The 60701-nt window shown below is 38.7% G+C and overlaps 14 protein-coding genes across 16 annotated transcripts; 8 read left to right on the top strand and 6 right to left on the bottom strand.

The window, feature by feature from the left end:
- The first annotated feature begins 1771 nt into the window (after positions 1–1771).
- Positions 1772–2840, top strand: LOC101309522. Its single transcript, XM_004295259.1, has 2 exons — positions 1772–1931; positions 2251–2840. Exons 1-2 carry the CDS (start codon positions 1772–1774, stop codon positions 2838–2840), a joined length of 750 nt encoding a protein of 249 aa, XP_004295307.1.
- A 2849-nt stretch (positions 2841–5689) lies between these two features.
- LOC101311734 (transcription initiation factor IIF subunit alpha-like) lies at positions 5690–10708 on the top strand. The gene is made up of 9 exons (XM_004293304.1): positions 5690–6037; positions 6202–6411; positions 6950–7095; positions 7305–7657; positions 8175–8290; positions 9122–9256; positions 9486–9707; positions 9784–9993; positions 10215–10708. The coding sequence occupies exons 1-9, from the start codon at positions 5867–5869 to the stop codon at positions 10302–10304; spliced, it is 1653 nt and encodes a 550-aa protein (XP_004293352.1). The 5' UTR covers positions 5690–5866; the 3' UTR covers positions 10305–10708.
- LOC101312029 (early nodulin-like protein 2-like) lies at positions 10672–11703 on the bottom strand. The gene is made up of 2 exons (XM_004293305.1): positions 11433–11703; positions 10672–11199 (listed from the first exon to the last, which is right to left on the bottom strand). Exons 1-2 carry the CDS (start codon positions 11605–11607, stop codon positions 10826–10828), a joined length of 549 nt encoding a protein of 182 aa, XP_004293353.1. The 5' UTR covers positions 11608–11703; the 3' UTR covers positions 10672–10825.
- Positions 11704–16516: 4813 nt separating this feature from the next.
- On the top strand, positions 16517–20329 carry LOC101311445 (phosphatidate cytidylyltransferase-like). The gene is made up of 12 exons (XM_004293303.1): positions 16517–16622; positions 17274–17419; positions 17737–17993; positions 18097–18248; positions 18415–18556; positions 18643–18799; positions 18936–18983; positions 19086–19172; positions 19362–19490; positions 19583–19639; positions 19788–19871; positions 19955–20329. The coding sequence occupies exons 2-12, from the start codon at positions 17342–17344 to the stop codon at positions 20036–20038; spliced, it is 1275 nt and encodes a 424-aa protein (XP_004293351.1). The 5' UTR covers positions 16517–16622; positions 17274–17341; the 3' UTR covers positions 20039–20329.
- Positions 20330–20912: 583 nt separating this feature from the next.
- Positions 20913–22641, bottom strand: LOC101311161 (alkaline ceramidase 3-like). The gene is made up of 2 exons (XM_004293302.1): positions 22269–22641; positions 20913–21625 (listed from the first exon to the last, which is right to left on the bottom strand). The coding sequence occupies exons 1-2, from the start codon at positions 22520–22522 to the stop codon at positions 21112–21114; spliced, it is 768 nt and encodes a 255-aa protein (XP_004293350.1). The 5' UTR covers positions 22523–22641; the 3' UTR covers positions 20913–21111.
- Positions 22642–27785: 5144 nt separating this feature from the next.
- Positions 27786–29283, top strand: LOC101309232. Its single transcript, XM_004295258.1, has 2 exons — positions 27786–28286; positions 28766–29283. Exons 1-2 carry the CDS (start codon positions 27854–27856, stop codon positions 29281–29283), a joined length of 951 nt encoding a protein of 316 aa, XP_004295306.1. The 5' UTR covers positions 27786–27853.
- Positions 29284–31036: 1753 nt separating this feature from the next.
- LOC101310868 lies at positions 31037–33517 on the top strand. Its single transcript, XM_004293301.1, has 3 exons — positions 31037–31492; positions 32595–32753; positions 33119–33517. The coding sequence occupies exons 1-3, from the start codon at positions 31193–31195 to the stop codon at positions 33236–33238; spliced, it is 579 nt and encodes a 192-aa protein (XP_004293349.1). The 5' UTR covers positions 31037–31192; the 3' UTR covers positions 33239–33517.
- A 1263-nt stretch (positions 33518–34780) lies between these two features.
- On the bottom strand, positions 34781–35850 carry LOC101308947 (F-box protein CPR30-like). Its single transcript, XM_004295257.1, has 2 exons — positions 35524–35850; positions 34781–35455 (listed from the first exon to the last, which is right to left on the bottom strand). The coding sequence occupies exons 1-2, from the start codon at positions 35848–35850 to the stop codon at positions 34781–34783; spliced, it is 1002 nt and encodes a 333-aa protein (XP_004295305.1).
- LOC101310383 (acyl-protein thioesterase 1-like) lies at positions 35764–38872 on the top strand. Of its 2 annotated transcripts, XM_004293300.1 has the most exons (7): positions 35764–35773; positions 36673–36825; positions 37200–37252; positions 37400–37523; positions 37616–37737; positions 38188–38295; positions 38374–38872. In XM_004293300.1, the coding sequence occupies exons 2-7, from the start codon at positions 36678–36680 to the stop codon at positions 38461–38463; spliced, it is 645 nt and encodes a 214-aa protein (XP_004293348.1). In that variant the 5' UTR covers positions 35764–35773; positions 36673–36677; the 3' UTR covers positions 38464–38872. The 2 variants fall into 2 exon arrangements, with proteins under 2 accessions (XP_004293348.1, XP_004293347.1); XM_004293299.1 differs by lacking the exon at positions 35764–35773 and having other exon boundaries at positions 36546–36825.
- Positions 38873–39494: 622 nt separating this feature from the next.
- On the top strand, positions 39495–40172 carry LOC101308656. The gene has a single exon (XM_004295256.1). It carries the CDS (start codon positions 39495–39497, stop codon positions 40170–40172), a length of 678 nt encoding a protein of 225 aa, XP_004295304.1.
- A 3084-nt stretch (positions 40173–43256) lies between these two features.
- Positions 43257–45517, bottom strand: LOC101309911 (serine/threonine-protein kinase HT1-like). 2 transcript variants are annotated; one of them, XM_004293298.1, is made up of 4 exons: positions 44778–45517; positions 44622–44695; positions 44240–44570; positions 43257–43675 (listed from the first exon to the last, which is right to left on the bottom strand). In XM_004293298.1, the coding sequence occupies exons 1-4, from the start codon at positions 45195–45197 to the stop codon at positions 43427–43429; spliced, it is 1074 nt and encodes a 357-aa protein (XP_004293346.1). In that variant the 5' UTR covers positions 45198–45517; the 3' UTR covers positions 43257–43426. The 2 variants fall into 2 exon arrangements, with proteins under 2 accessions (XP_004293346.1, XP_004293345.1); XM_004293297.1 differs by having other exon boundaries at positions 44240–44695.
- A 5605-nt stretch (positions 45518–51122) lies between these two features.
- LOC101309617 (uncharacterized membrane protein At1g16860-like) lies at positions 51123–54084 on the top strand. The gene is made up of 4 exons (XM_004293296.1): positions 51123–51953; positions 52485–52619; positions 53076–53287; positions 53451–54084. Exons 1-4 carry the CDS (start codon positions 51228–51230, stop codon positions 53641–53643), a joined length of 1266 nt encoding a protein of 421 aa, XP_004293344.1. The 5' UTR covers positions 51123–51227; the 3' UTR covers positions 53644–54084.
- Positions 54085–54343: 259 nt separating this feature from the next.
- On the bottom strand, positions 54344–55856 carry LOC101309329 (dehydrogenase/reductase SDR family member 4-like). Its single transcript, XM_004293295.1, has 6 exons — positions 55613–55856; positions 55379–55495; positions 55166–55300; positions 54945–55070; positions 54726–54827; positions 54344–54627 (listed from the first exon to the last, which is right to left on the bottom strand). The coding sequence occupies exons 1-6, from the start codon at positions 55748–55750 to the stop codon at positions 54478–54480; spliced, it is 768 nt and encodes a 255-aa protein (XP_004293343.1). The 5' UTR covers positions 55751–55856; the 3' UTR covers positions 54344–54477.
- A 793-nt stretch (positions 55857–56649) lies between these two features.
- On the bottom strand, positions 56650–60645 carry LOC101309036 (EH domain-containing protein 1-like). The gene is made up of 16 exons (XM_004293294.1): positions 60561–60645; positions 60379–60458; positions 60036–60104; positions 59901–59955; positions 59692–59747; positions 59574–59613; positions 59427–59488; positions 58912–59025; positions 58674–58776; positions 58549–58598; positions 58286–58414; positions 57922–58173; positions 57746–57825; positions 57506–57632; positions 57131–57274; positions 56650–57050 (listed from the first exon to the last, which is right to left on the bottom strand). Exons 1-16 carry the CDS (start codon positions 60643–60645, stop codon positions 56865–56867), a joined length of 1632 nt encoding a protein of 543 aa, XP_004293342.1. The 3' UTR covers positions 56650–56864.
- Between the last annotated feature and the right edge of the window lie 56 nt (positions 60646–60701).

The raw sequence follows: 60701 nt of genomic DNA, 5'->3' as shown, positions 1-60701 counted from the left end.
AGGTGCAATCCTTGCTCACCCAATATGCAGATCTATTTGCGTCTCCAACTAGCTTACCACCAAAAAGGGCAATGGACCACCGTATCCCGCTCTTACCCTTTGCCGGACCGGTGAACGTCAGACCTTATCGGTATGCTTATCACCACAAAAAAGAGCTTGAAGCACAGGTTAGGGAGATGCTCGCCAGTGGGATTATTCGGCCGAGTTCAAGCCCATTTTCATCTCCCGTAATTCTGGTCAAGAAGAAAGATGGCAATTGGAGATTTTGTGTCGACTACCGGGAACTAAACGCCGTGACGGTGAAGGATAGATTTCCTATTCCGGTGGTAGATGAATTACTTGATGAATTGCACGGAGCCAAGTATTTCACCAAACTGGATTTACGCTCCGGTTATCACCAAATCCGGATGCATGAGGATGACATTGAAAAACAGCTTTTCGAACTCATGACGGACATTTCGAGTTCGTGGTGATGCCCTTCAGCCTTTCCAACGCTCCCTCCTCCTTCCAAGCGTTGATGAACACCATATTTCGGCCAATGCTACGTAAGTTTGTTCTTCGTTTTTTATGATTTCTCATTTATAGTGCTTCTTGGGAAGATCACACTTCACATGTAGCTCAAGTATTCCAAGTGTTGAGAGAAAGTGAGCTCAAGGTCAAAATGAGCAAGTGTTCATTCTTCAAGCAAACTGTGCACTATTTGGGTCATGTGATCAATGAGGAAGGTGTGGCAGTAGACCCAAGTGAAATTCAATGTATCCAAGATTGGCCCAAGCCAACCACAGTAAAAGGGCTGCGCGGTTTTCTGGGCTTAACGGGCTATTATCGCCGTTTTGTGAAAGGATTTGGATCCCTTGCTCAGCCTCTCACTCAAATGTTAAAAAAAGAAGGTTTCAATTGGACCCCAGAGTCGACACAGGCCTTCTTCAACCTTAAACACGCCGTCACTACATCACCTGTATTGGCTTTGCCAGATTTCACGAAGCCGTTCACTATTGAAACCGATGCTAGCTCCAAGGGCATCGGTGCAGTTCTTACTCAACACACCCACCCGGTAGCTTTCCTTAGCAAAGCACTCTCTGAACGACAGCAAATGATGTCTACCTACGACAGGGAGATGTACGCTGTCCTCTTTGCGATTGAAAAATGGCGTCCATACCTCATCGGCAACTCCTTCGTGATCCAAACAGACCACCAAACGCTGAAACATTTGTTGGCTCAACGAATATCAACGCCGGCACAGCAAAAATGGTTGTCAAAACTCCTTGGGTATAACTACACCATCGAGTACAAGGCCGGCAAATCCAACACTGTTCCTGACATCCTCTCGCGCCAACATGAGCTGTTAGCTATTCAAACTGTTTCAGCCCCAATTTTTGATAGCATCCAACACATTGACAATGCTTGCAAGAAAGACCCTGAGTCCACTGTTATCATTGATGCTCTAACCAGAGGAATTGCCACGAAGAAGAATTTCAGTCTTGTCCAAGGACGCCTCTTATACAAAGGCAAAATATTTGTGCCTGCTTCGACGGAATGGCGCGCCAAGATCCTCCATGAGTACCATGCCTCCTTAATTGCAGGCCATTCTGGGTATCTCAGAACCTTGGCAAGACTATCAAAGAACTTCGCCTGGCCCGGCATGCGCAGAGAGGTCAAGCTATATGTCGCCTCTTGTGATCAGTGTCAAAGGCAGCGATATGAGGCTGTCCACCCCCCAGGGCTGTTATAACCTCTTCCGATTCCGGAGCAAACTTGGGAGGACATTTCAATGGACTTCGTGGAAGGCTTACCTGTTTCTGATGGATACAATGCAATCATGGTGGTAGTGGATAGACTATCGAAGTATGCGCATTTCATCGCTGTGTCTCATCCTTTTACAGCAGCTCAAATTGCAACAATATTCATGAGAGACATATTTCGCCTGCACGGTCTGCCTAAACGAATTGTAAGTGATAGAGACCCAATCTTTTTGAGTAATTTCTGGACACATTTCTTTCGTTTACAAGGCACACAGGTATGGCACAATTCGGCATATCATCCTGAGTTGGATGGACAATCAGAGGTAGTGAATCGCTCTCTTGAACATTACCTTCGCTGCTTTGTGTTTGATAAGCCTAGCTCATGGTCTCAATTGCTTCACTGGGCTGAGTATTGGCATAATACCACATTCCATTAGGCAATCAAGACCACTCCATTCCACGCCTTGTATGGTAGACCTCCACCTTTCTGTGATGAAATATATTCCAGGCACTAGTAATGTTCAATCCGTGGATAAGTCCTTACAATCCAGGGACCAACTGCTGCTGAATCTTCGTTCCCATCTCCAACTTGCTCAACATAGAATGAAGCAGTTTGCTGATCGCAAACGCACTGAACGTGAGTTTTTGGTGAACGATTGGGTGTTTTTGAAGATACACCCATATCGGCAGAAATCTTTGGCCAACCGCACAGTTCACAAGCTCTCTCCTCGTTATTATGGGCCATATCAAATCTTGGAGTGCATTGGCACGGTAGCATACCGCCTCAAACTCCCTCCCAATTCCAAAATTCATCCTGTCTTCCATGTGAGTCTGCTAAAGAAGAGAATCGGTGAAGGCTTGCCTGTGTCCACCACTTTACCTCAATTTGATAGCTCAGGGGACATTATATGGCAACCACTTCGCGTTCTAGACATGGGAGTTCGCACGAAAAAGAAACAACGCATTACCACATGGTTGGTTCAATGGAAAAGCATGTCTGAAGAAGATGCCACTTGGGAGGATGCAAGAACCATGGTGTGCAAGTTTCCAGATTTTTGTGTCCGAGGACGTGCACAATCTCATGGGGGGAGCACTTGATAGGATCATCTCTTATTCTACTAGTTTAATTCTCTTGTTAGGCCCATATATGAGCTATCAGCCCAAGTTCAGACTTGTGTGACTTTTGTAGAGTGGTCCTGAGTAGTAGCATAGTTGTACTGCATGAGAACCAACCACTCTTATATGTATCCCAAGCCGCTTCTGGCTGAGGGAAGGAAGAAATGAATTGAATGTTATTTTGTTTGCTTACATTTGCTGCATAATTTCCTTTTCTGCACTTGTTCACCCATCAGCCTTACTATGAAGTTTAAACCTAATTCATGTGCAGAAGTGAATTAATCCTATTCTTTCTGAATCGCTGTTTCTTCTTTGGAAAAATCGTAAAATTTTGAAGGATGGGAGAAGTCAGCATCATCTGGTTCCACTCCCGCTGTATCGGAGGAAGAAATCATGGCTGTTTCACTGGTTCTATCGGAGAAGTCAGCATCATCTGGTTCTCGTCTGAGATCGAGTTTCACTGTCTTCCACTCTTTCATGTACGATTTGATTCAATTGCAACGCCATACATTTTCTTATGTTTCTTTAACTAAGTTGTTGTAATCTTTTAAAGTAATAAGACTTCCAGTGTAACCGAAGATTCTTTTCTCAAATCCGCTCCATGCATTTTCCACTCGTCTCATTGAGTTGCATTTCAAATCCAAAAAATAGCATACACTTGATCGGGAATAGACCTGCCCTCCATCATCTAGCGCAAAAAATATGCCATTTTCCCATTCACCACAACTATATCTTTCCCACGTATTATATTTTAACATTTGGAGATGTCTCCGCAGTCGGCTATCTACATTTTCCTCCAAACCGATCAATCCTGAACATGGGATATCGAACTTTCTCCACGCATCACATCCTGACCTTTGGAAATCGATTTCATAATAAAGTGACCACTCTTTCTTACTATAATTTTTCATCACCCAAATCTTAACAAACTTTGGTGGAGGCGATGATGAAGTTTCCACGATGGCCAGAGATCCTTTAAAATTAAGCAAGTGACAATGCTGATGAATGTTAAAGGTAGGATGGGGAGTCCAGCAAAACTCCTCCTTGTTGAAGTCGAAGGAAATGATATAGCTTGGTCTTCTAACACGAGAGCCGCCCACTTCAACAAACCAGTGCACGTCTCCATGCGCACATACATATTTTTTGCTCAACTTAGCAGGGGGAACTGCTCGTATTTTTCGCCATGAGCTTTGCCCCAATACATAAACACTGACCGAAACTTGATAGAGCAGATCATGATTATTTACGGATACACAAACCAGTTTTTAAGTGTTAGCGGTAATATCTAATCCCATTCCATAATAATCCTTCTGAAACTTGTACTTCGTTGCTCGGATTTCATCTAATGGGATCTCCATAACTTCCCCTTTAAGAGGATTGAGCAACAAACCTGAACCTCTCCTTGAATATCTGAGTGTGAAGAAAAACAAGTTGTAGAAGACGAATTCTACATCGTATGCATCGCCTCTGGACAAAATCTCGGGGTGAAGATTGTAATCGGTTTTTCTTAAGTCGTGCTCGCCATCATATTTCAATGCTTCCAAGTGCAATTCGAAAGCATCCTTCTTCACCACAGGTAGTCGATTATAATGAAGCATCAGTTGAGGTACTTCACTTACAGAAAGAGGGTTCATACCAGAGTTGAGTGATCTAGACATGTGCATTTGAGCAAACAAAGGGCTGTCGATTACGTCGGAAATGGTCTTAGAGGCACATCTGAGGCTATAGATTGATTTGATAGGCAGCCTCATAAGGATGTCAACTATCACGTCGGGAGGTAGATCCAGTTGATGAACGAGGCTGAGTTCCGATCAAAGACTTCAAAAGACAGAAGCATTTCCCAGACCAGAAACTCAAAAAGTTATTCATCATCTCTTTGATACCAGTTATCCACTATATCGTTTTGTGAGTATGTTTTTAGACTTTTAGATATACCGTGTGGTGTATATATACTAATATACAGTCCAAATCCAAATCCAAATCCGAATGGGAATGGGAATGAGAATGGGAATGGTTGTGACTTGTCCTAATAGCAATAGGAAAGAAGAAAACAGATAACAAATTTTCCTATTGCTGCTGAGAGATGATCCTATATATGTATACATGGAAAACTAAATAATTTTATAACAGAAAAGATGATAAATGAAAAAAGAAAACACGGTTGCAGATAACAAATTTTCCTGTTGCTGCTGAGAGATGAACCTATATATACAAGGAAAACTAAATTGTTTTTGTAACTTTATGCATTAGGAGATTACTGTTTTCATTAAATTTGCATATAGAAAAGAATAATAATACAAAGAATTGAACTACTGGCCTTGAGCTTATAGGAATTTTTTTTTACCAACCCCAGAAAAACATAACAAAAATTACTTTTTTTTCTTTTTTTTTGGTTACAAAAAACTTTAGGTAAGAGCTTGGTTACACTACACCACCATTGTCAGAGCAAACCTGCAACCTCAACCTTAAAGGATTGACAATGGACATACATGTACTTGTCACACCAGCCTCCAGGTATGGATTTCCACAAGAGAATTTACAGATTGCGAACCAATAAGGCATGTTGGTAACAGAGATCGAACTTGGATGGGGTCTTCACTTTAAACCCGCCCTTGCCAACTGAGCCAAACCTCGTTGGCAACGAAAATTAACTTTACCACGGCGAAAACAAGAAGTAGAGAAAAAGAACAAAAGAAGAGGAAGTCTTTTACATAAATTACTTTTACCACCGCAAAAATTACCCGATAATAGTGAAAAAGTAAAAGAGGGAAAAATACATCCACATCTGTCCCATTATTAATAAACCTTCGCGCGGGATCAAACCATTTCCCGACCCAGAGAGAGCAGATCACAAATCTCCTCCGCCGGAAAATCCATCTTCAATCGAACAACAAACTTTAACCTAACTCCAAACGACGCCGTTCGAATCATCTCAATCTCTACCTGAATTCTTCAATTTCCATTAGCCTATAAAACCCTAGATTTTCCTGTTTGGCTTTAATCGGAACATGTCGTCGGACTTGTTGCTGAAGCCGTCGTGCGGCGGTTGCGGATCGACTTCCGATTTGTACGGAAGCAACTGTAAGCACATGACGCTGTGCTGCGCGTGCGGCAAAACCATGGCGGAGAATAAAGCCAAATGCTACGACTGCGGCGCCGTCGTCACTCGCTTGATTCGAGTTCGTCTCTATCTTTCTCTATCCGATTGATTCTACATACGTATAGTTATTCGATTTTCAGAGCAGCAGGTTTAGGTTTAGAAACTTTAGAATTGTTCGTTTCGATTTTCGGAGGACAAAGGTTTGTACTTTGGAATGTGATTGGGTTGTTGTGATTGTGATAGGAGTATAATGTTAGGGCAAGCACTGCCAGCGAGAAGAGCTACTTCATTGGTAGGTTTGTGACGGGGTTGCCCAACTTTTCGAAGAAGAAGAGTGCCGAAAACAAATGGACTCTTCGGAAGGATCTTTCGGATCCGAGGAGGAGTAAGGATAAGGATGGTCAGGACCAGAAGAAATATAAGGATGTTCGGCCGCCTACTGAGGCATCTCGGGTATTTGTTTCGAACTTAAGTTGAATTAATTGATTGGTTTCTGGCATTTCGTAAGTTGTATTTGAAGAATGTGGTGGTGTGATTTGTAATGTTGATGCTTGGAAGAAGCGTTTGGTTTCTGGTCTTGGTTTCCTTTTAAGATTAGTGCATTGTGTGACTTATTAGTTAGGACAAACTGTAGCTTAAATAGGACACTAGTATCATTGCCTTGATATCTGAAGTTTTTGTGATTTTCTTAATGCTTTTATCCCGTTTGGTTTTTCCATTTCGTGAGTGGCACTTGAATATTGTCTTGTTGTAACTGATGGTGACAATGACAATCATGATGCTTGTAACACTGAATTTAGCAGCATTATTGTCCGTTTGTTGCGTTGCGTTTCCCTGTTGTTGCTGCTTTAAGATTTGTTGCTTGTCTACTGGTTTTATATGACTTAATTAGCTAAAGAGGTAGACTAACATTAGTCATACCTGATTGTCTGAAGTTGTCATTTCTTATGGTTTCTATTCCGTTTTTTGACATTCAGTTTTCATAAAATAGGAGAAGCTCAAAAACAAACCATGGGTGTTGGAGGATGAAACTGGCCAGTCTCAGTACAATGGACAACTTGAAGGTGCACAGTCAGCAATCTACTACCTACTAATGATGCAAGGAAAAGAGTTTTCTGCTATTCCCGCCGGTTCTTGGTATGTGTGGCATAATGTCTGTTAGAATTGTTTTCAGTCTGGCGATCACATTTATTCTTCACTTGAAGGCGGTTTATGATTTTAAGCTTCTTTTTCTCATCCTTCTGTATGGAGTAATGACTGTAAAGTTTTCCGTAATTCTCAATTACAGCTGTGATTGATTTGTCTATCTACTTATCAAGAAAGGTTGTTTGCAATATGTCTAATAGGTTCAACTTTAACAAGGTTGCACAATATAAGCAACTTACTCTAGAAGAAGCAGAAGAGAAAATGAACAATAGGAAAAAGACTCAAGATGGATATGAAAGATGGATGATGAAATCCGGAACAAATGGACCTGGTCCACTTGGTGAGAAGGAACCTAGTGTGGCTAGTGCCAAAGGACGCAAAAAAATGACTGGTGATGATGATGAGGGAAACTTCTCTGATAAAGGGGAGGAGGATGAGGATGAAGAGACAGCAAGGAAAAATAGACTTGGTCTCAACAAAAAAGGTGGTGATGATGAGGATGATGAAGGTGGAAATGAAGATGAGGACCTAGATGATGATAGCAGTGAGAAGGGTAAGCATATCATATTTACTTTTTGGTTGTTATCATGTTCATACATTTGTGGACTATAGTTAGCTTTTTCTTGCTACACTCAGAACATTTGTTGTCTCCTACTATAATTAAGTCACAGGGGCAAAGAAATATGATCCATTTAGACATAGTGCGGGCTTGCCCTTTAACCCTTCTCAGAATCTCTTATGTGCCTTGTAAAATGCTAAAGGAAGCAGCAGATTGCATTATAATCTAGATGTTATTCTATTCTCCCTTGTTTCCATGCTCTAGTCATATTATGTATGAGACATAAATGCTTACCGGGGAGCCTCAAATTGCGCTGAAATATGCAAACAGCTTGACCATATAGTCCTTGTGCTAACTAATATCAGTCTCGTATAATTTTTTAAAATTTTATTTGGAAATCTTCTCTTTATAAGCATGAAAGGGACCTGATGAAGGACATCTCTGCAATTTTTGTGCACTTAATTATTATTATTACTTCATACTCTTTTCTTATACTGTCCCATTGTTGCAGGTGATGATTGGGAGCACGAAGAAATATTCACTGATGATGATGAAGCTGTTGGTATAAATCCTGAGGAGAGAGAAGAATTCGAACCTGAGGTTCCAGCTCCTCCAGAAATTAAGCAGGTTCGCTGCACACATGTTCTATGTTCCATTACTTAGGGTTATTTTTGGTACTATTATGTCTCCTTGTGTCTTCACTTTTCTCAACAAGTAACTATCTGGTTTCAGTTTATTTTGTATTTACTATGTTTGCTTGTGTTCCCACTTGTCTCTATTTATATTTATATACCAAATAGTAAGTATCTGATTCTCAAGATACATGTACATAATTTATTTTTGGATGTTAAGCTGATTGAGTTGTTGCAAGTGTAGTAGCATCTTAGTTTTCTAAGCTCCCTTGGCTCTATTAATTAATTAATTGATTAATTAATATATTAATTAGTTAGTTAGTTAATTTATAGTAGTAAGTGAAGAGACTTGCAAAATGAAATAACTTGGTGGACAGTTTACATAGATAAGTAATGGATGGGATAGAATATACCACACAAAAGCAGCAAGGCTTTTGTACTTATCAAGATAAACTAATGCTTGATCATTGAGCTTCAAATATTAACTTCTTCTTTGAAAAGTATGCCCTGGAACTTATCTGCAGCAATAGAATCAACGGACCTATCATTATCTTGCATGGTCAATTTGGGACAAGAGTTGGTTTTCTTCTATTTTCCTTTTGTTGTATCATGTTGAAAGGCCTTCAACTGAGGCTCATTTGTATATGTTATAAAGCTTTTTGATTTCGGTTCTTGTTTCCACTATAGTGCTACACCGGATTATATATATATATATATATATATATATATATATATATATATCCAGGGTGCAAAACCTTGGGTGTTAAAGTAGTTTTGGCTCATTGTAATTATGATGGCATTGTGTGCATGATTACCTCTTTTGCAGGACGATGATGATGATGATGCTAATGAAGGGGAGGGTGGGCTGAGCAAATCAGGAAAAGAGTTGAAGAAGCTACTTGGGCGAAGTGGGGGCCTGAATGATTCAGATGGAGAGGACGATGACGACGACGACGACGATGTAGGTTATGTATTTGGGTTGCCTGGTTTTAGTACATTATTGACTCAAGACTGCCTTGTTGCAGTATAACTATTTGTTGTATGCATTTTGCAAGTGATAGAGCATCTATGTTGAAATATACCTGTTTGTTGTATGCATTAACTAGGGCTCTTGATGATCTTCTATGAAATGTTAAGTGTACATCTCAGCTCTATCTTGACTAATTAGACATTTGCTACGATTTGTACAGATGGATGATGATATTGCCTTGCCTCAACCGCTGGCTCCAAAGCAGAAGGATGCACCCAAACAGGAACCAGTTGACAATAGTCCTGTTAAACCAGGGGCTTCTGGATCTGCTGCTAAAGCAAACCCATCTGCCTCCAAGTCATCTAAGGGAAAGAGAAAATCGAATGGTGATGATAATAAAACACCCAACAGTGCTCCACCCAAGAAAGTGAAGACCGAAAATGTATGTATACATCGATTTCTGCTTAAAACTCCATTTTCCCAAATAATGTTATTCATTTATTATTATTTCAAATCAGGAGCAAAAATCAGTCAAAGAGGAGCCTGCCCCTGATAGTACTGTGCCTGCAAAAGGTACTGCTGCACCCTCGAAACCGGGTTCGACACCATCCGGTGGTCGTACAGGTCCGGTAACTGAGGAAGAAATTAGGGCAGTTTTGATGCAAAAGTCACCAATAACCACACGTGATCTTGTTAATAACTTCCCTGGACGACTCAAAACCAAAGAGGTATGGTCTGTCTGTTTATTATGTTGTGTACTGCTCACTGAAAATAACATGGGTGCCCATATTAACGGAAGCAAACTCTAAGAATCTTAATTTGTGTGATTAGTTTTAAAACATAGAGTACTGGTTTATACAGTGATTACAGTCCATATAGTTGTTATAGTTGATCTCTGATACATTACATAGTAAAAAAAGTGCCTTACTTTTATTCTTACTTGCTGCAGGAGAAGGATGCTTTTGCAGCAATCCTGAGGATAATGTCTAGGATACAGAAGAACAACGGGATGAGCTATGTTGTGTTGAGGGAGAAGTAATTGAACTCCTTCAAGAATGAAAGCAGCGTAACATTTTGAAGAATTACATTCTTGACCACTAAAAACATACTATCCTGATAGGTATCTTGTAATATTTATTTTCCCTGTACAATGATCGGGTTCTGGTTTGACAGTAATTATGCTATGGTATTAATGAAGAAGTCTTTCGACTGTTGTAGTCTTGTAGATATGCGTTTTGCCTTTCCCTTTTCTCTGAATTTGGGGGACATGGGACATGTATGAGCAGGAATACAGTGGCTAGAATAGTTAGAGATTTAGCAATTCACATTTAGTGGTTGTGATTTAGGCCTTTTAGCTGTAAGTGGCCGCAGTTGAAGTAATTTAGAGGACATTTAAAATTTATGTTACAGCAAATGCAAAGATCAAATTTGTTCTTGAAGATCAACAAAATGTTACACAAATGGGGAAGATAAGACCATCTTTCTCGTATCTTGAAAAACTTGTGCCTCCAAGTCCTTCTACATCCCAAACACACAGCAACAACTACTTGCTGTTTCACTCTAGAGTCCCATTACACAACCTAGCAAAGCAAACCCAATTGACAACAAAACGAGACTTGAACCGAGATGAGCTGAACCGGAAGGAGTTGATGGCGCTTCAGCTGCAGCCAATGCAGAGATCTCGGATGTCGCCACTACCGGCATAACAGTTTGAGGACGGTCCTGACGAGGCACAACTTGAACGTGCAACTTGAGGCCATTCTTGCAGCTCTCAGGGTTACTGCTTGTGAAGTAGCGTAGTCCTTCCTTGTCCATTGGGGTGCTGTCCAACCCATCTTTGAACATTCTGATCGGATTGCTTACATCACAAGAATCGAACTCCTCCTTGCTTTTCACTTCAGCTATGAACCCATGCGCTGCAGAGTATGCAAACCCTGCCCATCCACAATTTCCCAACATGATTATAAGATTAGAGAACAAACACATTGCATGAAAATCGCATATCTTTTTCGAGTTCTTACATCACATACACTAGTCAATTCAAACTATAGAAACTTTTGGGAACCCTCTACTTGGATCGGAGTGTCTCATAAACTTAACAAATGCAGCTAAATTAAGCATGAGATATTTGTTGGGTTTAGAGAGGTGGAGAGAGAGAGAGACTCACAGATTGTGTCTCCGACCATAAAGCTTTTGCCGGAGGACCAAGAAGTGAGATCGGAGTTAGCAGGATCCCACCCACGATCTCCTCCGACGACATGGTGGACTTGAGCCCCGACCCAGTTCCCTCCAAGGCTGAAACTGATGGCCAAGACAACAAACACCACCTTCAATCCAGCCATTGATACTCACAAGTCACGACAACAAAAACCAAAGAGATAAACCAGGGAAAAGAGAGTGATAAAGTAAGAAAGAAGCAAAGGCGCCTCTTTTTCGGTTTTTAGTTCACTTCTCTCACAGTGTTATATATAGTTTCGAGTTGCTAAGCAACTTCCTCATCCTTTGACCTAAGGGTACCTCCAAGACCGGTCGGTGGTGTCCCTTTCCATTTTCTGTTGAGATATAAATCTCACATCGGTATATGAGAATTTGTCTGTAAGTTTATAATGGTTTGGACCACTTCATCTGTTGCTAATTGGTTTTAGATGTGAACCTCATATTACTTTATTATGGTATCAGAACAGGTTATCCACGTCCAAGTGTGAAGCCCAAATGACTACACGAACTCCATGTTACCTAAATGTTATCCACGTGTTAGGCTTGAAAATTCACCACACGTGCGGAGACGTGTTGAGATATCAATCCCACTACTTTATCATTTTCATGTACTTCTTTCACCAAAACACCCTTAAGAGTTAAGAGTACCAATAATAGCAACCCATGTAACACGTCCCAACTTAAGAGTAGATAATATTTATGTGAATTGTGCTAGAAATTGCTAATACTAAATTACCAGAGATTTTGTAACTCTGTTCATGTCTTGCTTTTAGTTTCTAATACTAAATTAATGATGATGATGCTATCATTTTGGAAATGGATGAATTAGATTAATCATTATTTGTAGTGTGTTTCACAATTTACACTATATCACACTATATAATGAACTAATCTAATGATTCTTCTCAGCTCTCAAATTTCGAGTTTTAATACTTCAAACCACTATAAAATATTTGAATTAGACTTTCGTACTTTCATTATATGCTACGTACATTAATGTAGTTTGCGTCTCGGCGGACTACCATTATTTAGTGGATACAAGCTAACTTTGCTTGAAGCGATTGTTTAAGCGTCCAACTTTGGGATATATATTGGATAGTTTCGAATCTCAACTCTTCCTTCCTTATCATGCTGATGAGTTAATCTGTTTAATACTAAACCAGTAAACGATGTACTTGAATCAAATTATAAAATGTAGACTGTCGAATCAGAATGGTAGCTGCAGATCTTCTTTTGTAGCAAGTAGCATAATACCACCAAAACATGGACAGCCAGTAATCGGAGATCTACAATCGTTTGGATCACGTACATGACATCTTGAAGTTTGTGGTCCAAAGGGAGCTCGTGGGGTGAGTGTGTCTTCATTAGTATACACTAATTCACAGCAACATTGTGTTAATTACTTTCTCGCCTAATTGAGAGGAATCTCAACTGCATTCATAAATTATGGTGGCTAACCACATAGTAATTTATCAAAGCTGTTCGTTCTGTTATGGAAGACGAAGATCTACCCTCTCAGAACCCTAGGATAAGTAAGTAACCCACTGAAATTGATGTTGATCGAGCACATACTCTATGAATGAAAAATGCATCTTTCAAGCTTACAATACACTCATTTTACAACTAATTGAACTAAGATTACGTCTCACGCTTATTCTTTCACCATATATGGTGTAAAATGAAAATAAAACAAAGGAAAGAGAAACAAATCTGACTTCGGCCGACGTTGCATACGAGTAGCAGCATTAGCGACATGCATGTGATGATGTGATGTCGATCCTTGAATTATTTTGGCCATCAGCATCACACCAGCTTTCTGATGAGCCAAAACAGGAGCTTAATTTCAAGATCTTGTACATTGCAAGAAACTTTCAATCCAAATTCAGAATAGTATCTGAGAGGCTGAAAACCAAACTGATCATATATATATTAGCCATAACGCTAGCAGAGATGATCGATGATGTTTCGATCTCTAAATTAAAGAGAGTAAGTTTACACAAAGTTTTCTTCACAATCGATGAACATCTCCTCTGAAGGGTAAAATATAACAATATCAGCTTCCTCGGGCAACCTAAAGCTTACCCTTTTCTTCGACTTATTGCCACTTTGGTTTCTTCTTAGCGATGAACTCACGTTATCCAAGTTTGCGTCTGGATAAATGTTGTCATCCTCATTTTTCACAGCACTTCTGTTTATGGGGAAACTGTCTCTTGCTTTAGAACTTAAAGCTTCATCATCATGAATACTATGAGGTCGTTTTGATGATGATGAAGAAGAAGGGTGCACCCTTCTAGATGAGTAGTGAGATCTCAACACATACAATTCACCTCCATTCATGCTATCTGGCTTTGAACCCGGAGAGGACGTGAGCCAATCTCCTAGGCTAGTAAAGCTGCCCTCGCCTGAAATATTTTCTTTTTTAGTACTACTAGTACTATAAACATTCGTCGTCTTCTTCTTCTCTGGGGTCAAGGGTCTCTTCCTAACACCCTTCTCGGATCTTAGGCACCCTGGTTTCAGCAACTCCATGAGAGAGGCTCCTGTACTTGAAGAATTACAAGAACAGGAACGAGCCGATGGTGAGCGCTTGAATGTGCTTAGATTAGCTCCCATTTTGATAATCTTCCTAAACGAATCTATCATGACTTAATGTACAAGATGAAAGCTCAACCAGCAATGATCAATGGAAAATCCATGATATGCATGAACTAGTGTTTGTGGGGGGATTTTAAACGAGTTTCCGAGACGGAGAGGCCTAGAAAAAGGATCCTGTTCAGGAGCACAATGAAGGCCTAGGTTTTGACAATGAGTGGAGCTCAATTTATCCATACCATCATCTTCATGTGTAAGTTGCTCAATTCCCTTGCTATATTATAATGCATTATGCATGCACTATTAATTCTTGTGAAACAAACAAGCACTGTAGGTCTACCTTGGCTTACCCTTCATCTTACTAAGCAAACGAGCTTGCCCAATTACAAGTTGGAGCTTAGATTATGACAGAAAATGATGATGAAACCAAAGCTGTTCTGTTAAAAAATGCATGACAACACAAACGCGCGTAAGACAGCTTTGATGCTATGCAATCCCTCGTTAGGAGGAGATGAGGTGCTCGATTGGCTCGAATCGAATTATCTTTGTCGTCACATATCTACGTACGTAGAGAACCAGAAGAGATATTCACTTGGTTTGAGGTCGATAGAGAGAGAAGTATGTTCTCTCAGCTTCCCATTCCTTCTCTGAATCTCTTTTGTCATTTTTTTCTTGTTGGCAAGCAATTATCGTGGTAATTATCGTAGAAATGTCCTTCTATTCTTGTTCTCATATGACAAGAATCTGAACATTAATGTAAACTTATTCAAGCTGTAATGCATGGTAGTCATCTATGATCCACATTAATTGTTGAACTGTTGGGAGAGGTTCCCAACTCTTACATTAGAGTTATAAATCTCTCCGCATTAACTTATTTCGAGGAATCATGTTCATGAAAACTCAGATATAAGATAACACGCTTGAACACATAGCTCACCCTCTGTTATTTTAGCTAAACACATCACGAGCACCAGAACACATAGCTCACCCTCAACAATAGCAAGTGAAGGTTTAGATTCTTGGACTTTTCTACTATCAAGCCGTGAGCTGTCCGATCGTCTTGAATTTTAAATTGTTAAATAATCAGACGGCTCACGGTTTAATGTATGCTATGTAAATGTGTATAGCAACCGAACCCTAGATTCTTAAGCTTTTTGCCACATTCAGTATGGAATTGTGGGCTGATATAAAACCCCAAATGGACGAGAGGTGCCCAATACAAGGAAAACATTAGAGCCAAGCCCAATTTGTTAGCCACAGTATTTCCTCCCTATAATTGAAGTGAGAGAAGCAATGCCTGCATATGATTCCATCATATAATGTGGAAGGCAATCTTATTCTGAAGCAATGCCTGCATATGATTCCATCATATAATGTGGAAGGCAATCTTATTCTTATCTTAGGAAAGCAGAGAGCAGTCAATTCCATGAAGCTATCCTTCCGCAAAACTTAAGAGATTCCAAGTGTCTAAAAGTGGGCAAAGAACCAAGCAGATAGCAAGACTTGGAATCTTAGAAAGGACATTGTTGCTTGCTTCATCAGCTCTCACACACTTCATGTCATCTGCTGTCAGTGTCTTTGACAAATTCCCAGATCAAATTATTATTAGAGTTTACTTTCACCAAACCATTTGTTGCTTTGTGTCCAACCCATTACTCAACCACTACAAATTCAACCCAGTTTTTGGGAATTGGATATTTTGCAAACAATACCCAACACTCAATATTTCTATATGCATTCCCCTCTGTTTTCTGATATCATCACATGGAAGTAACGTGGACGATAACTTATATTACATCCAAATGATCATAGCAGCCTCATAATTCCTTCAAAGACAATAGTGATGATTTTGGGTTATGAACAAAAATGACCAATCAAAAGAATGTTAATGATATAGGCACTGTTTTGATTTTGTGGCAATTATATCCAATGATCTCAACATTTTAAATATAAAATCTAAAAAATTACCGATTACTAATTTCTTAAGCCGTTGATAACTAATGAAACCGTCGAAACATTACTCGGTGTACAACTTTAATTACCTACAGCATCACTATTGAAACCCTAACCAATGCTTTGCCTTTGGCATTAGGTTATTAGACCAAAAACAACAACTAATACCGTTTAGTGCTTAATAATTTTTCTTTTAACGAGAAATGAATACTTCATTAATCAAATAATCTTAGAGAAAATTCAAACAACCCCGTGGGCCAGCACATTTCTAACGATTTTGACATACGAAGAGGTTCACCAACAGCCGTCCACGTGTTAACCCCAGACCTAAATCGTGAATCCGACGCTGCAAACCCCTTTGGTTACGCAGCTTTATAACTAAGAAAATAGAATATACCTTAAAAATAAATAAATAAAAGTTCGATATTATTATTGGGTTCCAGAAAATCAGTTAACGAGAAATCAAAAAGGAACTCACTGTTTCTTCTTCTTCTTCTTCTTCTTCTTCTTCTTCGCTCTTCTTCTCCATTATTCGTATTCGCCTCCTTTTGCTTTTTTCCAGGGCCTCTCTTTCTCTCTCTCTCTCACTCAACAGGTTTGATTCTCTATCTCTTTCTCTTCGGTTTTTCGTTCTCACAGGTTCGATTATTTATTGCCTTTAGCTTTCAGATTTGAATTTCCAAGTGTTCGTCTCTGGTTTTTGTTTCGTGCAAATTTGGTTATTCTCTTCGTTGTTTCAGTATTTCTGATTGTGTGATTGAATTCGGGGCCGTTATCTTTCTGTTATTAATCTTTTTTGTTGGAATAGCTAAATTTGAAGACTGTGGTGAGCTTTTGTGTTTGTGTATGGATGTTATTGAGGATTTTGGAGCTTTGAATTAGAGCAATGTGAGCTGTGTGATACTACTTGGATGGAGAAGTATTAGGTTTTGCTTGAAATGGAAGCTTTTCAGAGTCTCTGGATTTTTTGTTGTTGAAAAACTGGAAATGGCATAGTTTGTTAGCAATGGAATTGAAAAGGTTAGGAGGTCGTAGATATGGCGAAAGTTAACCTAAAAGTCTCTTTTGCCAAATATTTCGCAAACAGTCATTTTGTATCAATTGAGTGTAATTTAGACTGCCATAAGTGGAAGTTAAGGTTTTAGTGTTTTGTATCGTACTATCTGAAGTCTGAAATGATGAGCACAGTATCACTTTACTTATTGAATATCCTCACCTGGTCTCATTATGTAATTTTATGTTTCAGGTGACGAGTCTCTTGCATCCGATACATGTATGTTTTGACTTATTGAGTGAAAGTAAGTTATAGCAGACATGCAAAGAGATAATAGTGCCGGAAACCCATCAACCCCAAGGTCCCCACGACTGCGGCACCGTAGACGCTCAGCTGAGGTTTGCTAAGCTTTGATACATTGTTGTTTCCTCCATTCTGATAGAGTTTGGACTTTTGAATTTCCTTTTTAGTTAATATATACTATTTCTGAAATGCTGACAAAATGAATTGTCTAGTAGTATCAGAGGAGAAACCACATGTATTATTCATCTGATTCTCATATTTTACTTGTCGACTTTAGTACTTAATCCTGTACTTTTTTAAGTTAGCAGCTGAAATGACTATCCCATGAAATATAGCTTTGGTATACCAAAGCATTTTAGATCGTTTTGATAATTAGGAGATTATTCTCAGTTGTTTTTTGTTTTTATGGCAGCAACTTCTCCCAGATGCTAGTAACACGAATGGAGGTCATTTACTTGTTGATGACAATAATAAATACAAGACGATGTGGATTAGGGCATACTCTACTGTCTGGATGATTGGAGGATTTGCATTAATCATATATCTGGGTCATCTCGCTATAACTGCCATGGTGGTTGTTATCCAAATTTTCATGGCAAAGGAGCTGTTTAATCTCTTAAGGAAAGCTCATGAAGATAGGCATCTCCCAGGATTCAGGCTGTTAAACTGGTGAGGATGGAAGTATATTTGGCATATCTGTATCAGAGTTTATTTCAGTGTTTCTGTATAATTGTGTTATATTACTGTATTCATTTTCAAATTCTCTGCTCAGGCACTTCTTCTTCACTGCGATGCTGTTTGTTTACGGTCGAATACTCAGTCAACGGCTTGTCAACACTGTGACTTCAGATAAATTTTTACACAAGGTTGTGAGCAGTCTTATCCAGTATCATATGGTCGCCTGCTATTTCTTGTACATTGCAGGTTAGTAGCCATAATTAACTTTAGGAATATTTGGATTTAGCCGTATCTTTGGGAAGAAGTAAATGTTAGCATTCAGGGTTGATCATCATCCCATTATATATCTGGTTTGCTGAATGTACTTATCTGGACTAGATGCTGATATTATTTCCCCCCTAATTGGATTCAGGTTTTATGTGGTTCATTCTTACATTGAAGAAGAAGATGTACAAGTATCAATTTGGCCAGTATGCATGGACACACATGATCCTAATAATTGTGTTTACACAATCCTCTTTTACTGTAGCCAACATCTTTGAAGGAATTTTCTGGTAATAAGTTTTTTCAATCTGGAACAACATAGTTGCACATTTCCTATTTTTGTCGTTTCCCCTGATACAAGGGAATATTGTTGCAGGTTTCTTCTGCCAGCAACACTCATAGTCATCAATGATATTGCTGCTTATATTTGCGGCTTCTTTTTCGGAAGAACCCCTTTGATTAAGATATCTCCAAAGAAAACTTGGGAGGGGTTCATTGGAGCTTCGATTACAACTATGTTTTCAGCCTTTTGGGTGAGGCTTCTATATAACTTGATGGTGATAGATACAAGTCTGTTTTCTTATTTGAAAGTGAAACCTTGGTATCTATCATATTAGGGTTTATCTCGATGTATTTTGCCAACATCATATTTACATTTGTTTATTGCAGCTTGCACATATCATGGGCCAGTTTCAGTGGCTAACATGTCCAAGAAAGGTAACAATTCTTATGAGATATAAGTTTGTTTCTTTTGGGCAAGAAATAGAGTGTCTGTCAATCAATGTTTATATTAATTGATTTGTGTGGATCCACTTGCAGGATTTATCTACTGGTTGGCTTCACTGTGATCCTGGTCCATTGTTTACTCCAGAATATCATACCTTACCAGGATGGCTCCCTGAATGGGTATGTAAATTTGCATTTATTGGTTATGTAATTAAAAAGAAAAATAAATCCTCTGCTGAAATCAAATAGCATTCTTTCTTTCAATATGAAGGATGATTGACAGTTAATGCACTGCTTCAGTTCAGTAAAAGTCATTCCTGCAATAAAGCTGGTTGATTTCTATATTCCTTTACGATTATTGTGTTGCAGTTTCCTTGGAAAGGGATCTCAATTTTGCCAGTTCAGTGGCATGCTCTATGTCTCGGTTTGTTTTCATCAATTATAGCACCTTTCGGAGGCTTCTTTGCAAGCGGTTTCAAAAGAGCTTTCAAAGTCAAGGTAAGTTCCTGATGTTTCAATTTTGGGTGTGCAGTTCTAAATGCTAAACTTCAGTTGTTTGTCATTATATTAATTTTTCACATTTGCCATAGGACTTTGGTGACAGTATCCCTGGGCACGGTGGAATCACAGACAGAATGGATTGTCAGGTAAAGTTATCTTTGTGAGAAGTAAAAACAACTTGTGAGAGTTTTTCAAGGATATTGTGTTACTACATGGCCCCTGTGTAAACACGTAACCATAATTTGGTATGGTTGTTATATATGTTCAAGTGACTGACATTGTGTTTCATTGTAGATGGTAATGGCTGTTTTTGCTTACATCTATCATCAGTCATTTGTTTTGCCTCAACAGCTCTCCGTTGAAATATTATTGGACCAGGTACTATTTTCAATGCATTTGCTTTGGTGTTATATTGTTGGCGATTAAGGAATAATAGTATTGACGCTTACTCTGCAATGTAGATTTTGACAAACCTTACTGTCGAGCAGCAGCTAGCTCTGTATGAGAAGCTTAAACAAGCTTTGCAGGACAGTATACTCGGATGATCATGTGTGAATAACCTGTATTTGTGCTATCTTCCTCCTCTCTCCCTTGCGTGATCGGACATATTGTCATAGAGAGGAAATGGAAGGTATTTGTAAATGGTGGTGTTCTGCTTTCGCTGAACAACCTCATTGAAATATTAGGTCGGAGGCATCATTCTTTTGTGCGGAAACTTTGTATAGTGGCTCTTGGTCATTTAATATACATGAACTCTAGATAGAAGTCCTCCCTCCTCTCCCTCCCTCCCCTGTATCTGTGCTTGTTGGTTTGTCATATATGTGGAATTTGATTATTTTTATGATTACCATTGGATGCTTACGGGAGTTTTATGATGCCTATAAGATTGCTTTGTCCTATTACAGGCCCCTGTGTATTTGTTCTATTTCAGTAAATGTGTAGTGGGGACATTAGGAATGGAGTTGTTATAAACAGTCACCCTTCCATGCTTCCAAATTAAAAGATCATAGGTTCTTCGGCATAAGGTCTTTATTTGATATATAGAGAAAATGACAAGTTTTTGCGAAGTTTGTGTTTTCATGATGCTCTTTTCCAACCAAAACCGGACAATTTTTTTTCATGTTATACCCGAGAATTCTACGTACTGATTGGCAAACTGTAATTCACATGATATATTATCTGCGGACACAAATATCTCAATACATAGCAGCAGGTGTGTCCCTTTTATACACAATTCTGTGAGGCTCCTGCCAAACCATGATAACAAATTCTTATAGGGAACCATTTTAACATTGTCACCTCCCTTAAAAAACATGTGATCCTTCTACAGTGCATAAAAGAATGTCGAAGTTTTCAATACACAATACTTGTAACCGTGACCCTATCTAATGACAAAACCATGACAGGATCGAAAGTTTCTGATAATCAAAAAAGGTAAGCCCTTCTAGCACAACACCACAAACAAAAGCTTATAGTATGTTACAAGTTCTACTTCTAAAACAAGAATTATGATAATATCCCATCTAAAAAGAATAAAATCCAGCGTTTTGCTAGCTGATGTTCCTCACACAAGTAGATGGTCTCAACTGAAACTATATCCTGCCATTTACTTCAAGTCTCATTGGGTTTTTGGTTTTTCAATCTTCACATAGGGCAAGAGCCCCATAAAATGAACAATCTTTGGAGCCCATCCTCGTTGTTGAGCCCGGCAAAACATCAAGAACGTGTTTGCAAAATAGGAATTAAAACCCATGAATAAATGCCACAAGGCGTGACCTTGCGGGTTTATGGGCCAACTTGATACCTCTTTGCAGAAGACATTGTCACCGAGCCAGCACAAACTCCCTATAAGAAGAGTGGCCACATAGAGCTTCGCAAGCCTCTTGGCATACACGTCCTGTGTGTATATATAATACTTGTACATTCGGGGTATGCAAAGAAGACACAAGATCACATAGTGCACCTTAAATCCAATCTCAAATCGGACCACTGAATGAACTGCAGCAAAAACAGCACCATATAGGAAGAGGAAGGTCGGCATTGTACTGCGATAGTGCCAATCTGGGGAATAGAGGATATACATGTAAAGGAGCATCTCCCAAACCATAGGAGTTTCATCACTCTGCTGTTGCCTGCAAATATATTGAGAAAGTATTCTTCAGAATTAAGCTTTTCATGGCATACAGACATAAAATAATAAGTTGAGACCTGAAAGACTGATTAACAAATACCACTACAAGTTATCCCACATATCTAATGTTGACACGCATGTGTGCAAGACATAATGTGTGTCCATTGTTTGGAAATCAACACCATTAACCTTAATAAATTTAATTTAGCATCTCCATTCCCTGAATTCATATGTTCCTCAAGCATGAAGGATTGTAGGAACTTTTTCCAATCCATACGATAATGCCTTAACTGCCAACTGACCAACTTAACATATGCACAGTCTGATAGCATATCATTGACATCAACAAGGGGAGGGATAGAAGAAGATAATAAGCTTTGATGTATCCTCAAAGTAACAATCTACACAGCATTCGCAACTACTCCATGCAACTTAAGAAGAAGAAGAAAAAGGTATACTTCCTTGCTTCACAGTTTAGTTACTCGTAAATGTATACCCTTCAAAACTGTACCATGCAATTCTTTTCATGTGTCTAGTCATACCGACATTTCACAATATCCGGTTAAACTCTTAGATTGGTATAATTCTAGCATAAAACAACAGTGGTATACATCAGCCCATAAAAGATCTAGAACAATACTTACACGTGCTGCAATGTAGCGTGGTATAACATGCTTCCAATGGCAAGTATCATATTAGATATGTGAAGTACACTGAATCTCTTCTCAAACCGCTGCCTTAGAGCATTTATAAGACCAATGAGTGCCAGTAGAATGCTGGGAACGTTCGACATGGTGTTGAAAAACTCTGCAATATAAGAAGAGTACGCATAGTTCTTCTCACAACACTCGATCGTAGACGTGACAGGACCCCAGAAGCTCGATATTGAGTCCGCCATTCCCTCTTTCTACGGTCTAATACTCAACCAAACGCTATTCCCCACTTAGCAAGACAATAAAGAGTTCGCAAAACCTGCAAATCACGTACCTGCAGAAAAAACCACAGCTCAGATGGAGGCTTTTACACTCGAATTTACGCAACATTCAAACAAAGCAAGAACATCATCTCTATCCTAACCATTAAAACATCACGTGATCATCAATAAACCATTAGAAGCATCGTAACCGCATAACCGAATCACACATCTAGTAAACCAAAGCCAATCTCCAACTTCTCTAACACCTCTAACTAAAATTACGCACAATTTAACACTCTAGTAATCAATTTAACCAATAATCAATTAACTATAACAAACTAATTAATCCAAAAACACTAAACCTACAACAATCTAATTTACTTTAGAAATTGAATAATCAGATCCTTAACCCGATCATTATCCTCATCAAGATCCAATCCAAACAATTCTAAGCCCAAACAAAAATTCCACCAGCAGATCACTACCGACGAACTTCTTCGCGCTCAAAAACCTAGCAAACCGTCGCGAAAACGAAACAAAGACGAAAAAAAAAAAAAAAAAAAAAACGGAAAAAACGAAGAAGATACGTACCTACGTAACGTAAACGAACGACGTTACGGTTGGTTACGGTACGGGAAAGGAAGGAGTACTCTTCTTGTTCGTTTGTTCGTTCGTTTCTTTCGTTACGGTTAAGGTTTAGGGTTTAGGTTTAGGTTAAGGTTAAAGGTAAGGAAGGGAAGGGAAGGGGAAGGTAGGTAGTTAGTAGGTAGGACGGTAGTAGTAAGTTAACGTTTACGTTCGTTGTAGAGAGAGAGAGAGAGAGAGAGAGAGAGAATCCGCTTCTTCCCTCTTTGGGTTTTCTTTCTATTTTCTAATTTGTCTATTTTTATTAGGTGCTCCCTCTCTTCCCTTTTTCTAATGGTTTTGATTCTCTTGACTTATAAGGCAAAATAGGAAATACCGTGTCTGCCGACTTGGATATGGTGCGGCCCGGCCCGTCCTCAAACCCCATACCTCTATTTGGTTCTAACTAGGTGGCCATTGGTTTCTATAAATGAATGCACCAGCTGAACCGGACGGTCTGACCTGGTTCGGTTCAGCTGATACAGCATTTCTTCTCCGCGTCACAAAATGTGCTATTGCATCAGCTGCAGAACTCTAGTAATTCCGAGTTAATAAATGCCGCTATTTTGATAAGTCTTCAAGAAATATCAAAGAAATTACATGTATCAATGACTAGCTAGCTTCGATTCTCCTTCCACTTCCAACATGTTATGCTCACTATCTTTAACAAAGAGAAGACTCGTAGCCTCTGCAACTGAGGACGTTCCTTTCTTCCTTGATCGAACTAGCAATAGTCGGGTTGCATCATTTTACTTCTTATAGTGGTTCCTCAACATTGGATTTAACATCCAATTTGGATGGAGCTCAAGAAATTTGACACAATTGATGAAAATTAAAAATGCATGTGTAGTAATTAAATTGAAACTACAAAGACTAACACGATATCAAGATGGTTAACTAATGAGTTGAGTCATTCTGACATTTGATCATACTTTCATATATCTTCAGTCAAATATGTGTCGACATGATTAATCATGTTCAAACTTGTATGTATGTTCTTCGTCATTGTCACTCCCCGTCTTTGTCTATGGTGGTACGTACGCATCATGTCTTGGATTATTGACCAAATGGCATGGCATGGTTTTGGTAATCGGTTTAGGCCAAAATCTAACTCGTGTCCATCCCGTGTCCGACCATAGTCATCGGATGAGTACGTGAATAACTTAATGGTTGGAATTATAAGTGGGATTTCTTGACTATATATATTCTAAGAGAAGAGAAGAAGATGGTTTTGTTTCTCCGGTCCGTTGTCAAAATATTCTAAAACTATCTTTCTAATTACACAAGATATATAATTTCTGTGCTTAAAGAAGAACATCTATCATTATTGTTGTATATTGCGCTTATCTCAACCTAGCTCTAATCAAACGTGCATCCGCAACTTCTTTCATTTTCTTGTTGGTTTGTACTCGCTCTTAGCTAAGTCCTAAACTTATACGCTAGTTAGCTATATAATACTCGGTTAGAGATAGCAGAGGTTTGGGCTAACAAATGTACTTCTCTCACTGTGCACCTATTTCCACTACCACAATGTTGAGCAATTTTCTTGTTGGTTTGTACTCGCTCTTAGCTAAGTCCTAAACTTATACGCTAGTTAGCTATATAATACTCGATTAGAGATAGCAAAGGTTGGGCCTAACAAATGTACTTCTCTCACTGTGCACTTATTTCCACTACCACAACATTGAGCAAAAGCCACACATTATGTGTGGGCGATAGAGGTGTTGCAGTTCCCATATAAGTGGCAATTGGTGGAGTATGAGAGGAAATTACCACATATATGGGAATTGCAAGTTTACAACACCGATGTTGCCCACACATGACATGTGGTCTTTGCTTAATATTGTGGTAGTGTTCGTCGACATGAAGATTTTCAAGTAGCTATAGCAGCAAAGGTTCTCGAGTACATTTATAATGAATCCGTATGCATATATGGGTAATCCCCGGGTACGTGAGTACATACGACCCCTCACTTCATGAGAAGGTGTTTTCAGACGAAGCTGTATATATTTTACCCAGATATCTCACCATATTGCTCGATCATCATTGATAAGCTTCATGCTTAATAAATTATTGTTCTAATTAGCAAAACAAAGTTGATTCATGATAATCATCATCAAAACAGCAAAATGCACTATCATATGCTCCCCCAAATATAGCAAAGGATTAGGTCACCTTTATAAGGAAGACTCTTGTCCTAAAACTGCATAATGTATATCCCCCCCAAAACTGGCCTCATACATTAGCTATCTAACTGGCTTTGACATTATCAGAGCTAATACAATATGTTATACATCAATTCAATAACGAGACAAATAACCTAAAGCTCGATATTACTATATATACCAATGGTGCGCGCAATGAGCACCAAATGGGGTTCACAAACCAAAAATGGAAGTAGTCTCGACGATTTTCAGCAGATGATGATAACGATAACGATATTGTCGTTCTGATAGTTTTGCGTACATATTTCTGTCCAATGCATGCAGTTATATATAAGAGTAATGACCCTCCATTATTGGAAGAGGTACTGTAAACTATAGGTTTATTACCGTCCTACTTTTGTCTTCACAATCAAACCAAAAACGGGTAAAAGTAAAACACGAGTACACGATCAATTGAAATCATCTGAAAGTGAAAGATGAACTTTCTGATACAATCTCACAAGAACAGCAAACCCAACTACTCAAGTCCAAGTTTGCATCCTATTTCCAAAATAGAAGAAAAGCTCGATCACAGGCTTAGTTCTGCGCATGCAGCTGATTCATGTGATTTTGTAAATTATTGTATCTGTAAATTAACTACGTTCCTGGGTTGGTTTGTTCATTACGATTGTTCATCATTCAACAAGAGGATAAGATTACGATTTAAAATGAACATGGACACAAAATGGAGGTTCATTGAACCTGGACATCCAATAATGGGAGTTTCAGGCTTTCAGCTTCTATTTTCCACATCCAAGAGGATGGGGGAGGCAGACGTAGTAGACTGCGCGCACCACGTGCGGAATGCAGTGATCTACCAGAATGAAGGGCCGTTTCTCAAACATGATCAATGGAGTCAACAGTGTTGAAGATGGTCAATTCAAATGTGATATGCACTGATCTCAGTGTAGCTAAATATTGGAAATGAACATAGCTAGGGATATTTAACTTAATTCATTCTCGTGGAAGAAGATACTCTGATAAGAAAAATGAAAATGCTTCAAAATCTTAAAGAAAATGCTTCATGCATGTTTTCTAGCTAGTAGCACCAACATATCTTATACTAAAAGAAACACCAGTCACTAGAAACTCGCTAGCTATAAACTAATTAAATGCAAAATCACATTTCACAATTATAGGCAATTTCGAACAAATTGGTCTATCATCTAAAAACACGGTGATCAAAAATATTTAAGCTAGCTTTGTAAAATGCTTGTATATGCACGATGTGTAAATATACAGTATAATCTTAGTCATTCATAATATATAAGGAATCACTATGTATCAGTATTATGTTATGAATGACTAAGATATACTTATAGATATTATACTGAAGATTTCGCTAGCCTTACATAACATATAATCAACAAATAAAATTTTTAGTGGTGCTATTAACACACAATTTTGTTGCTATTAACACACTCCCTATATATATATATATAGCCCTTCTCGGCTGCGGACATCCGCACCAAAACTTTGGTGCGGATTTCCATTTTTGCACCATTTCCCGATCGAATTTCCTAACTTTGGTGTGGATTTCCATTTTTGCACCACTTCCCGATTGAATTTCCTCAAACTTTCTTCTAGACATATCTAAATCATCTCTGCAAAATTTCAGCCAATTTTGTGATCGTTAAGGCTTCAAAATCGAAAAACAAATAGAGATGATGAACCGGACAAAATTCAGTCCGTCAAATTTGTTTTTCGATTTTGAAAGCCTTAACGATCACCAAATTGGCTGAAATTTTACAGAGATGATCTACACAAGATGATCTAAATATGTCTAGAAGGAAGTTTGAGGAAATTCGATCGGGAAGTGGTGCAAAAATGGAAATCCGCACCAAAACTTTGGTGCGGACGTCCGCACCTGAGAATTCCTGTATATATATATATGGTAAGAACCAATTATCAATCAAATTCAAGTGACAAGTTTGTAAATAAAATAAAAATACGTAAATAAAAAAATAGATGAGGTGTGTTAATAACAAAAATATGTGTGTTAATAGCAATACTCAAAATTCTATTTAGAAAAAACACAAAAGTCCAGTAAGTAACTTGATGGTCAAGTTTTCCAAAATGAATTACTTGCTTAAACCCGTTTCACGGTATATCCCCTACAAAATCCCAGAAGAAACCAAAAACGAAAACAAAAGAACCGAATAGGGACGTAAAAATGTCCAGATTCATTAGACAGTAACGTGATCAAGCCCACATACATGCAACAAAATCATCCTCCTCTTATAAATTGTAATGCACGCAGCGGGTTTTCACTTGCTTCACATCATGTCATCATCTCCATTTAGTCCATTAGTCTTTTATGTAAACACCATGACCACAATATGACAACACTTCCCTTATCAACCCTATAAAATCCCCCTCTCACTCACTTGACTCATGGTTTTCCAAAAGCGAAGGTTAAAGTTGACAGAGAGAAGAGAAGAAGAAGCATAAAGCAAGATATTAGGTGATAGCTAGATATATAAACATGGGAGCATATAGAATTAATCCGGCGAGGTTTCAGAGAGTTGCGGCTGCGTTTGACGAGGGGGCCAGGGTGAGGCTGTGCGAGAGCAGCGGCAGCGAGCACTCGGCTGCGGCGGAGAGCGTTGCCGATTTGTCTGACCTTGTTAATTCTTTTATTGAGCGAGGGAATTATAGTGGGGATTCAAGGGATGATGGTGAGGAAATCGAGAGGGATTCGTTGGAGACGGATGAAGAGGTAGAGGGTGGCTATCGGTCTGATTCGGAGACCAAGAATACTCTACAACAGCTGCTTCATACAAATGGAGGTGGTGATGATGTGAAAGAAAACATTGTTGCTGAGGTTGAACATGCTTGCGGTGTAATCGGGGATAGGTTGGACAGAGAGTTCAAGAGGAAGCTGACGACTCATTTGCGCCACAAGGGTTTTGATGCTGGTGAGTAAAAATTTTCATTCTGTAATTTGCTGCGAATAATCTAATCAGAATTTGAGTTAACGTTTTGAGGGATTAATCTGATTCCTCTATAGTCTGGGGTGTGATGTGAAGTCCATTTCATCAAGTTCTTTAGGAAATTTTGATTTCGTGAATTCATTTGATTACAATTCGTATAAACTACTTCATTTGAGATATATTGAAAAACTTCTATGGTACCTCTAAGATTAGAGCTCAGTTTGTCCATGGAGTAAAAAAAATCGAAAATTCCCGCGTTTTCAATTCCACTCATGTTGTGTAGCAAAGCGTCAAGTATCCAATTTTGCATAAGTACCAACTCAATGTGTGTGCATTGATCTTTTTAAATAACACTATTAGTGTATAGAAAGCGTAGCTCATTTTCATTCTAGTATTATAGAGGTCCTTTTTGGGTCAATTGGTGAGGTTTGTGACTAATGTCTCTATTTGTCCAAATTGTCCAGGTCTCTGCAAGTCAAAGTGGGTAAAATCCAGTCGGTTTCCAGCAGGGGACTACGAATTTGTTGATGTCAATGTAAATGGAACTCGTTACATTGTCGAGCCATTCTTCACCGGAGAATTTGAAATCGCCCGTCCCACTAGTCGATACACATCCTTACACAATGTCTTGCCTCAAATATTCGTGGGAGAACTCGACGAGCTGAAGAAAATTGTTAGGATTATGTGCGCAGCTATTAAGAAGTCCATGAAGAGTGTCGACATGCCAATGCCACCATGGAGGAGAAATGGGTACATGCTAGCAAAGTGGTTTGGTTCCTATAAGCGCACCACAAATGCAGTTTCTTCTTCAACAAAGGCATTCGAATTCGAGGAGAGTTTCAGTGTAAAAAGATCAGTTGGCTTCGAGGCTCTGCCCCCAAAGTCTTACTATTGCAGAGACAGTTTTGCTACCAAGAATGGATTGAGAATTGGGAACCTGACTGCCGCCTTTCAATCCAAAGGCATCGGCATGGAGTTATAGCCTCATCAATTGCGTAGTACTTCTTTTTTGTTCTCATTTTTGGTTTCTTTTGTCTTATACAATCTTTGGGAGTGAATTGTTATTTTGGATTCATTAGAATTTAGAAGGAAGTTATGGGTTTTAGGCTCTGGCCATATGGCCATTTTCAATTTGTACAAATCCATCATGTTACAGAGAAAAATTCAGTGTAAAATACCCATTATATATTTGTTTGAAATAAACGTAAGATTAATTCCCCTGTACTTCATAGTTCATCACCAAGTTCTTTCCATGTTCAATATGTAAGCACCAATAGAAGCAAACATCTGGGAAATCAAAGCAGGTTTGCTTGGAAGGTGACCCAATAAGAGAAAAGAATGTTGATTTCTGAGAAGGGTCTCATGAAAAGGCTAAATCCTATGCACATTTCCCTCCTCTCTCCCTTCTCATATGAAGATATCAAATTATCCATGATAAACACACAGACCAATAAAGAAGTTGAACTAGAAAGAAATGTAAGAAGCTCGGTAAGCAGCTCCGTCGACAGAGATTTAGAATCTCACAACGGGCGGCCAGTAAACCTCTCTGAAAATCAATTTAGCTACAGCCGCTGTGGCAATCAAGGCAAGAGTACTGATTATAAACCCTTGCCTTGGTACAATATAGCTTTACTATGCACATTAGAATCTTAAACATTTCTGAAACAAAGAGAAAAACAAAGATGAAATCATAGAACTGAGAAACCAGAGGAACAGAGGTTGTGGAGCTAAACGGCTGAAGAGAGGAAGAGCGCTCAAGTGCGTTGGCCATCTAAAACCCTAGCAGGCCTATTTATCATAAGGGTAATCGTATGTGAGCCGCACATCTTTCAGATTTGGGGCTGCACTTCTCTACTTGATTGGGCCAAGGAATGATGAAATTTCCCAAGACAGCCCAATAAGCTTGTATCGATAGCCCTATTCTAACCAGTCCAACAATTTTTTTATTTTTTAGAAATCTCTTGAGCTCAAATTTGCATAATTTTCATTATTTGGGATTGGGTACCGGCACATGAGAGTGAGTGTGATAAGACAGCCACACAGGTGATTCATTTGAGGCCAGTGTACTCGTGCCTGATACATAATCATTGAATGTGCACTGCTTTATAATAAACAAAACCTTGACAAGAATATCTCATATGTAAATACAACGGTTCTACTCTAAATTATAAATTTGGATCCGGATTCTTTGTTTGGATTTAAGTTGTTTAGATTTCTTTAGATGTCTTATAACCATTAGATGGAGTAAGGATGACATAGTGGTCTTAAATTGTACTTAATCCAATAGTTAGAAGTCATCCAAACAAATCCAAGCAACATAAATCTAAATAGAGAAGTCAAATTCTATAAATTCATCAATGGAAAAATTAATTTAGTTTTTAAAATCCGATTCTCAAAAGAAGTTCTCTCTCTCTCTCACTCTAGCATTGGCGGGTGTGCTTCCTCACCGTAACTATGCACGATGATCAAATCATGTATGTCGATACGTAGCTTCAAAATCTCTCCAGACCTGTAGATCTTTTTCCTTCAAATATCTAGGCGGTATACTCGTTTAAGACACGTGAATTATAATTCAACACGAGGAATATCTATTCACCTACCAGGATCAGGAAAATCCAAAAGAAGAATGTGAATTTGTAAAATTTGCTTGAAGCCGCCCTAAGAAGAGGACACGTGGACCGTCCCGATTGATCGTCACACGAATAAATAGAGCAGCGGCACCGTCCAATCCTTCGAAAACACGCAAAACCATAAACGCAAATCCCCTTCTCTCTGCAAAGCAAGAAAACAAAGAAAGATCAAATCTCTCATTCTTTTTTTAGTTTTTAATTTTGCCGCGGGATCTGACGCCCATCGAATCGCCAACGCGGATTCGAATCGGAGAGATCCATATGGAGGGAGTCGGGGCCCGAACGGGTCGAACCTCGACCCGGTACGGACCGGCCACGGTGTTCAATGGCCCGGTCAGGAAGTGGAAGAAGAAGTGGGTCCACGTAGCTCCTCCTTCTCACACCTCTCACTCTCACTCTCACTCCCACCAGATTAACACCCCTAACGGAAATAACGGCTCCCACCTCCTTCTCTTCAAGTGGGCCCCGATCTCCCAGACCCAAAATGCTGTCGCCAATGGCACCGCCGCTAAGCCCGACGATGTGGAGGAGCCGCCTCGCCGCAGATTCAAGTACATGCCGGTAATTTCCATTCCCTTTGGATTTGATTTTGGTTGTGAGTTGGGTTTTTTTGTGTGGTTGAATTTGAGAGGTTAATAGTGAATTAGTGATTTGAGGAGTTTGGTAAATTTTTGTTCTTTATGATTGTTTTTTGTTTGATTTTTTTTCACCAGGAGGTGAATTTGAGTTGGTAGGTTGATGTTCAGGTGTTGATAGCGTAATTTTTGTTATGTCATTGTAGTAGGATTGAAATGTGGTTCTTTTCGCGAACTGTGATCGACTTTGTCTGCTTTGAATAAGATGAGATGTTGAGGTCTTGCAGTGATGATAATTCGCAATTAGTCGAGAGTGATCTACAATTTAGTTAGGAGTTACTAATTTGTTTTATGTTTTGGTTTCCTTTTGAGTTCTTTGGAGTTTAGTAGATAGGAAGTTTGGAAAGACTTGTAAGCCATTCGTACACAATTTTGCTGAAGTTTTGTTTGGAGTGAAGATAGACTGTTGTTCATTGCTTTGTGTGTCAAGTGCAACACTGGCTTTGTAGTATTCAAAAGTTTGAGATATATTGCCTGCTTTTTTGTGAATGTGCATAACTAAGACACTGTGAAAATTGATTTGTGAAGCCTTTGGCATGTCCAGCCATGTCTTCTATAAAACCTGCACTAGTCTTTGATTGACTGAATTAAGCATCATCTTGTTTATTTGGCCCAGCTCTGTTGACAACATCAGTATTATTCACCTTGTATTATGCACATGTATGTGTTTGGTACTGTTGAATATTGGAAGAATCAAATGGATTGTGACATATTAAGGTTGTTTGAAGATTGTATGAAAATAAGTGCACAAGGAAGTGCCCTTTAGCTGTTAGTACTGAAATTCGAGTTTATGATAGTGCTTTGGAAGAGTACAATTGTCTCATTATTTGAAATCCGCATTTGGGGTATGAACTAGCAGTTATATAGTTATCTGCGACATAGTTACTGCACAATAAACTCAAAGTAGCAATCATCACTATTGTTTGATTCAGCCTTTGTAAGGCAAATATACCACACCCACAATCTATTAAAACACATGAAAAACCATTGAATGATTAACTTTAGCTGTTTCTTGTTTAATAAAACAGATTGCTTTATTAGAGGAACAGCTAAATGAGGCTGCAGAACAGGTTGAAGAAGAGGTCAACCTGGTAGATACTGAGCCAGCTGAAACAGAGGCAACCACCAAGGGCGAGGGTTTAGATGAAAAACCTGACATTAATGATGTCCCTATGGAAGAAAATCAGGTGAATTGTTTGCCCTTTCATATGTTTGCCTTTTGAGTTCTTGTAGGTAGGACTTAGAGATGTAAAAATATGATTCTTTTTATTTATTGGGTGGGTGGAATATGGTATTCAGTTATGAATATGGACAGTTGTTATTGTGATGGACTGATAAATGTGAATCTTTATCAGTCCATCTGGACCGTCTTATAGATCATTCCATTTAGGTATCTTTTCCCCATATAAGGATCAGAAGATTTGTAGTGAATGCTACTGCATCAATGGGGGTTTAATTTTTTTTTTGGTTACAGAAGGGACCTAAAATCAATGGGGGTTGATTTACTTCTATTAGAAGTAATATTCACTTCCGATTCTGGTTTTGTTTTCAGGACAATAATCAGGTAGTATGTCAAGATCTGAATGAAAGCACTTTGGATTTAAGTTTGGGCTTAAATGGACATGACAGTGATGATGGTTCTGCTATGAAAACTGATCAAACCAGAAAGTGATAGTTGCCAGCTCAGAGGTCATTTGTTTTTTTGACACTGAGAACATTACCAGCAGCAGCTAATTTCTTGGTGCCGGAATAGATTGCAATTCTTTGGCATATAGAGAAAGTGAAATGTACTATTAGAATTCTTCATTTGAATGTTTTTCATTGTTCAGTTGATTGCTTGCATATTGCACCCATTTGGTATAAGTTGCAATACCCATTTTTTTCAGCATTAAAATGATGGAACCATTTGTACTGGGATTCGACTTTTTAATTTTGAAACAAGATTTATGATTATGTTTATTGTCTAAAACACATACAGTATTATAATTCAAGCTGTTGATCGAGTTAATTAGATGGAATGAGTTGAACCGAGCATGCATGTTTTCAGATCTATGAACTATGAAGAGAATGGTAATGAATTTAACAAGGAAACAGCATTGAATTTAACTTTGTTAGCAAAGGAAATACACAATCCACAGTGGTAACTAGCTAACCAAACATGATCAACAATCACATCATACAGTTTATACATAATCCTATTGAGAAATAGCGCAAAAAGCAAAGCTCCATGCGCAACAGAAAACGAGCTAAAGATGTGTATGAGTTTACAGAATGCTCAACATTATCTTAGCATATCATTGTCATACATTAACAAAAAAAATACAAACAGAGATACAGAGATGCTTATATACGACATAGCCTTTAATAAACAATAGCTTAGGGAACTGGTGACTTGCGGCAAGAACCTCTAGGATCCCCAGAATTGGTTCCACTTCATCTGGTCCTCAATCTTACTCTTGCTCTTGCATGTGTACACTTCAAATTTCCTACAACAAAAACAAGTGAACTTAAGAACCATCAAACATCAGAAGGCAAATACTGAGAGTTACAAGCAAAGCATATTTTTGGCATATTATAAAAGTGAAATGAATTAAGCAACTAAAATGCTCACATGTATTACGCAAGAATATCGTTTCACATTATGATATAAGATCCATTCAGGCACATATCTAGAGTGAAAAACAGCAAAAAGAAGATGCAGAATATTATGCTCATTTCGTAGTTTTAAGAATTTCAGAGACCATGGACAGTTGGCATTGGCTTTTCTGAGTGTCGACAGACTCAAATATTCAACACCATAACTAAAGTGGCTTGATACACACGGCCATGTCATCTTGATAACAGTCAAAAAGAGAGCTTAAACATGATACACATTTTCGAAACTTAACTCAGTCCACTTCAATGCAAAAGATGATACAGTATGATTTAGTTCGAGGGGCATATATAAGTTTACTTCTTTCAATTCATTATTTCAGTGGAGCAATAGGGATCAAACAATAAGTAACAAAAATCAAAGAGAATACATTGAGCACACAAGAATTGTTGGGAATCACTTGCAGTGGATTCAAATGATATTACACATCAAATTGCTACTTTAGATTCCCTTTGTTGGTACTAACTTGCAGTACATATATCAATGAGAACTGAAACAAAAATACATTAATGGAGTGGAAATGAGGAGCAACTAACCAGAATTAGGATGCAGGGTAACGATTTACTCAAGCCAAAGTAGACTCTCTTCATATCCAACCATTCCGTGCCTATATCTATCCACATGAACCTCTTCGATCTTCAATTCATTATGATAACTCTTGACCAGCTTCGCCACCCTTCGGTCACTTCCTGATTCAGTATGTATCTCCAGAAATGTACAAGTTTCAGTAACCAAGATTGGCTGGACATAACATATCTGCTTATCAGGCTGATCAGAAATCCTCAAGTTAAACAGCTTAGTCCAGGAGTTACCCTTACCATATTCCCTCATGACCCACAAATCTATAGAGGCAGCAGCAACATCCACCTGACCAAACACACACAGACAACCTCCAAAGTCCCCTAAACCTCCATACTCCTCAACAACAGGCAGCGCCATTATCCGGAACTTCTCATCTGCTAAATCAAAAGCAACTATAATATCTTGCTTGAACCTCAGCCAATGAAGTGTCTCGTTACAAAGAGTCCCCAAAACTGACATCGACAAACCCGAATATTGGGAATCTTGAATCCTTCTCCAAGATTTGGATTTCGACGAGAAGATGTGGATCTTGGATTGCTCTCCCTCCTCAAATCTAGAGTTGGCGATGAGAATCTTGTAGTCGTCAGTGGCCGAGACGTAGCCGAAACCAGTAAAGATTTGAAACTCATTTGGAACACCAGGATCAGGTAGTTTCTGGGAGAGTCCAGTTGATGGTTCCATATATACCTCTCTATATTCTCCCCGTTAAAAACTGCACTCACCAAACCACGGCAAGAACAGTACAGGTAAACCAAGCTGTCAGGTTTCGTGAACGGGCAGCGAAGGCCTGTCTTCATCACCGGAGAAGAAGACGATGACGTCGTTTGGGATTCGAAGAAGCAGTCAGAGTCGAAATAGCCGCGGAAGCAGACACTGTGACTGAGCGTTTTGTTTTCAGAAGCTATTTGGTAATGGGATGCGGCGAAATGAGGGTCTTGGAGAATGATGGAGCGCCAGCGCTTCGAAACAGAGGTGAAGCGGATCAAGGACTTGACGGGCAACCTCTGGAAGATCTTCGATATCACATCTTCAGGTATGTGCTCCGACATTTTGCAATCCCCACCTCTCAGTCTATACAATTAGTACTACTTCGATACACAAGTAGACTAGTCTTGTAGTGATTTACTGATAAAACAACGGAACTGAAGAGACAGAATCTCATCCCATCTAGCCATCTACAATGCACCCAAGACAAACCACACATTATAAATCACTAAACAAATTCTGCTATAAAATTACTGAGTTCAGCTCAAACCAAGCAAGCTACCTTAATTGGAGTCACCTCTATCTTATAAAGCTTAGTTATGAACCCAAACAATCACAGCTCAAACAATCAAAAAACAGAGAGAACCCAAGAACCCAGGTTAGGGTTTACCTAGTAGAGTGAGACAAGAAAAGAAAGGCGCCGCCTGTGAAGATTGAAACAGCAGACGGACTGAACCCCTAGAACCTAAAACCCTAAAATCTCTTACAACCGAGAAGCTAGAACAAAAATGAAACTGAAAGTAGAAGAGACTGAGAGAGAGAGTGAGAGGGTCGAGCAAGTTACCTTTTTTTTTTCTTTTTAAAAGGTGGACCCTCCGGCCCGCGCAGGCCCACTACCCTTCAAACCGCCTAGCCCGCTTAGGCCCATTTTGCTTATGTTTCGCTAGCGCACCTTTTTTTATATTTTTTTTATAATTAAGTTAAAAAAATCCATCCCCAAATTGAAGGATACTGTGGTCTTTTCAACGTTTCATTTTACCCAAAAACTCGATGATCCGTCATCATGCTAATAGCAAAGCCAACTGCTGCTCTTCTTATCGCCACCCTCAGTAGCACTGTTTTGTTCATACTACTCTCCTCCCGGCCAAACCTTTCTCCAAGACCAGACTCGATGGCTCGCAGCTTCGTTCTCTGGCTTCATGGGTTGGGCGATTCCGGCCCAGCCAACGAGCCCATCAAGACCCTCTTCACCTCCCCGGAGTTTCGGAACACCATCTGGTCCTTCCCATCTGCTCCCTCAATCCCAGTCACATGCAACTGTGAGTTCACATGTTCGGTTTCAGTTGCTTCCTTTTGTGATTTGAGATTATTGGTGTTGGGTTTAGGCCTCTATTGGACCATTGTCACTAAACTCAAGGTTTTGATTCAAGTAGTTACAATTTGTTGTGTTGAGTTCGAAAGTGTCAAATTAGCGCTTAGAGTGATCTTGATGAAGATAAAACGAACAAAGCAATGTTACTTGAGGCAGTTATTTTGTTCTGAAAGCCTTTCGAAACTTTGATGCATGAATGTCTTGATTTTGAGATGGTTAAGTTATCATTTGGGGTGGGTTTTGAAACAAGTAGAGCTTACATTGATTAGTGAAGCAGAAATATTAACTCTTTAAAGTGATTAATCTAAATTGTTATTGCAGACGGTGCTGTGATGCCTTCATGGTTTGACATCCACGAGATTCCTATAACTGCTGTAAGTCTTTCTTCTTACATGCTTGTATTTTCGAAGGGTATCGAGGCCCTGAAGTCATTCGCATGCTTTGTGCTTTTAGTTATAGTCAGAGGATGTGCCATTAGGCGAATTGCATCTCTATGCTAACTATGTTATTACATGTTTCAGAATTCTCCAAAAGATGAAAGTGGTCTTCTCAAAGCAGTTAGGAACGTGCATAAGATGATAGACAAGGAGATTGCTGCTGGCACTAATCCTAAAAATGTGTTTGTGTGTGGATTCAGTCAAGGAGGTCTCTCTCTTTCTCATTGTAGTTGCACTCGCACACGCTCTCACTTTTTTTTTTACTTGTGGTAACATGCTAATGCAATTTTGGCTTTCCAGGTGCGTTGACATTGGCAAGTGCTCTGCTATACCCTCAAACACTAGGTGGTGCTGCAGTCTTTAGTGGATGGCTTCCTTTTAATTCATCTATAATACAACAAATTCCCCCAGAGGCAAAGAGGGTACTTTTCAGTTCTGACCTATTATTTTCTACCAATACTGTGCTATACAAAAGATCTCATTTTGCTTTTAGTACTTGTCTATCTGTTATTCTCATTGTAATCTGACTATTGAAACTCAAGCAGCACATATTGATTATCAGTGTTACATCATATCTGGTGATTGACTTTATGCATTAATCACATACCCTGATCAACTGGCAGTTAGACCTTGATTTGAAGAACGAAATTAAACATGTCATATGCCATTCATAGGAGTTTGATATCATAAATTTTCAAAATCAGTTATATTCTACTGTATGTCTTGTGTGGTACCAAATATTACATTCATATAAACTAAAATTTCTTTTCTGTGGTAAATATCACATTTTATTGATGTTAGAAAGCTAGCTAGATGGTACTTTGTTGTGAAATTTCCATGAAACCAACGATCTGATACCTATTCTTGTGCAGACACCTATTTTGTGGTCTCATGGGATTGATGACAGAACCGTAATGTTTGAAGCTGGACAAGCAGGTCCTCCTTTCCTTGAACAAGCTGGTGTAAGCTGCGAGTTTAAGGTATTATCTGCAACTAATAGAGCACTTCAGAAAATTCCACTCAGTTTTGTATGCAACTTACTGCTTCTAAATTTGCAGGCTTATCCTGGTCTTGCCCATTCAATAAGCAATGATGAGCTCAAGCACCTGGAGTCATGGATCAAAACTCGTCTAAATAGTTCTTCTTGAAGATCCGTAGGGAGTGCATGCTGTTTAATCATTACAACTGAAAAAAACGCATCATTCCGGTCTATGGTATAATATTCGGGTAATGTCATATTGATGTTCTACCCTTTTCTTTATGTGAAATTAGCACCTCCTTGGATCCTATTATCCGAGGGGAAAGCTACAAGTAGCTCTTCATGATTATCTTGCCTTACTCCCTTTATCATTGTGGTCAAGTGTGAACTTCCTTTGTTCCGAGTGTTCACTATTTGAGGTTAACATTGAATTGCTAAGCCTGCATTTCCTTGCTGATGCGTAAAGAGCATAGATATAAACTTTTTTCTTTTCGGTAGTTCCTGTGGTGATCTATGGCTTAATACATACAAGTACAACTCTGTCTAACGCAGTGTGCGATTTAGACTTGTAATCTTTTCACAGGTATATTCAGCTTCAAAGTCAACAAATTCAAGCCCCAAAATGCACGTCATTAGATTCCATAAATCCAAAATAATGACAATTTTACTTGCAAATTGTCATTATCATGATTCGAAAGCATCTTGTAAACTCGCTTTGACACGGTCAAAAAACGGCATTATCAAATCAAAACCGTCCTCTACTTACATAACAAAGACATATAACAAGAAACTTTGAGCTCATCCAACACCTTCACGGATTAGGTTAATCTCAGTACTCACACACTGGTGATGAAAGGGTGAAAACTACTTAGAAGTTCAGAACTGAGATCATAAGCCCAGAAAGTCTGGTTTAAGCCCCCACCAGATTACCAACCCCTGCTAAGCACACCCACAGTAGGACAGAGACTGATCCTGGCAACCTATCACCACCAATCACATCCCTAGTAAGAATCAACCTCATTACACCTGCGTCGCAGCTGAACATAACCCAACTTCTTTCAGAAACTCATACATCATCAACACCAACTCCAATGCCCTGAATAAAAACCTCAGCAACCCTTCACACCCCAAAAACCTCTCTCTCTGTTCCTCATAAAAATCTCCCTAGCCTTCTATATCATTTTTATTCTTGCACCAATAATGAAGAAGCTGTACCGCAGAGGCACGGTTCATCCGTCGCCGCCAATCGTCTCCGACCACCTGTCCTTCCTTCCCGCCACCATCCTCGCCCTCGCGGCCGCCCTGTCCCTCGAAGACAGGGAGGTCCTTGCTTACCTCATCTCATGCTCCAACACTAACAACAACAACAACAACAACAACTTAACAGCCTCACCTTCCTCACGTAAGACCACAACCGCCAACAACAACAGAAAGAGTTCCGCCGCAAAAGGAGGCGGTGGAAGCGGCGGCGGAGACCACCCGGCCAGGTTCAACTGCAGCTGCTTCAGATGCTACACGAGTTACTGGGTCAGATGGGACGAGTCCCCGAATCGAGAATTGATCCATGAGATCATCGATGCTTTTGAATATGACTTACTTTCATCTCAGACTAAAACGGCAGGGTCCAAGTATGGCAAGAAAGACAAGAGGCAGAATAACAAGAGAGGTAAAGGGCAGGGTCAAGGATCCGACTTGAGTCTGAATAAAAAGAAGGATCATCAGCTGGTGAAGACTAACATGGTGGAGGAGATCACTAATAGTAGCAATAGTACTGATCACTCTGGTGATCTTGATGGCGATGAGGAAAGCAAAGGATCAGTGAGAAGATTTGTGAGCTTTCTTGGTGAGAGGATATGGGGTGGTGTCTGGAGCCAGTGAGCTATGATCATCAGGTGGGTTTTGTGTAGTAAAAAAACCTCATCATCTTCATGTTTGAGGAAGAAAAGAATTACTCTTTTTAATTTCCTCTTCTTCTTTCTTCAGTAAATTAATTACCCTTTCAAGTTATATGTAAAAAAGGAAATGGGTAGTTGAATTTTGACTTTTGGGTTCATCACAACATAGATTAATTTGTAGTTTGATTACTGCAAATTTACTGGGTATAGAGATGCATGTTCAAATATGTGTATGTGCAATTTTGGATTGTATTTCTGTGCTTAGTTTCTGCTTTTTTTGGTTAGACATCTAAGTAGTTCATGTTCCCAGTGTCAGAATTAGCTTGTTTTTTTGAAACGTGTTGATAAGATATGCCAAAGCAATGTGGAATCCAGAAAAAGGAAAAGCCCAGAGAACTAGTAATTATGAACTCAATAATAGCATGCAAGGTGGGTCTCTTTTTCCTCTTTTTTTTTTTTTTTTTGATACTAAAATACAAGGACAAACAAGAAAAGCTAGAGGAAACTGCCTCTTGGGCAGCCTTCACCAATTTGGTCAAACAGGATCATTCTTCCAATAGACCTGGGCAAAGGTTGGAACCAAAGGTTTTTTCCTCTTTGGTAGATCGAGTGCAGCTCTGGAGCTAGAAAGCTGGTGTGTTTGTACAAGCATCAATTCATTTTCCTAAATGGCATTCCCATTATTTTGGCATAAGGTGGTATTCGAATTTGTATTTTAGTATTGATATATCCGATAGGAATGGGAAATGGGTGTGGTCGGCAAAGCAAAAGAAGGTAAAGAAAGGGCTTCAATTCCTTCGATTAAAGCAAGCAAAGGAGGAGCTGAGCCAAAAGAGTCCCTCACTCCACTAAAATTATGACTCCAGTCCAAACCCTCTTTTCGTTATTCCCCAAGGTCACTTATTCTTTTCATAAATTGGTATCATTATTTAATATTTACCATCTTTTCTTGGACCAATGTGCCCCTAAGTAGGTGTTTATGGCTCAAAAACTTGTTCATTATGTAAAATTTGGTGGTCTTTCAATTGAGACATTTGGATTCCCTTTGAGTTTTGAAGGCTAAAAGAGGTTGGTAGATTTAGGAGAGAGTTGTAGTTTACCAAACGAAAAGAAAAGGTGATCCATATATCGCTTTTGTGTTGTGTATTCTTTTTGGTGCATTAGTAGTTTTGGAATCAAATCAACCAACGAAGAGGCATAGACCGCATAGTGACAATGTGACCCATACAAGAGCAAAATCACTCGAGTAAGTAAGCTCACTTAAGCAAAACTTAAGGCAAATGAAAACACTACTCTTGTCTAAAAGAAAATCTATGAAAAGACAAAAGTAGACGAATCTCACTATTTTTGAATATTTAAATTTGGCCAAATTTTGTTCTAGGTAACATTATGTCAATAAGCCGTATTTGTAAAAGTGGGCAAAAAAAATTTCCAAGGTGTTCTTAAGCTAAAATAGAAATTTGCTTCATAACCTCACCTAATCGTTGATTCACTTGTCACATCATAGATAATATATTCACTTTGTTTGATTCATGAATTCGCGAAACCTATGACATGAAATAAAACAGACAAATGCCCAAAATAATGTAAACAAAAACTCAATCACTTGTTCAAAAATTGTCCGTTTTCAGTAAAAAAAAAGTTTCATTTCTTAACAAGATCATGCGTATCCGTCTCTAGTCTCATGTCACAAGCGGGTTACTTTATGTCTTTAGAGTTGGTAGAAATGTAAGGATCTGAAATGTAAAGAGGATCAAGATAGGTTATAATTAAGTTCGTTCTTATGTAAAATAAATTTTTTAACCATCAAATTTCAAAACATTTCAACTCACTGAAATGAAGGGTGTTTAGGTAAATTGATTGGGAGGACCAAACTTTATTCTATGAATTTTGGGAGCCCTGCCTATAGTCTACAGTCTATACACTTATCTTATATTTTATGAATTATTTGAATGTGATTAAATTTTGTAATATCAACATCTTTGGAATGCGCATCAGCTGCTTAATATACACTAGTGGATAGACCAAATCAAATAAATATACAAAGAGGGGGACAATTGGCTCAACTCTCGGTACCTCCACCACAATATTCCCCGACCATACCTCACCATAGTCCGCTTACATGCACCCACACATCATCACCGTAGCATCACACTATTCCGACCATTTTTTACCGTTATCGTGCCACCCATTTTTTTGTACCGGTAAACATTTTTTTTAAAACAAACACGACCGAAAATATATACTAAATTCTGAAATCTAGTAGCCAAGAGATAATCGGTTATTGTATTGCTAGTACACACTTGTATATACTATGGGTGTTTTGTGTAGAGAAGACCGGGGAAATTGACCAAATAGCCAAGTCCGTTGTAATGGTACGTATTCGGCTCTCACGCATCTCATGATTTTCATCAGCGCAATCCTTTTCCCCATCTCTGTATTTTCCTTTGTTTCTTGACCAAGTATCAAAAGGAAAGGCAAAGTAATCATGAGAAAGAGCCTAGTTTCTAAATTTGACCTCAACAAACAAAGCCAATAAGGGTCAAACTCTATCTTCACGATTGATCACCAAAATCTTCAGAGCAAGATTGTGGATCACAACATCACTCGAGAGCTTTTCTTACAGGTACTTTTCCAAAGGTTGGCGCTCACATTATGTATATGATCTATCTGTGATAGCAACTCCTGCTTTTCTCGACTCCACATGAACATGACGTTCTCTACTACAAGGACTCTATAGCTTCTGGCTTCTGGCTTTTGCATATTGTAATCTTTAATATGAGTTTTTTCAGCTCAACCAAATTGCTTTGCTGACAACACAAGGACAACAAAACCCAGTTTCCTGTGAGAGATTATAGTGTATGAGTAATTTGAATTCAAGACCAAATGATACTGTTTTCTTTCTCGAGTAGTTTCATGGTTTGCTGCATCGAATTATTGAAGTGATAATACATGGCGTAGGTTCTTCCATTCCCACAAGCAAGAACAATCTTTCTGAATAAATGAAGGAATCCAATCTCTTTTCTCATTTGGAATTATATACTAAACATTCATTGATGGGGATTTTCAGAACCAAACAATTAGGATCAGTTGATGGAAACTAAGTACAACAAAGTTTATAATCATCGTAGTGTTACATTAGGTAGTTAAAAGAACTTCATGTACAAATTATAGAGGGGCTAATCCTTTATCATGGAAAGTAACAACAGTAACCAAAATACCTTCTAAGTAATGGTGTCAGGCATGTACAGGTATGGAAGAGCTCAAGGATACACAACCTTTCAAGCGTTCGAGGATGGCATTTCGACTTACCAGCCTCGAGTGATGTGTGAGAGGAAGACCTTCCTTCACACACTCATCATACTTCTCCAAAGCAGACACAATGTCGCTAAAATCTGGTCGCTTCGAGGGGTTCGGTGCCCAACAGCGCTTGATGAGGTGTGCAAGTGCTGGTTGACAACTCGCCGGCAGTGGAGGCCGTTCATTCTGCAACATAAAAATGAAACTGTAAGAAAACTTCTGCAGGAGACTCATTTTCAACATATTATAGTTCATAGTTAGGCAAGCACTCAAAATGGAAATTGAGGATCTTATTCTTGGCAAGGATTCCTCAGGGACAAATAGGAAACTCATAAAGGAACAAGTTCCTTAAACTAAGAAAGATAGAATATATTCTTCGAGTACATGCAATGGTTGATTGTCATTCGCACTGGAACATGTTTGGCACAATAGAATCTTCACTTTGCCAAATTAAGGTGAGGGGAAGAGAGAATCATTCTTAACTTACATTCGGATGGTACATCAAAACATCATCACAACCTAACTTACTGCTTAACTAGGCAACCAACAGTAGGCTCGGCAAGAAAACATTCATGTTGCAAAGTCACAGAACACACTTACGTTAAACTTGGACTAAGCTATGTGCGCTACGATTATCATTACTGATTGATTGTATTTTTGTAACAAAATAATAAACTCAAGAACACAGAAGTATCACACAGACACAATTCAAGTATCAAGTAAGCAATTTGAATAGTAAAATATGTTTACCTTCTCAGCCACAGCAAATGCAGCCTGCACAGGAGTCATTCCTTGAAAAGGAAGCAAAGATGTTGTCAGCTCCCACAGCACAATCCCAAAGCTATAAACATCAACTTTCCTAGAACAAGGTTTCTCCTTGATCATCTCTGGCGCCATCCAGCGATAAGTCCCCTTGTTTCCTTTCGTCTCCTGGCACTGTGTTTCAAGGCACGATGTGCCAAAATCTGCCACCTTCACCCTCATATCATCATTGAGTAGCAAGTTATTTGACTTTAGGTCTCTATGGATCACACCTTGAGAATGAAGATACTCCATTCCCCGGGATATGTCAAGCGCTAACCTCAGAATCGTCTCTGTCGAAAGCGAATATGGCTCTTTCTTGTTGAGATACATCCTCAATGTTCCTTGTGACATATACTCTGTGATGATACAGTACACAGGTGGCTTTTTACAAGCTGCAAGAAACTGAAACAAAAAAAAAAGTTCACCAATTTTAGGAACATATATTTTCAATTGCTATACAAATTAAAACATATTAACACAATACCTGCACTATGTTGGGATGAAAGAGCCGCGAAAGTAGAGCAACTTCAGACTTGAATTGCTGCTCAAGTAAGGTTCTGGTCTCCTCCCTCTGGTTTGGAATCCTCACCATTTTCACAGCAACAGCTCTCTGCTTGTAAATCCCACGGTAAATCCGACTGTGTGCTCCTGAAGCAAATTTGTTACCAATGAACAGCTGAGAAAGATCAGCAGTCCACTCCTCCTGGTCCTCCTTGGCCACCTCCCAAGTCTCCACATTTTCCGACTCCAATATCATAGACCATGACTCCAAGCTATCAAATCTCTTCCTCTCCATGTTGTCCATGTCTGAATTGTACTGGTATTTCGAAGACGACGACGGATTTGGCAACGACTTGCCCTTCGACTTTCGGAGACGAAGTGAATGGAAACATGAGGTCGCCATTGGGAAAGCCCTTCACAGAAAACCCTGGAATGGATCGTATGAAATTTATAGGAAGCTTTCTGGCAATATAGACAATCAAAAGGAAGATTGATTTTCCTTCTGAATGTGTGAATTGATTTCAGAAAGTGCATGAACTGATTCAGAAACATGGGTTACATGGAAGAGTGGAAAATAGATATGGGTTTTCATCAATAACTGAAACAAGGAAGTTGAAGCTTCAAAATTTTCAGAGAAGAAGCAGAGAGATAAGAGAACCAGGAGACTATTTTCCATTAAAAATATGAGCTTTTTGATGTGTGTCAAAGCATGAATGAGTGAACTGAAACCTCCTGATTAGAACAGAGTACATGGACAGAGACATAATCTGCTTTCATGGTTTCAAGAAATTGAAGCAAAGGTAGAGAAACTGCATGGAAACACAGAGTTCTCAGATGAAGAGAGAAAAAGGGTTGCAGATTTTGTGATAGGATAAGGAAGATTAGGTCGTTTGCCAGTAGAAAGATGAATTCAAAGGCAGAGATTTCAGGGGTGGCTCGTGATTGCTTGGTTCAAAAGTTGTTTACTTTATCATTTTCTTCTAGAGAGAGAAAGAGAGACAGAGAGAGTTCGATACAGCTACTCTGTTTCTGTTTCAGGTTCTTTTTAGCATCACCATGTTTGCCACAGTGCAGTGGCAGGAAAGGGTTTTGCTTCAGATTAACTGAATGAATATGAAGTTGCTGTGGTTGGAAACTCTAGGGATATATCCCATTCTTCAACTGTAATTAACTGTAATGCCATTGCTCATATGTCTTCAAGTCCATGAGACAAGTGGCATAGGTAAGTGGTGAGCTGAGTGGAAATCCAAACTGGCTGATAATGAAAATCCAAATCACATTACATCTTCTGTTTGATCTAGAACAGGGATATAATGCTTAGGTTAATACCCTTTTGTTAACCTAAGCATGGTGATCTAGAACAAGGTTAGATTTATAATGTGACACGACTATTTTACTAAATGCTATTTTATTCTCAAATATAAAGATCTAGAAATGTTTACCATACTATTCGATGTTATAAATTTCTCAATAGCGTTAAAAAATGAAACACTATAACAGTTGAGCCTCTGGACACTTAATCCATCCTCCCACTATATTCCAAAGTCTAAAGGGCGAGTGGACGTGGGGAAGTATGGACGTGGGGAAGTGAGAAAATGTTCTCTTCTCAATCAAAATTGCAGGACAAGAATCTAGATCTAAGCACAAATAGAAATGAGTGATAATCTTCAATTAAGTTTGGAGTTTGGACTATAATAGTCATACTCATACAATAAGAGCATATTTATTAACTTAGAATAAAAATTATTATGAATCAGTATCAATAAAAATCGGTACGAGAATATTTTATTACATTATACTGTTTACTTATCATAAAAAATTAAAACATGAATTGAACTAATTACGATTGATGTTTGTTTACTTATCATATAGAATCAGAATTAAAATTAGTTTGATTACTAAAATACTCATACAATAAAGGAAGCTAGAATGTTTGTAATTTTTTAAAATTGAGTAATTTAAAAATATAATTATGTGAGGATATTTTAGGGAGAAAATGTTGATTCCATAAACTTGATTATGATACTCATCTCCCCCTAGGTTAAGAATCGATTACTGATAAGCAGGTGAGACCCACACCCATTATAATATCTTGACATGTTACTAAAAATCGGAATTCACCCATCTCAAAATCAATTTCGCCACTCTCAATTACATTCAAAGTTAATAAACATGTCATAATAGTCATGCATGATACATGATGGATGTTGACATTTACGAATGACAATTGCAATTGCCTACTTTCAAACTATCTTCAAAAGATTGTCTAATTTTGATTCTAAGAAGCATTAGTGAAGAGAAATTATATCTTATTTTTTATGGGAAAATGACTATAACAAAATGACTATAACTTAACTTATACATACTTAATCGAGTATTCAACAATTTAAATATTGAAACAATTGACAATTGTTTGACGAATTACCTCAAAGAACTCGTCAAAAAATAACAATGTGAATGTGTTAAACGTGACCTCCCTCGCAAGAAACAAATTTCTCACCCACACTGCTAGATTCAGTTTTAACTTGCACATTTTATGTTGAGATCTACAAGATTACTATTAACGACACACCTCAAGGGTCCAATATTGGATCTCATTGGTTCACGCTCTTCATATATAAACTAGTAATGGGGAGTTCATGATCATTTGGGTTTTCTAATACATGATTAGATGTCGATACCCAAGTGAAGACTGTAGCTAGAAAGAGCTTTCCAATAAAATGGTCTCCTACTTTGCATATCTGTGTTGTCAATTTCGAAACAGTTCACTCCCACCATAGAAAATGTTACAAGGGATTGATCTGATCTGTTCTCGTGAATATAATTGATAATTCATGGTAGATATCACCGATGAATAAAATTCTAACATAAGACATGAAAAAATCATCACGAAGCGAAGAGAGTTGTGTAAGAACTGGCATGTTGGAACCCTAATATTCAAGCTAGAGAAATTAATCAAAAGGACCATAACAGAAGATCATTAGAGGTTGAGAAAATGATAGGTAGCTCTGAACTTCCAAAGTACAAAACTTCATATAGGCGATGAAATCAGATCATCCCAAATTTCAACGAAATCCTATCATTCCTTTGTAACTTTGGGCTAAGCCTAAGCCCAGACCAAAATGGGCTAAATGTGTGTCAATGAAATCAGATTAGAAGTTGCCTAATTGCAGTTATTGCACTCAAAAACAAAGATTTTTCTGCTAAACAAACTTAAATTTTGGCTCTTTCCTGAATGAGGTCCATCCTAGGACCCAATTCTGAGGACAACAAATAATCAACTTCATAAGAGTGACTGATTTGTCCACCACCAATCATATCATATGCTCCATACTATTTGAACAGAATCTAAATTTTTGAGTTGAAGATGACGTTTTACTTACTAGAACCCACCTCAATTAGTACTCTCTGTTGCCACCGACAATCCCATAAACATAGAATTAGCGGATGCAGTACCCAATTTGCTGTATTTATTCATGCTTAACAGTATGGAACATTATTAAACCTCAAAATGGAACCTAGTTTGTCATAGTTTATTGACCAAACCTGTTTCACTAATCAAGCATGAGGTGCTTTCCTGAATTATTATTGATATCTAATGCATGCATGACCCTCTGGCCTAGGCTATAATACTATCTTAATTTGGTGTACCATTTACTATATAAATGTTTTTTTTTTTTTTTTTTTTTTTTAACAACTACTTATAAATATAGTACTAGAAGATGATCGTCAAAAAAATAAAAAATTAGCACTAGAAGATGATCGTCATGATCCATGATTATTAGTTGGAGTATTAACTTCAACTTGGTCAAGAAAGATACGCCGACTGGATTTTATTCATCGTTTCCGTATGGTCCATCCAACCCTAATTGTATTAAACGGTCTAAGTCCATGCTTGATTCATAAGCCAAATACTTTGATCCTAGTATGAAACTTTAAATATGTTTAAGTCCGATCATTTTTAAAGAAAATAAAAGGTTAAAACTCTTCTTATATATTTTGTCTAACAATTATGTCAAAATTAGCCTAGTACTATTTGGTATAGTGACATAATCTCTAATTCGTAAGTAAGAGATTGTGTTTTCGACTCACGAAGTTGTAATATTTAAGTTGTTTACTTGATCAAAGAAACATATTATGTCTCGAAAACTTTAATTATTTGATCAATTTTAAACCAAGCGAATTTTTGAGGTGAGTCCAAATTTTGTAAGTATCTAGAGCTAAAAGCCTATAAAGCAAGCTTTCAATTTCAATCTTGAATCAAGAATAAAGAATTGAAAGGGGTGATGCAAAGCTAGTGCAGAAGCTAACGTAATATCAAAAAATGTAGCCAAAAAAACGTAATTTCCAAATAAAGATGAAAAAAAGAATCCTTGCAAAAGGAAAAGGGACAAGCTTTACTACCATAGCAAACTATCCGATGCTACACCTTGGGCCTGGCCCACTATTTAATTCTGCCTGACCAAATTAGCCTTTAAAACTTGGTAAAGCTTCATTTTGGAGGAGAAAACATTCAATTCAACACCAACAAAATACTTGCATTCATTCATTCATGAATCATTACATTCATATCCATTCAGTCACCTAATAGTGTTAGTTTTATGACTACAAAACATAAGAAAATTAGGGTGAAAAAGCATTCCACTTAATACATATATATCTTAGTATGCATAGTTTATTTTACGAGTGTTGTGATTACGATACTCTTGACACCTAAAAATATCTTGTAATCGAACAGAATGATTGCATTCTAAAACTAGTACGACTTAATGAGTACGATAGTGTTTCTCTGAAGCTTATCCTATGTGACACCTTTTCGTTCTCCTCTCCATCTCCGAACATTCGGAGGAGGCGGAGGTGTACCGATCGATCTTCCCACATTGCCCTCTTCCTTGCTCCTAAAAGTCAGACTCACGAACCACAAGTTGCGAAAGGGACGCCCCCCTTCTGGCCTTGTGTGGGAGGAAAACCACTGTTAACCACTTAACCACCTTCGTGTTGCGCCAAGGAGAGAAAAAGAGCACCAATTTGTTGGTGGCCTTCATCGCCGTCCATCACATCACAATCTGATCCGACGATGATCGGGGTCCCAATCGGTACGGACCAACGGGGCCCATCTGTCGGCGTCGGTTTTGGAAGTATTAACAGTCTGTGCCACCGACTGAATTAGAGAGCAGGGTTTTCTCTGATCTTCATGTTCCATAAGTAGAATTAGGCCCTGACTTTCGTGCTAGCTAGGAAATTAATTAGGTAATGGATCAATGTTTAAGATTCTTGTTCCATAATTAGAATTAGCGCATTAGGTCCTGGATTTCGTATTAGAAATTAGGAATCAAAATATTCAAGATTTTCTGGCATATCATATCTAGGCTGTAGGACCCCGTAACATTTTTCATTTTTTCTTGGGCCAAATTGCATATGAGCATTGACTGTGACAGATCATGCCCAGATCATACGCTCACACATTGGACAGTAATTCCCTCTCATCGGATTCTTTGTTTTTTAGTTTTGACTCTTGTGGCGAGAGGATAATTTTTATTCCGTAACAAATGAGATGGGAGGAATTCTATGACAATTGTTCCATACGTAGGTATACATTTTTTGATTTGGTTGTCTTATTTGATAGAGTTGTCCGATCGATCAATAGTAAACATCAATTTATTATGTAAATAATTTAAAAGTTAATATTACAAATCAAATTGTTTGACAAAAAAGTTTAGCACTAATTAACTTAATCGTTTAACCACTACAAGGTAGTCTAGTGGTTCTTGTTTAGTTGGGTGTCAACCTAAGTTCGAATCACGACACTGTCAAAAATGACCAGGGGAGGGCTGTAATGTCATGTTGGCTATCCGGGCTTTCAACGGATTAATTCTTAAGCCTAGAAAGAATTTGAGATACCGTGATTTTGAATAAAAAATAAAAAAATCTTTATCGTTTCAAAAGACTATGAGAAAACAACCGGATCCTTTAAAGACATGTTTTTACACAAATTTAATAGGCGGAGCGCCACCGCGAGTGGTAGATGTGGTTAATGGACCGTTAATGGAACATAAGAGCTAGATGGTAAAGAGTTAAAGACTCGTAAAGTTTAACGAGTGTTCGTGATGACATTAATGACACATGAAAGCTATCAAACTTAATCAGATGATTAATACGGGGCTTTGTACCGCCATTTCAAGACAGCGGGGGTACCCACGTCATTATCACATAACTCCAGCCCCGTTTCCGTCATTTTAGTTTAACACCTTCCTCCCCCCCCAACCAACACTCTCTCTCTCCCACAACTCTCCACCATCACCATTCACTTCACACAAACTCTCAACAGTTCTCTCTTCTCCTCTCCACCCACACTCCCACTCTCTCTCACAACTCAAACAAAGCTTCTCTTTTCTTCTCTGTCCAACACTGCTATACTGCTACTGTTGTTGTAATGGGTTCTCGAATCCCATCGCACCAGCTCAGCAACGGGCTGGTGGTGTCGGGTCCGCCCGAGTACCTCAAGGAGCGGCAGCCCACAATGGGCTCACGCGCCGTTCCTTACACCGGCGGCGACGTCAAGAAATCCGGGGAACTCGGCAAAATGTTCGACATCCAAATCGGGGATCATCTCCCTGGCCCACCTCCTCCGTTGAAGCCCTCCCGCCATTCTTCTTCTTCCCAACAGAACAGCGGATCCGTCCGATCAGGGTCCAACTCCGGACAGATTTCCAAGAAGTCGTCCGGCCCAATGACGCCGCAGCTCCAGCCCACTGGGCTCATCACCTCCGGGCCATTGGGCTCGGGCTCGCAGGGGAGCGGGCCCAGGAGGTCGTCGGGGCAGCTGGAGCAGACGGCGTCGATGAGCAACAAGGTGGTGTACGGGTCGGCGGTGACGGCGCTGACCGATGACGTGAAGGTGAATTTTCGGGTTTCGAAAGCGGTGGTGTGGGTGTTCATGGTGGCGGTGGCGATGGGTTTGCTGGTGGGTGGGTTTCTGATGGTGGCGGTGAAGAAGTGGGTGATATTGATGGCGGTGGTGCTGGTTTTGGTGCCGGTGGGGGTGGTGGTTGTCTGGAATTACGTGTGGGGGAAGCGAGGGTTGCTTGGTTTTGTGAGGAGTTACCCTGATGCTGAGCTCAGAGGAGCCGTGGATGGACAGTTCGTCAAGGTTACTGGGGTAATTTCACTCTCATCTCTTTCTATTCAGTTGCTGTTGTTATTTTATTTTTGCAAGATTCTGAGCTTTGCTTATTTTGGCAGAAAATTGATTAAATTTTTTGTCTGAGAGCTCAGTGGTCAATTCTTTAGTTTGACAATATGCTTAGGCTATAATATAGAGGGGTTTGATTATCGTTGTCACTTGTATAATGAAATCTGGACTGAATCTTGAATTTTGTTTGGTACATACTCGTACCATCTTGCCGTTCGTTTTCTGAACCCGAACATCTCATTTGCTGATCACATAGTCACTCCGATTGGAGCAATTTATCATAATTGGAGTATTTGGTCCTCTTTTATAGTTGTTTTCTTGAATTTTGTTTGGTTCATACTCGTACCATCTTGCCGTTCGTTTTCTGAACCCGAACATCTCATTTGCTGATCACATAGTCACTCCGATTGGAGCAATTTATCATAATTGGAGTATTTGGTCCTCTTTTATAGTTGTTTTCATCTCTAGTAATGAGTGGATGATATCTCCTTTTTGTAGGTTGTTACTTGTGGCAGCATTCCTTTGGAATCATCCTACCAAAGGGTACCTAGGTGTGTTTATGTTTCCACAGAGTTATGTGAAGCTCAAGGATGTGGTAGCAAGTCCACAAATAAAAAAGCGAATCATTCAGAGGTTAGTTGTCAGACTCATTGTTCTTAATGTGTGCTCCATTTATATTGAGTTTCACAGTTTGCTCAATGATGATTTATGATAAAAATTTGATAAAGAACTGCACTAAATCAACACATGTCTTATGCTTGAAAGGCTGATGAATGCTTATTGTGCGCTGTGAGAAGTTGATCATATTAAGTAACTAATTATACACATAAAACACATGCAGTATTTTAAGCCAGATATAATCAGTTATAATCTTATAAAACACATGAACATGGTCAGGTCTGGCATGCACCTACATAATCATGAGTCATTTGCTACCTCAAAGTCTTAACATAAACTATAATAAGGGGATGATTCATTTTCCACATACATGGCTTACATCTTTCTATTCACCGTCAATCAGGTTCTTCAGGGAAAAAACATCTATGCTCTCTGATTTTAATAAGTAATTTGTGTTTTCCTTTTGAACAGAAATATGTGGCTGACTTTTACATCTCGGACTTCCAATCTGGGTTAAGAGCATTAGTGAAAGCGGGATATGGGGCCAAGGTTGCACCATTTGTTAAACCAGCCACTGTCGTGGATGTGACTAAAGAAAACAGAGACATGTCTCCCAGTTTCTTACGCTGGCTTGCAGAGCGCAACCTCTCTACTGATGACCGTATAATGCGCCTCAAAGAGGGGTATACCACTTTTCTGTTTCCACTTTCCACCCATTATCCTTTTGTATGGTTAGAGAATTCTGTTGATGGTCTCAACTGGTAAAATTGACTGGAAGTATTTGCAATATACTAATTTTACAATTTATTATAGGCTTTCGAGATAATCTTCTGTATTTTGTATCAGGTATATAAAAGAAGGAAGTACTGTGAGTGTGATGGGGGTTGTTCGACGCCATGATAATGTTGTCATGATTGTTCCTCCAGTGCAGCCTGTCTCAACAGGCTTTCAGTGGTTACGCTGCCTTCTCCCGACTTATGTTGAAGGTCTAATTCTGACATGTGATGATACTCAAGATGCTGATGTGGTTCCTGTGTAGATAAAGTTCCATCATAGTTTTGTTTAGAAGGGCATTTTGCAAGTAAAATTTTAAGGTGGTCTACGGGAAAAGCACATACCACCACACACTGAGGTACATATGTAATTTTTGCCTAAATGTGCATGGCAGAAAGACTGAAGATCACGTGCTAATCAAGGTTAGCATAATCAGAACACTCGGAGATCAGTATGGTGTAAATTGTGAAGCTAGTAATGCTATGCAGAATGGCAAAGTGGATCTACATCTACTAGTACCCTCGAAAGAAGTTCCTATGTCCTGGATGATGTAATGTACATAAATCATACTCTTAGAGAGCCCAAAGGGGTTTTGGAAACAGCTTGTTTCTTCTGATGCTTAAATTAGCACAAAAAATAGAGTGAAGTTTTTGTGATTTTCTTTTGCATTTTAAGTTTCTGGAATCCTATTCGGTCATCTGTATTGTTTGTAGCTATGTGATCAATGTTAATATTCTTGTAAGCAATAAGCATGGCATGTATGTTGCTGCTTCCAGTCTAATGTTGTATTGTATGTGGCAACAAATTCCAGGAGTATATATATTTTCAATCTTGAAAATAAGCTCTTGCCGGAGATATATTGAACCAACAGGATTTCAATATCTAGCGGGGGGAACTAAAATTGACTTACAGTGCAACCTGTTAAGAAAAGTTTCTGATAAAGGATAGTACCCTAAAGAGAATACACAACTGAAAACCTGCTATATTTTGATTAATGTGTGGTTGTTGATGGTGAATATTATTGATGTTTCCACAAGGTTCAACACTGACAAAGTCTGTTTATGTAACTTCAAAAACATAGATAAAGAGCCATAGTCTACTAGAGCCTTGATGGCATCCCTCCAGCCACCACTAGAGTTTCTCCAGTAATGTAAGAAGCATCATCAGATGCCAAAAATGCAGCAGCGGCAGCCATGTCTTCAGTTTTACCAAGCTTTTTAAGTAGCGTCTTCTCCTCAAGCTCCTTCCTCTGCAGAACATTACCCAAATTGAGTTGGTCACAAAGGAAAACGTCACAGATTCTTTGGAACAATACCCCAACATGACCTATTCCATATATATACTTACCACGGCAGCATTAGTTGTGATGTATGAAGCAAAGTTTGTAGGCACAAAACCAGGAGCAATACAATTTACACGAGTTTCTGGGGCCATTTCATCCGCAAGGGCCTAAAGGAACATCATCAAAGAATAAGCAATATGGTTAAATTCTACTTTTATTTTACTGAACTTCCCATCCATTTACATAAAATTTCTTTTCTCAAAACATGAACCATCCAAATATACCTTAGTTAACCCAAGGAGGGCAGTTTTAGTGACTCCATACATTGCCATGGACGCTGGTGGCTGGAAGCCAGCAATTGAGGATATGAGAATAACAGAAGAACCTTTCTTCAAGTGAGGAGCCGCCTCCTGTTACATAACCAAGTAGCATCAAATCTTCCCTATTTCGCAATAGATTTGTGTACATGTAAAATGTTGCGATGATAAAAACAGACACATTTTACCTTTAGAAGAAGTATAGAAGCTTTGACATTTACTTCCCATAGCTTGTCAAGCACAGACTCTTGGGTGTGCAATATTGCCTCAACTGATGGATTGGCAGCAGCATTTGATACTACAACATCTATCTTCCCATATTTCTGCAAATAAATCATTAATATTTGATTACTTATCCTATCCTCCTTCAGTAATGAGAGCACTACCAACAGTGTAGTTACCTGCACAGTCTTGCCTATCAGATTCTTCCTCTGTTGTTCATTGGACACATGGCAGACTATCCCCAAAGCTTCAATTCCTTGCGCTCTAAGCTTTTCAACTGCTTCATCTACGTTGTTCTGCATCAATAATTTGATCAATACAAAATTCAAAAACCCAATTCGATAGAACAAATTTACAGTTGTGAATCAAGTTCAATTGAGGTGAATTTGATAAAGGGTCAAACTGGAACTAACTTGTTTTCGAGAGGAGATGACGACGGAGGCGCCTTCGAGGCCAAGACGCTCGGCGATTGCGAAGCCGATGCCCTGAGTGGAAGCAGTGACGATAACTACTTTGCCGACGAATCTCTTTCCGATCTTGGTCTTCTCCATTTTTGGGTTTGCTTTGGTTTATCCGGAATCAAATGGGCAGTTGTGTTTAGGTAAGCATGACAAGACGGCTTTGACTCATATGAACACGCACATTTATGGCCTGCTTACCCAAGTTATTGCAGTATCTTGGATATACGTTGTGATAAAAACAGAGCCACAACGCTTTCTTTCTGTTGACTGCTTAAAAATTACCAAAAAAGATGGTAAAAATTTCATCATTCTTTTGCAAACATATAAAACTATGTCTTCAAATAGGTAATTACCTAAATGTTTCATACTCATTTTAGCAATGTAAAAGTCGGGAGATTCGTGTTTTTATGGCCGATCATTCATTAGAAGATGCGATTTAAAAATATGAAATGACGAAATTTGGGCTAACAGAAGATTTCAAAGTCATTTTTGCTAGTATTTCTCGGCTTGTTTTCGGTAATTTTCAATCCCTTGTCAGATTAGTTTCTACATTCATCTGGTCACAATTTTAATAGGGTAATTGTCTCATGACGTGAGTGATTACGTACAAACCAAGAAACGTGGACTGCTTGTCAAGCTATTAGTGAGTGATTTTCCATAAATGTGTAATCTCATGTATTGATAAGTGCCAGAAAAAACACATAGCACAGCTTTTACTTCAGACTAAAAAGAGATATTTGGATTTGAAAGTGCAATCAGATGTTCAATCCAGCAGTTCATGCAGGGGACTCAAAGCTTGTAGTTGACAGTGTCAATGGTGTGACTAAATCCTACATGGATATTGGTGAAATATTGTTCATGACATCCAACACGTCAATTCCATTCTCGCTGCGCAATTGCCAACATTATCCAGATAGCGAGATTTGGGAGAACGCATTACCTTTTCTGGCTTCTAGAGCCATTTTAGACAATCGTATGGCAGAAACAAATGCACAAACAGAACTTTACTTCAGACCAAAGAGAAACATAGGGAATTGGAAATGCAGTCGGATCCAGCGTAAAAATTTCAAAACTTTCAGCAGTAAGCGTAAATGCCGAAAGTCTTTACACCATCCAGGATACGGTTTCACTTTGATAGTGAAACTCTAGGAAGAATTCAAATAAGAAATATAGAGCACCAGTCTCATTTTCAGTAGTAACATTTTTAATCGTAGGGGTTTCTGAGATTCTTTAAGAGCTCAGGGATTTCATAACCAAGCATGTCATCTACAGCTTGAATCATCTTTGGCTTCACTTTCTCAAATTTATCTATGTTGTAATTGCTCAAGACCTCTCGAAATTGTTCAACATTTGGAAAGTCACCTGGTGGTAAATGATACTCCCTCTGGACCTGTTTGACAAACATAATAAGAGTAAGAGCAGACTTGAAGGATTGTAGAAGAAAAGAGGAAATGAGGTGGGAGTTGGTACCTTTGCAAACTCTTCTTCAAGATTTTCCAGGAGTCGCTTCTGAGTCTTAGATTTCCCCATCATTGCAGGCATCTCTTTCTTAAGATGGCTAATTATATAAGCATGAATCTTAGCAGCTCTAGCACGTTTCACAAATTCATTGATCTGCAAAAGTATACTGTGTATGTCAGGATGGATGAAACAAATATATGAAAACATTATAAAGACAGTAAGAGCAGACTTCAATCAATTTTCTCAACTGAGACTTCATAAAATATATGTAATAAGAAAATGGACAGAATTTTCATGAATTCAATCCAAGTAGGGAAGAGAAGCACCTCTTATATCCCACCCAAGAAAAAGAAGACAGTAAAAATGAGACCTATATAATCTTACCTGACGATCACAAGCTTTCTTTGGTATATCAACCAGGTCAGCAAGGAGGTCACCTTGTTCCATTTCAAAAAGCTCTCTACCCATGGGGCCAACAGCTTCTTCATTGACAGGTTTATCGTTAAATGAGCTGCAAAGCCAAGCAGAGAGAAACAAGAGTATTAAATAAAGGGAATAAAACAAACTAAACATAAAATCGAAGCCTGAAAGAGATTAGCAAACTCAAAAGACAAAAATGCCTACCCAATATAAACACGCACAACTTCTGGAGTATTCAAAACCTTTCCAAGTGACCACATTAATGCCCCATAAACTCTCATCAGCTGCAAGTATGTAAGTAAAGGGTTAGCAAGTTGAAAGTATTGTCATCTGCAGTAAAATAGTGATGCCTAAGTCTAAAAGCTGGAAGGCATTCTTACTTGTTGAGTATCAACTTGATCTGCTTTGTTCAGAACCACTCGAATCTTGTCATCATGCCCACGTAGAGATGCAATTACACGCTTGAATTCATCACTGATATCAAGCTTATGAGGGTCAAAAAGAAGAAGAATGAGATCGCATTTTGCAGCAAACCACGATATGACACCAGTGAAATCATAACTCCTTTGTGTTCGTTGCTTTTCTCCAGACAGAACCCCAGGAGTGTCCACAAGTGTAATTTCATCTAGCAACTACAATTATAAAACAAATGTAAGTGTTAGTAGAGGATGATTACTGTTAACATGATTAAATATGAACATAACTATAAAAAAGCTGATACTTGTATAAAATTTCAAGACTCACTGGATGAGGCATTTGGGAACACTCAAATTTTGACAGAAATGAACCTCCAAAACTTGTTAGACCGCTAAAAGGCATGTCTGCATGAACAGCTATGGTATTTCCAGGAATGCTCCTTTCATCAGGTCCAGACTGAGTACAAAATGCAATAATCTTTTAGAACCATAGAGATATTGTGATACAAAACATGAACTCCTACAAGGAAAAAGTAATAAACAATGAAACACGTGACTTTTAACTGGGAAGTAAGAGAATCACAAGTGTACCATCACAACAACAAATCTATCAGTCGTAGGCTCTGGCCCAATATGAGCTCCTGTCAGAAAAGAGTGTTAGTTGTATCCTAAAGAGTATTATTGTCCAACAGTAAAAGAAAAGGACATTAACCAACCTGGATAGTTGCATCTTAACAAATGCTTTATAAATGTTGTTTTTCCAGTTGAATACTGACCCAAAAGCATGACCATGGGCTTAGCATCAAAATCACTGTTAGTCTGCGTAAATAAATAAATCCGTAAGTCTAGCAAAAGATCTTCCACCTCAAGCAAACAATATGCTAACACGAGCAAATCCTATTTGATCCAAATCAAATGTCACAGTAAATAATTAGAACATAAGAAAATACTCACCAGTAATGGATTGCCAAAATCATTGAAACGATATGCAGCTTCCAATGGTTTAAGTTTTTCAATGTACAATCTCTTCAAGCCATCAACTATAGATGTAACTGCATTGGGAGGTAGCTGAAGAGGAAATTTGCAAAGGAAACAAACAAAAAAGAGTCAGGCAATATGGAACAATTAAGGCATCTCTTTATATATATACATAAAAACAAGTCGGTCTAATAGAGTAGAAGAAATTTTAAAGCAGTTTGACCCAAGACTGGGAGAGAGATTAGAGGTATACTTGATACCAACATTCAGGTCATAAAATAGGATAAAGGCAAACTGAAAACTCTTCTTCAATAAACTCTAAGTTGCAACCCAACAATGAGAACTTGGCATCACGGTTTTATATGGAAATCACCAAATTTTGGAAAGGCAAATGCAACAGGTTTTATATGAAAATCACCAAATTTTGGAAAGACAAATGCAACAGTTTTATCATGAGTGGAAAATTTGGAATGATAGACTCGTATACTCACTCTCTTCACTGATTTTGAAGCAGTCCGTTCAGCTGATGGTTGATTATGAGTGATTCCATTTCCTATGTCATAAGTTCATAATCAATAAAGTAATATAGTAAAAGAACAAAAGAATTTGATTCACAAGTGTTGAGAGGAGCTTCTAACCATTCATGGCGACTCCATTTGTTGAAGAATTCTTTGTATACTGTTGACATGGGAACAATTAACTTACAACAAAGTTCGTTTGTAACAAAAGCACAAGGCGGAAAGGAAAACTACTTACAGTCATTAAAGCATCCACACCTTCCATCACCGGAGGTTTAATGTTCTCCCAGTCAACTGCATTTAAATAAGAACACAGTTTATATCCTAGCCAACCTCAAGTTGTCAATTGGGAAACAATACGAGCAAGACCTAATTAGTTGTACTATTATATGCTACATTCTTCTATATTTTCAAAAAGCTAGCAAAAAACAAATATCTTTCACTTGCCTTCAGTTTTGAGCACGTCTGGACTTAACTCATGATCTTGTGCAAATGAAATCAGCTGCCGAATTCCAAACACAGATATAAGTGAGATTCAATAACAATATCTAATATATCATAACCTAACAAATTTTATACTACCTGCATTGCTGTGATGAACTCACTGAACCCTAAAAACCCTTGCCGTTTCGAATCGGCACTTGCCCAAACCTTCAAGACAAAAAAATGATAACACACAGCCAGTGAGTATCGATTTTCAAACAACCTGTCCCTAATTTCAATCCACGAAACTAAATAGAACCAAAATTTACTGCAATCAATTTCATAAGAACACACTCCTATAGTAACAGAGTCACAAACAGATCGATCAAAGCACAGTAACCGCTAAATCTCATTTCCAGGTTTAAAATCATACTTCAAATCTAGAAATGGAACAAAACGATAGCGAAGCCAGTGAAAAAAAATCAAAGAAAACTTGAAGAACCTGCTTGAGTTCTGGCCTGGAAAGCTTGGACATGGCGAAGAACTTCGCGCCTTCGTTACCGGTAATCCGGCCATCTCCGTCTGAACCAGAACCAAACAAAACAACGACTGAGTACGAATTTAATCCAAAACGGCGTCGCATTAGAAATCGAAAGAGAAATGAGGGAGAAGATAGCTACGTACCTGAATCGACAAAGTTGAACCAGTCCCTGTAAATCTTCTGGTGCTCTTTCGAGCACGACCCGATCGGACCCGACCCGATCTCCATTTTTGAAACGCCGCGAGAGAGAGAGAGAGAGAGAGAGAGAGAGAGAGAGAGAGAGA

Source organism: Fragaria vesca, linkage group LG3 (assembly GCF_000184155.1).
Source record: "Fragaria vesca subsp. vesca linkage group LG3, FraVesHawaii_1.0, whole genome shotgun sequence".
NCBI lineage: Eukaryota > Viridiplantae > Streptophyta > Magnoliopsida > Rosales > Rosaceae > Fragaria > Fragaria vesca.
The sequence above is the reverse complement of the archived record's forward strand: the minus strand, read 5'-3'. Positions and strand labels throughout refer to the sequence as shown.

Bases quoted from the DNA above. Each gene is read 5' to 3' on its own strand.
- LOC101309522 (XM_004295259.1), top strand. From the start codon at position 1,772: ATGGACTTCGTGGAAGGCTTACCTGTTTCTGATGGATACAATGCAATC. The intron at 1,932-2,250 runs GTCTGCCTAAAC...AATATATTCCAG, and splicing joins AGACATATTTCGCCTGCACG to GCACTAGTAATGTTCAATCC.
- LOC101311734 (XM_004293304.1), top strand. From the start codon at position 5,867: ATGTCGTCGGACTTGTTGCTGAAGCCGTCGTGCGGCGGTTGCGGATCG. The intron at 6,038-6,201 runs GTTCGTCTCTAT...TGATTGTGATAG, and splicing joins TCGTCACTCGCTTGATTCGA to GAGTATAATGTTAGGGCAAG. The intron at 6,412-6,949 runs GTATTTGTTTCG...TTCATAAAATAG, and splicing joins CGCCTACTGAGGCATCTCGG to GAGAAGCTCAAAAACAAACC.
- LOC101312029 (XM_004293305.1), bottom strand. From the start codon at position 11,607: ATGGCTGGATTGAAGGTGGTGTTTGTTGTCTTGGCCATCAGTTTCAGC. The intron at 11,200-11,432 runs GTGAGTCTCTCT...GTGGATGGGCAG, and splicing joins TATGGTCGGAGACACAATCT to GGTTTGCATACTCTGCAGCG.
- LOC101311445 (XM_004293303.1), top strand. From the start codon at position 17,342: ATGCAAAGAGATAATAGTGCCGGAAACCCATCAACCCCAAGGTCCCCA. The intron at 17,420-17,736 runs GTTTGCTAAGCT...TTTTTATGGCAG, and splicing joins ACCGTAGACGCTCAGCTGAG to CAACTTCTCCCAGATGCTAG. The intron at 17,994-18,096 runs GTGAGGATGGAA...TTCTCTGCTCAG, and splicing joins GGATTCAGGCTGTTAAACTG to GCACTTCTTCTTCACTGCGA.
- LOC101311161 (XM_004293302.1), bottom strand. From the start codon at position 22,522: ATGGCGGACTCAATATCGAGCTTCTGGGGTCCTGTCACGTCTACGATC. The intron at 21,626-22,268 runs GTAAGTATTGTT...ATATATTTGCAG, and splicing joins CACGCTACATTGCAGCACGT to GCAACAGCAGAGTGATGAAA.
- LOC101309232 (XM_004295258.1), top strand. From the start codon at position 27,854: ATGGGAGCATATAGAATTAATCCGGCGAGGTTTCAGAGAGTTGCGGCT. The intron at 28,287-28,765 runs GTGAGTAAAAAT...CAAATTGTCCAG, and splicing joins CCACAAGGGTTTTGATGCTG to GTCTCTGCAAGTCAAAGTGG.
- LOC101310868 (XM_004293301.1), top strand. From the start codon at position 31,193: ATGGAGGGAGTCGGGGCCCGAACGGGTCGAACCTCGACCCGGTACGGA. The intron at 31,493-32,594 runs GTAATTTCCATT...TTAATAAAACAG, and splicing joins GCAGATTCAAGTACATGCCG to ATTGCTTTATTAGAGGAACA. The intron at 32,754-33,118 runs GTGAATTGTTTG...TTTTGTTTTCAG, and splicing joins TCCCTATGGAAGAAAATCAG to GACAATAATCAGGTAGTATG.
- LOC101308947 (XM_004295257.1), bottom strand. From the start codon at position 35,850: ATGTCGGAGCACATACCTGAAGATGTGATATCGAAGATCTTCCAGAGG. The intron at 35,456-35,523 runs GTGAGTGCAGTT...GGACTCTCCCAG, and splicing joins ACTGTTCTTGCCGTGGTTTG to AAACTACCTGATCCTGGTGT.
- LOC101310383 (XM_004293299.1), top strand. From the start codon at position 36,570: ATGCTAATAGCAAAGCCAACTGCTGCTCTTCTTATCGCCACCCTCAGT. The intron at 37,738-38,187 runs GTACTTTTCAGT...ATTCTTGTGCAG, and splicing joins TTCCCCCAGAGGCAAAGAGG to ACACCTATTTTGTGGTCTCA. The intron at 38,296-38,373 runs GTATTATCTGCA...CTAAATTTGCAG, and splicing joins GTGTAAGCTGCGAGTTTAAG to GCTTATCCTGGTCTTGCCCA.
- LOC101308656 (XM_004295256.1), top strand. From the start codon at position 39,495: ATGAAGAAGCTGTACCGCAGAGGCACGGTTCATCCGTCGCCGCCAATC.
- LOC101309911 (XM_004293297.1), bottom strand. From the start codon at position 45,197: ATGGCGACCTCATGTTTCCATTCACTTCGTCTCCGAAAGTCGAAGGGC. The intron at 44,696-44,777 runs GTATTGTGTTAA...TTTTTGTTTCAG, and splicing joins TTCATCCCAACATAGTGCAG to TTTCTTGCAGCTTGTAAAAA. The intron at 43,676-44,239 runs GTAAACATATTT...TTTATGTTGCAG, and splicing joins CATTTGCTGTGGCTGAGAAG to AATGAACGGCCTCCACTGCC.
- LOC101309617 (XM_004293296.1), top strand. From the start codon at position 51,228: ATGGGTTCTCGAATCCCATCGCACCAGCTCAGCAACGGGCTGGTGGTG. The intron at 52,620-53,075 runs GTTAGTTGTCAG...CCTTTTGAACAG, and splicing joins AAAAAGCGAATCATTCAGAG to AAATATGTGGCTGACTTTTA. The intron at 53,288-53,450 runs GTATACCACTTT...ATTTTGTATCAG, and splicing joins ATAATGCGCCTCAAAGAGGG to GTATATAAAAGAAGGAAGTA.
- LOC101309329 (XM_004293295.1), bottom strand. From the start codon at position 55,750: ATGGAGAAGACCAAGATCGGAAAGAGATTCGTCGGCAAAGTAGTTATC. The intron at 55,496-55,612 runs GTTAGTTCCAGT...TTATTGATGCAG, and splicing joins TCATCTCCTCTCGAAAACAA to AACAACGTAGATGAAGCAGT. The intron at 55,301-55,378 runs GTAACTACACTG...ATTTATTTGCAG, and splicing joins TGATAGGCAAGACTGTGCAG to AAATATGGGAAGATAGATGT.
- LOC101309036 (XM_004293294.1), bottom strand. From the start codon at position 60,645: ATGGAGATCGGGTCGGGTCCGATCGGGTCGTGCTCGAAAGAGCACCAG. The intron at 58,415-58,548 runs GTACACTTGTGA...TTTTGTACTCAG, and splicing joins ATAGATTTGTTGTTGTGATG to TCTGGACCTGATGAAAGGAG. The intron at 57,275-57,505 runs GTAAGATTATAT...ATACTTTTGCAG, and splicing joins AGAAAGCTTGTGATCGTCAG to ATCAATGAATTTGTGAAACG.